Genomic DNA, 59,970 nt, shown 5'->3' on the forward strand with positions numbered 1-59,970 from the left:
GGTCCAGTGGACCAGAACCCACCTGCCAACGCAGGGGACACAAGTTTGATCCCTGGTCTGGGAAGATTCCACAGGCCAAGGGCAATTAAGCCCACATAACACAACTACTGAGCCCGCACTCTAGAGCCCGCAAGCCACAGCTAACGAGCCGCTGTGTTGCAAGTACTGAAGTCCACGTGCCTAGAGCCCATGCTCTGCAACAAGAGAAGCCGCTACAGTGAGAAGCCACGCACTGCAACTAGAGAAAAGTCTGAGCAGCAATGAAGACCCAGCACAGCCAAAAATAAATGATTTTTAAAAGACAATGAAAAAAACAAGGGAGGAGTTCCCTGGTGGTTCAGTGGTTAGGATTCAGCACTTTCACTGCCAGGGCCTGGTACAACTACTGATCAGGGAGCTATGATCCCACAAGCCATGTGACACAGCCAAAAAGAAAAAAAAAAAGGTGAGAAAACCACAACGAGGTATCACCTCACACTGGTCAGAACGACTATCATCAAAAAGAACACTGAGAACAAATGTTGGCAAGGATGCAGAGAAAAGGGAACACTTGCACACTGTTGGGGGAAATGTAAATTGGTACAGCCATTAGGAAAAATGGCATGGAAGTTTCTCAAAAGTCTAAAAATAGAACTGCCATATGACCCAGCAATTCCACTCCTGGGTATATACCTGAAAAAAAAAAAACAAAAAAAAAACACTTATCTGAAAAGATATGTGCACCCCAATGTTCATAGCAGCATTTTTTACAATAGCCAAAGACAGGGAAGCAACCTAGATATCTACCAACAGACGAAAGGATAAAGAAAATGTGATATATATATTTAATGGAATGCCACTAAGCCATAAGAAAGAATGAAATTTTGCTATTTCAGCAACATGGATGGATTTGGAGGGTATTATGCTAAGTGAAATAAATCAGACAGACTAAGACAAACACTGTATATCACTCACATGTGAAATCTAAAAAAATACAACAAACTAGTGATATAACAAAAAGGATGCAAATTCACAGATAAAGAGAACAAATTAGTGGTTATGGGGCAGGGGGAAAGGAAAGGGGGAAGGGCAATATACAGGTAGGGGTACACACTATTAGGTATCAAATAAGCTGCAAGGATATGCTGTACAGCATAAACCCCCAAGCCACTCCAGGAACTCTGCACATCCCTCATACAAGTGGAAACAGACCCAGATCAACCACAGGAGGACCACCTTCAAACAAATCCTTTCCCCACCCAAATTAAGCATCCTTTGGTTACCTTCAGCTATCAGATAACTATCTCTATAGCCACTACCTAACTCCAAATGATTCTTATTTTGTCCATGGAACCCATGCTTTATTGGCTATTACATTCCATCTGGGCCAGATACTGGTTACCTTGACAATCTCACCCATCCCCTCATTTTACTAAATTTCCCATGATCTCCTTCCTCTCTCAAACTATCTTTAAAACAGTCATCACTCCTTCAGTTTAATTTCCTCCCACTATAGGAACAAAAGGTATTCAGGACATCATCTACATCACCATCTACAAATACCCTTGTAGATGATCTTGGTTCCTGGGGAGCTATTTAGAAAAAAAAAAAAAAACAGTTATAGAATTGGGCCTACATTCCATCCACGACCTCACTGCTATTTGGGGGCAAAGGTTTGTCACCTTTTGGGTACAATTCCCAGGAATCTATCATCTGGCTCAAGAGGTTAGACTCAACAACAGAATCACCTGCTCATTGCTGAAGCAATTCACCTTGTCCTCAGATAACATCGCCATTGGCCTCAAATCAGTGACTCACCAAGGATGAGAAACCCAGCTCGCTGTTCTCCATAACTGCATCAGTCTCGATATGACCCAAAAAGGGGGCACGTGCGCAGTGGTCAGAAGCAACTGCTGCATCTTTGTCCTTGGCAATCTACATGAAATCTCTGCCTTAACCAGGAAGGTTCGAGACATGAATGAAGAGGTGTGTGCAGTACTTCCATCACCACCCACTGAGGAGGGACAACAGGTCTGGGGACTTCTTCTGGAGGCTCCCTGAAGGTCTACGAAGTTGGGCACAGGACCAATTCGGCCTCTAGTCTTCATCTTTCTATTTATCTTCAAGGTATTCCTCTCATCAAATGTCTGTGGATCCCACAGCATAGCAATTATCAACCCTCATCAAGTCTCAACAGATGATTCAGCTGGTTCTAAATGAATAAAAAGCAACCAAATGAAAAATGAATGTATTAATATATTGATCAGAGGAAAGAAGAATGCCTCTGCGTTCTTCCCTTTGTCAGAGGGAACTGACAAAGACTCTCTGCTTAACCCAACGTTAGTCAGGCTCCCTTGAATCTTCTCCCCAGCAAGGCCCATCCCTGTACTTCCTTATAGAATCCAGTTTTAGCAAGAATCTTGCTAAGTCAATTTAGCTGAATACCCTACCCTTGACACCTGATCAAACTCAGCATCCCCACTATACCCTGGGAATATGTGATCACCCTTACCTACCTTCAGCCAGAATTGCCCCCAAAGACTTGATAACTCTTCTTAGTAATTTTCCATCCACCAAAGCTGCCCCTCCCCCCAAGTTGCTCCTTGGCAGTAAATCCCCACTTGTTCTAGTTGTATTTTGAATCAGTCCCAGTTCTATATCCAAGTCTCCACTGCAATCTTTTTTTTAATAAAATCTGTCTTGGCCATTTTAACTTCTGCCTGTTCTCTTTAACAGTGCTCTTTTCTGGACTTCCCAGGTAATGCGATGGATAAGAATCCGCCTGCAAATGCAGGGGACATGGGTTCAATACCTGGTCCAGAAGGATTCCACATGCTGCTGAGAAATGGAGTATTTCCTGCCATTATCAGTAAACAAGGATGTCCCAGCCATCAGCGACTCTGTCCCTCCAAATGTTAATTTCTGAGCTACAAGAGCACCCAGGAAGAACAGTACCTATAATCTGGCAGCCCTTAGGCTGCAGTCACTCCCAGTGGTGAGCCTTGAGGAACTAAGGATATTGACCCCAGATAGCTGAGATGCAATGGAGAAGGCAATGGCACCCCACACCAGCACTCTTGCCGGGAAAATCCCATGGACGGAGGAGCCTGGTGGGCCGCAGTCCATGGGGTCGCTAAGAGTCTGACATGACTGAGTGACTTCACTTTCACTTTTCACTTTCATGCATTGGAGAAGGAAATGGCAACCCACTCCAGTGTTCTCGCCTGGAGAATCCCAGGGACGGGGGAGCCTGGTGGGCTGCCGTCTATGGGGTCGCACAGAGTCAGACACGACTGAAGCGACTTAGCAGCTGAGATGCATCTGAAAGGAAAGATTTCAGTGACCCTAGACTCTTACATCTTCCCCTACATAGAAAAGTGCTAAATTCCTCAACTTGAAATATCTGGTTTTACTTAATTAATAATAATCTTTAGATGGTCAGACTACCTGCCCTGTTGCAAACTTCTATATAACCTGATCCCCCACCCCCCACACACACACCCTCACACCACCCCCCCTCCTCAGACCTGTTCTCTCAGGGTCACTTGAGATGCTGTCTCCCAGGCTTTAAGTCCTAAAAATTCCCACCAAATAAAACATAACTCCCAATTTTCAGGCTGTGACTATTTTTTAAGTCGACACTGCAGAGCAGCTAAGCCAGTGTGCCACAACTACTGACCCTGAGTGCTGCAACAGCTGAAGCCTGCAGCTTCAAGGCCCAGGAGTCACAACTGCTGAGCCCATGTGCTGCACCTACTGAAGCCCGTGCACCTAGAACCTGTGCTCTGCAATAACAGAAGCCACTGCAGTGAGAAGCCTGTGCACCAAAACTGGAGAGTAGCCCCCACCTCCCCCAAAAACACACTAGAGAAAGCCGCAAGCAACAAGGATGCCCCAGTGCAACCAAAAAAATAAATTAAAAAAAAAAGATTAACCCCTCCCAATCCAATCCGAAGTGAAAACAAGGCCATTTAAAAAAGAAAAGAAAAAAACAAACAGTGCTCTTTGTCTTCACCTGGCAGGTCGGTGAACAGGCTTTTTCTGAAGCCCTGCCAGATCTCTGCGGATTTCCAGGTTGGGAGGCCTGCCGGCGACCCCGAGGGCTTACTCTACCGAAACCTGCCCTCAGGTAAAGAAAGCTCCCATTTCCGGGGCTGGGAGGCGGCTCCGGCGAGGTCTCCGCCCTCCTGTCCTCCCGCGGGCGCCATCACCTCCTGACCTGACGCCAGTCCGTCGGGTCAGGACTTCCCTTGGTCTGGAAGGTTACCTTTGTGAACCTTAGACACCAGGCCTCCCACCTCTAGCCTTCAGCATCCAAACCAACCAGATCCTCAAATCGATCTTGGAATAGAATTAAGTGAAAGTTACTCAGTCGTGTCTGACTCTTTGTAACCCCACGGACTGTATGGCCCGCCAGGCTTCTGTGTCCATGGAATTCTGCAGGCAGGAGTACTGGAGTGGGGTGCCATGCCCTTCTCCAGGGGATCTTCCCGACCCAGGCATCGAGTCCGGGTCTCCCACACTGCAGGCAGATTCGTTACCATCTGAGCCACTGGGGACTCGCACTTGAAAGTCCGCTCTGCGGGCAGTTTTGCCCACCCGCCCAGCACCCTGTGGGGCTGCACTGTCACATTTCGTTTGTACAAAATAATGTTCTTTGCTTGGACACCCAGCGTGTGCTAGGCCAGGAGCCGGAAGCGTATCTTAACTGCCCACCCCAGCCCTTTGCCCTGCATTCCAGATAAGGACTTGGTGGCTCAGAAAAGTTAATTAACCTGCGCATCTCCATGCTGCACGTCTGTAGCCACCCAGGATGGCAACCTCATCTCTGTGGCATGGCATCCAAGGTACCCAACGCCTCACTGGGCAACTGAGTAAAGTCCTGAAAGGGCCAAAGATAGCCCGAGGCTTTTGAAAAGAGGCCTTAGGTCAACCAATCTCTGGGTTTTTATCTTTTTTTTTTTTTTTTTTTTTCAGCCTAAGACCAGACACTTGGATCCCCTTGCAAGGCCCACCTTCCTGACCCTTATCCCCATCCACCCAGTAGGTGGGAGAAAGAGGCGTCTTCATTCCTCCTTGCCCCTCCCTCTGTGGGGCGGGCCGCTTTGTGGGGGGGGGGGGGTCAATCCGGCTCCCCCAAAGCAAGGATGGGAGTGGCGGGGGCGGGCTGGAGAAGATTCCCGCCGTCCCGGAAGAGTAAAAGGGGCCGCGGGTCCGGCTCCACCGCCGGCACCTGCTACCTAGAAACCTCGGGCCGAGGTACCGCCCCCGGCCCCCGCCCGGGCCCGTCCGCCACAAGAGCGCTGGCCCTTTAAGAGCCGCGGTAGGGGATCGCGGGGAGGAGGGCCGGGAGCGCCGGGAGCTGCGCGGAATTCGCCGGGAACCTCGGGCGCCGGCTCCCTGGCTAGCTCACTCGCTCCGGCTCGTGCCCTGCGCCTCGTTTTTAGGCTGCCCGGGGAGCCGGGCCGGGTCGGACGCGGGGCGAGCAGGATTCACGGGCGGGAGGCGCGCGCTCCCGGCAGCGCCTGCCCCCCAACATGGACAGAAGGAGCTGGGCGCGCAGGGCACGCCGCGGGATCGGGCGGCCGGAGCGCTGAGGCAGACAAAGGCTCCGGAGTTGCGCTTGCTCTCCGCCGGGCCCCGGGCGCCGAGGCTGCAGGACTCCGCGGCGGGCGGCTCCGGCCCGCCCTCTCCCTAGTGGGCCGGCTCCGCGCGCCCGGACCTGCCCGGCCCGCTTCTCCTCGGCCGTGGGAATTTGCCGAGGCTCGGGCGGTGAGCCAGGGAGCGTCGCAAGTTCCGAGCCGCGTGCGGGGACCCGGCGCCCGCAAGCGGGCGAGCCCCGCGGGCATGGGCAGCGACCGGAGCGCGCCCGGACGGCCGGGCTGGGCGGGCAGTCTCCTTGGCGGCCGGGAGGCGGCTACGCGGCCGCAACTGTTGCCTCTGCTGCTGGTGCTTCTGAGCTGCCTGGGCCGCGGCGCAGCGGCGGAGGACGCCGAAGTCAATGCGGAGGTAAGGACCCTCGCCAGCCGCTTTGCCGGGGGTTGGAGAACTTGAGGCTGGGGGACTTGAGGGTGGGAAGGAAGCCACGCCCGCAGCTTGAAGCGTGGAGGGGAAGCGCGCAGAGATGAGCCCCTGTCCCGGAGTTGGGGGCGGGGAAGAAAGGGGACCGGGCCAGCTGACCCTCTCCAGCTGGCCCTTGGCGGTGCACCTCTTCACAAACCCTGGAGGATGTAGGGCTTGAGCCCACTCTCTACTCCTCCAGCCATGTCCAGGGCACTGATCTTCACAACCCGCCTCCCGGGAGCTGCTTCTGCGGCCCCCAGCCCCTGTTCCTCTCCCCTCTCTTCCGGATGCCCGATTCCTCGAGAGCCCTGCAGACGCGCGGTGACGTTCTTTGCTAACCGAGAGGGGGCTGCTCTGGGGACCGGGGGTGGGGGTGGGGACCTTGAGCACAGCGGCAGCGCTCCCGCCTAAGAGTTTGGGTGACACTGAGCCGCGTGCGGCGCGCTGGGGTAGGGGGAAGGGGTGCGAACCTCCGAGGCAGCCGATCAGGGTTGAGGGGGCGCTTTGGCGACTTTCTCGGACTCTTGCGCGCAAGTCGTGCCACCGCCAGATGGGATCAAGAGGGAGACCGGATCTCACCCGGCGCTCCCTTCACCGGCGCCCCTACGGCCAAGGCCCGGGTCTAAGAGGGTGGACTCTGAACATCTTTTCACCAGGAACCCGCCTGACGTCCCTACGGGGACTCATCTCTGGATCGGTCCAATGTATAATGTATGATTAGGCGGGGCCTCCTGGCGTAGAGCTGAGTCTAGCCAGCGCCCCCGGCTCCACGGGGTCGCCGAGCGCTGTCCTCCGGACAAGGGACAGTGAGGGCACTAGCTCCACTGAGTCAGAGCAAAAGCGAACATGTTCTTTCTCCGACACCCAAAACACTGCTTCCTGGCCCAGAGAAGAGGTGAGGTTTGGGTGCATGGTGGAGGAGACACCCTTCTCTGCACGTCCCCGGTAGGCTTGGGCCTCGGTGCCCTTGGGCTGGCCTGGAGCCTCTCGCCGCCCGGGTTACGGGCCTGAGTGCCGTTTCTATTTGCAGCCAGGCCGGTGCTCCCTCCCAGCACCCTCCCCCCCAACCCTCCCTGCGGCTTCCCCACCTCCCCGGCTGCCTGGGAGTTTTTTCCGATAGAAGCCTGCCCTTCCCCGCCCTACTTTAATAAAAGCTCGGAGGAAGGGCAGGGAATTCCTCCCAGCTCAAGTTACACCTCCCAGCCAGTTCCCCACCTGCTCTGCCCTCCCTCTATGGCTTGGCCAGGGAAAGCAGCAAGGAGCCAGGCCCTGGCAGGAGGCAGAGCCGGGAGCCCAGGCCATGCCCAGTCCAGCTCCATCACCCCGCCCCTGATTCACACATTCAGACAAGCAGGGGCTTATTTGAAAACTCCTGCTGGTGGGAAATGGCCCTCAGCCTGCCTCCAGGTACTGGCCAGAGTGCTGTTTGCACCCACCTGCCACTCTCTGGAGTGGAATACCAAAGAATTGCAAGTCACAGACCCACCCCCCAGGAGTTTATAATCTACTTAGAAATGGCATCTCTGAACAGAAGCAGTCACTTTGGACCAAACTGGGATTTGGTAGCTAGGTATTGTGATTTGGCATCTTAGATGGATAGGAGCTTGGGCACTGGGACCTGTGGTGTGAGGGTCTTTGTTCTCTCCTTTGCTTCTGCTTCTCCATCACCCTGTCCTCTCCCAGCTGAGTGAGTACCTGCTGCCCAGGGTCTGCACTGGGGGCTTCCCTGTGGGCTCTGATGGTAAGGAATCCACCTGCAATGCCAGAGACCCTGGTTCAATCCCTGGGTTGGGAAGATCCCCAGGAGAAGAGAATGGCAACCCACTCCAGTGTTCTTGCCTGGAGATTTCCATGGAGGAGCCTGGCAGGCTACAGTCTGTGGGGTTGCAAAGAGTGGGACACAACTGAGTGACTAACACCTTTCACCTTTCAGGGTCTGCACTGAGGGCACAGACCATGCCCCTACGCCGGTGTGGCACCGACTAGGGATTGATTGACCTGCAGCCCCTCTCCTCAGGGGAAACTTGGGTTGGGCTATTGCAGGAAGAAACTCTGGAAAGTACAGGGGACCCTTGAATGCTGGAAGCCAAGGTAGATGGGGGGCTCAAGACTGGTGGGCTAGCCCAGATTCTACAATTGGCTTTCGGGTACAGGCTGTTGCTTCTTAGGGTCCCATCAAGTCTGGCCAGATCTGGGCCCACAGCCAGCTCATTTGCCCCGAGGCTATAGGAAAACTGTGCCGAGTCCAGGCGCTTCAATGACCAGCCTCAGAGATTCATGGGCCTGGCTACACCCCGTGTCCAGAGTCTCCATACCTTGAAGAAGGGCTTTGGTTCTTGACCACAGCTCCAGACCTTGGGTCAGGTCACAGCTAGGACAGTCTCTGAGCAGCTGAGTCAAGGCCAGCTGCTCTCTCCCTCCCTCCCAGGGCAGAGTTTCATCAGGCTAAGGAAGCAGGCAGGTGCTCAGAGCCAGCACACACCTGCAACCTGCCAGTCCCCAGCCTGGAGAAGGCTGTCTGTCTTGGGGAAGCCACCACTGAGCCATTCTGCCCTGTCCCACTCCCTCCCTGGCTGTCCCACTCCCTCCCTCCCAGTCTGCAGCCGTTCTGCATAAACCAGGCCCTCCCTGCCTGACTGAGGTGTGAGCTGCAGCTCCTGGCCTCCTGGCCTGAGAATCCAGGCTCCCCTTTCTGTCCTCCTATCTCTGGCTCCAGCACCTAGTCCACTTAAGTGCCTTTGGTTTTCATCAGAGAAGCTTTGGTCTTTCCCCACCCCCTACTCCTCCCCAGACACACCTGTAGGCCCTCAGCCCTCCTGCCCTGCCCCAGGGAGGTGACTCAGGCTGCCAGAGTTCACAGGTGTGGTGCCCCTGCCACTCAATCATGGGCACACCCACTTTCCCTGAGCAGACTCCTGGGTACCTTCCTTGCCCTTCCCCAGCAGCTGAGGAGGAGAGCAGACAAAGGAGGGTAGGGGTCAGCTCGAATTCTGCCTTTGACCTTCAGGTCTAACTGGTGAGCCACAGCCCCAGGCTTCCGGTGTTCCAGTCTCTGTCCACACTTCTGTGCTGGCCCCTGGGGCTCCGCGGGTGTGCTCATATTAGCGCCCTGTCCTAACGGTGGAGCAGAAGCTGCAGGGGCCCCCATGCCCACCCTCAAGGGGAAGAGGTGTGATCGTGTGAGGGCCTTGTCTTTGAGAACCTATAGAAGCTGAATCTTCTTTTCTTTCTATTCTCTTATCAGTAGCAAGCCACTGTTCTCCATACTTTGTTTCAAAACCCAGGGAGAAAGGGGCTGATGAGTGCTGCCGGGGACTCGGGATCTGTTGGGCCACGCCCTTTATGCCAAGTCCTTCTCCAGGGCCCTATGTTTGGGCTGCCCTGGGGTCTGGTCAGTCGGCTGCCTCCTTGCAGAGAACAGCTCTGCATGCGCTCCGTGTCTGTGCGTCACAGACCTGCCTCTTCTGACCCCTAGACGCAAACTGCTTCATTTGTGTCCAAGGACAGTGGGGAGGAAATAACCTAGAAACACACCCAGACGCCCCCCCCCTCCCAAAGAAGACTTCCCCCAGAATCCCTCCAAATACTTCCTCCAAAATCCCTCCAAATACTGCCTGCATTCTCTAATACCAACTCAGAATAACAAGACTGCCCGGCAAGGATAAACCTCTCCCTGCCAAGCACTGGGTTCTGGCCACTCCTCCGTGCCCTCCAGGTGTTCCCTGCCATGGACCCCTCTGCCCAGCTGACAGTTTGACTTCTGCCTGAGGCCACCTCAGCTGTGGTGGTCTTTGTGGTGGCTGTAGCTTCCCACCTCCAATTAAAGTTGTTGCTATAGACTGAGTGAAGCCCCTCCCCTCCCTCTACCTACCCCCCAGCTTTCTCAAATAATATGTTGAAACCTAACTTCCCCAAGGTGACAATATTTGGATGTGGGGGCCTTTGCAAAGTGATTAGGTCATGAGGGCAGAGCCCTCGTGGGTGGGATTAGTGTTATTCTAAAAACTGTCTGAGGGACTTAACTGGTGCTGCACTGGTTAAGACTCCAGGCTTCCAATGCAGACGGTGTAGGTTTGGTCCCTGGTCAGGGAACTAAGCTTCTCTCAGTGATAAAGAATCCACCTGCCAATGCAAGAGACACGGGTTCAATCCCTGGGTTGAGAAGATCCCCTGGAGAAGGAAATGGCAACCCAAACCCATTCCAATATTCTTGCCTGGAGAATTTCATGGGCGGAAGAACGTGGTGGGCTACAACCCATGGGATTGCAAAAGAATCGGACATGACTTAGTGACTGAACAACAACAGTTAACTAAGATTCCACGTCCCTCACGGTGCGACTGAGGTGTAAAAAGATAAAACACAAAAACTGTTGGAGAAATCTCCCTTGCCCCTTCCATCGTGTGAGGACACAGCAAAAAGTTAGCAGCCAGACCTGAGCATGCTGTCACTCTGAACTTGAATTTCTTACTTCCAGAACTGGGAGAAATAAATGTTGTTATGAGCCACCCAGCTTATGGTATTTTTATTATAGCAGCCAGGATGGACTAAGGCAGTTGGCACCTTCAGTGTCATCCCAAGATTTATGTAGTTCACACAGCTGGCTCCTTAGGCAGGGGCCAAACCCCGTGGCCAGCTCTGCCGTGGGCGTGGAGAAGTGTTCTCTGGGTCAGCAGAAGCAGAGAGGGCTTGGGGCTCTCTGCTTAGAGCTTCCTCCATCTCAGAGAGGGCCCCAGGAGGAGTCCACAGATGACGGTGAGGACCTGGCACCGTCAGCTGCTGAGCACTCCAGGCCTGAGGCACACAGTAGGCGCTTTCTGACTGGACAAGCCTCGACTGAGTTAGGCTCATATGAAGCCGTTCCCCAGCAGGACCCTGGTTTTAGGCATGCCTGAGCGCTTTAGGGGAGTAGCACAGATTTTTGCAGCTGTGTTTTGGAGCAAAAACAGCAGAGATGTTCAAGGTGGGCCTGGATCAGAGAGACAAAAAGGAAAGCCTCTCACCAGCTCCCGTTTCCCTCGTGGGATCAGCAGACAATGAACAAATAAACCCAACTCAACCTCTAGGATCTAGACAGACAGACCCTGGGTCCCAGCCATTAGCCAGTCCTCAGACATGCCCCCATGGCCATGGAGGCTGGAGGCCAAGGTTTGGAGCTGCTCTCCAGGACTAACCCTTGAACCTTGGGCACCACCTTGTCCTCCTCCCAGAGGGTACTGATCACCACTGCCCCCACCCCCCAGGGGTGAGAGCCCAACTTTGAGTCCACTGTATTTGAGCACGGCGCCTGGTACATAGGAAGTGCTTACAAAATGGTGGCAAAATACAGTGAGACACAGATGGCATTTGCTGTTGGGCAAATCATTGACCCCATCGGAGCCTCAGCTAGGTAATACGGTTAGAGACGGTTCCACAGCATCACTGACTCAGTGGACATGAATCTGAGTGAACTCTGGGAGATAATGAAGGACAGGGAAGCCTGATGTACTGCAGTCCATGGGGTCGCAGAGTTGGACTTAGCGACTAAGATAGAGCCTCGGTTTCCTTGTCTACAAAATGAGACTAGTGGTAGTGTCTACGGGATGGTGTTATTGGGGAAATTCAGTGTGGTTGTATATAAAATACCCAGTGCTTCACACGATATCCCTCACGCAGTGCCCAGGGGAGAACCAGGCGTTACTTGTGAGCACCTTCAACATACTTGATTCCATCCTGGGCAGGGCCTACAGGTGTTTTGTAAGATTTTCACGTTTAATCCTGAATTAGCTCTGTAAGTTTAGGTGCAGTCATGACTCCACTGTACAGAAGAGGAAGTGGAGACTGTGAGGTGAGAGAACTTACCCTTGATCCCGCAGCCTGGATGGTAGCAGAGCCGGTCAGTGTGGCTTGGAGCCTGAGCTCCCAGCTCCCGGCTGGGTGAAAGGCTGCAGGTCAAAGCCCAGGGTGTCATTTTTTGGAAGCTCCATGGCCAGACTGGAGCCTGCTGGGCCAGAGCCAGGTGGGAAGGAGGGGATGGGGGTGGGGCCAGGGCCTCCCTCAACCACGGGAGCCGGGAGCCCTACCCCCACCTGTCCAGCCACTCGGGCCAGGCCCACTGAAAAGACCACACCTACCGGGGGGTTTCCAGGTGGACCGCCCAGGCCTGGCCCTCAGCCAACCGGAAACCACCGGCCAACAGGGCCCTTTCACCCCACCCCTGCCCACCCACTGGCCAAAGGACCCGGCTGTTGTTTTCTCCAGGTTAAGGAGTGTAGGGGGAGGCCCCTGGGTAAAGAAGCGGTGTCCTCTTCCTTCCTGTTTCCCTGGCCTGACATCCCCACCCCGCCGGCTCTCCCTACCACCCGGAGCCCCTTCCCCACCTATAGCTGTCCCATCTTGAGGGCTTAGATTTGAGCCCCAGGAGAGCAAGTGTGTTCTCAAACCACTTAAATATGACCCATGCTGCCTCTAAAGGAAGTAAATGGTCCACCAACGACAGGGCGGCCTGGCTTGGGGCCCCCGTAACTGGTCCCAGGACACCGTGAAAGGTCTGTGTCCACTGCTGACAGGCCTGACAAGACGCCTTTTGTGCCTGTCTGGGCAATCCTGCCAGGGTCTGCCTGGCCTGCAGAGAAAGTGGGATGACAGAAGCAGAGCTGAGCCAGGAGCGATTGCTCTTATCGTGTGGGGTCTGATAAGGCCGGGTGGGAGGGGGCTCCACTGATCTGAGCCTGGAGGAGCTGGCTGTGGGGTAGCTGAGGCTTGCCCCTACCCTGAGACTGCTTAATGCACATTATTGATCTGGTGGCTCCTTCCTAGACACGCCCTCAGGATGGGGGAGGGCCTGCCTTGGCAAGGTCTCAGCAGTCCTGGGGAGCAGCCTTGCTGATGTGGCCCAGTGCCCAGACCCAGACACCCATGGTGGGGAGGATTAGACTCCCTCCCCCAGTGCCCTTCCCCAGCACTGTGCTGGGCACGGTTCCCCAGATGGGCCAGAGCCCAACATCCCCAACCTCAGGCCAAGAGAAGCCAACAGTGCTGCCTCCGGGCTCCAGTTCTACCCACAGACCTGCTGGGTGAGCCGTGCACCCTCTCTGAACCTTCCAGTCTGTAATGGGGATAGGCTACTTGTGAGCATTGAATGGGGTGATGAGAATCAACAGCCTGGCTCCAGCAGATTCTCAGCCCCAGGCTGCTATATTTATGACCTCTCCTATAGGGCCAGGGGGCCAGGAATGCCCCCACCCCCAGACTCCTGATGGCTCTACATCTCCCTGCCTGGGGCCAGCCACTCACCTGAAGCTTCTGTCCATACTTATGGGGTGGGGTCTGGAGCTGGAGAAAGAAGTAGCTGAAAGAACAGGTTGGTGGGGCCAGTTCTCCCAAACAGCCTCCCTCTCTGGGCTGCAGGAGGCAGGAGGGGGCCTCGTGCTCTCCCTGTAGAACCCTTCCCTGCCGCCCACTGGGCAGTGATCCTCACGGAGGGGGTCTCCCTACTCTGCTGCTTATGGGCCTGCCTGAGCCTCAGTTTCCCCTTGTGAAAAACAGAACTTCACTGCTTGGTTCATCCCACCTGTGAGACTCGGGTGACAGGAAAAGGAGTCCTGATGGAAGGGGGAGGGAGGCAGTGTTTATACCGGTAGGAGCAGTGGAGCCTTGAGCAAGCCTCTCCCCCACTTTGAGACCAGGGTTCTGTCGTGACTTTGGGAATTGCTCCCCATTTTTGTCCCGTGGCTGCAGAGCCCTCAGGAGACTGGAGTCAGGGCAGCACCTGCCCTACGCCTGGTGCCTGCCCCCGCCCCATGCTCTTTTCCTTCCACCCCCAGGGCTTGTCGCACTTAGAACAGTCGGGTGATGAGAAACTTCCTCCTGGATAGTGGCGGAGGCAGGGTTGGGGGCAGCCCCAGCCCCGCGGGTGGTGTAGACTGGTTGGTGCTTAGTCAGCTCTGAGCCCATCGCTTGCCAGTCAGGCGTCTCCATCAGCTCCTTCGCCTTATCATCCAGGGACTCAGCTGCTCTGCCAAGGCCGTTTCAGCCTGGTCCACTCACGTCACCAGCCCTCGGCCTCAGCTTTCTACCCAGACACTGGCCGAGAGACATTTGTTACCGAGGAGGCTTGGCTGATACCGAGGTGGAAGCTCTTGGCTTCCCTGGGACTCAAAGGGTGCCTGGTAGTGTGACGGAGGGTCCACAGGCACCCTTTGGCCTTTGGTGTCAGCCCCCGAGCTGCCTCAGTACTGAAGGGGCCCCTCTGCCCCTTCCGCCCCGCCGGGCTCTGGACCTCTTCACTGCAGACAGGCCCGGCTCCCTCCCTTGCCCTCCTCTCCCCTCCCCAGGGCCCCAGCCAGCCTCCCCCGCCTGCCCTGCCCTCCTCCTGTCACTCGCCAGACACCACTAATCAGCCCCTTGGTGGCCTGTGATTGCGCTCCCCGGATATTTTTACCTTATGCAAATAGGTGATGTAGAGGTGCCCTAGTCTGTCAGCTGCAGCCCCAGGCCCTCCCCCCACCTCCAGCCGGATTCCTGTCACTGTGAGAGCTAGCCAACCTCACAGCCTCGCCTTCTAGATCTCTCCAGGCTTCTTCAGGCAAACCGTGTCCATCAAGGGTGGTGGACGTCCCCCTCTCCAGACATAACAGGCGCCTCAGGAAAGGTTTCTGTGCTTGGGAAGAAGGCTGTGGAGGGTGCCCAGAACATTGCCAGGGTCTGGAAGCTGGAGGAAGGAGCTGGAGAGGTGAAGGAGGCCTGTAGGGGGTGCCTCAGGGCACTCCGACCTCCCCCAGCCCTGAGGCTGCCTTGTCCCAACCGTTCTAGGAACAGTGGGGCAGCCCTCCACCCCCACCCCAGCCCTGTCATTAGTAATGCGCTTATTGAGCACTTTTCCCGCCCAGCACAGTGCCCAGGGCTCCTGTGGACATCCCCATTTCATCCTCATGGAAACCCCTGAGATGAAGCAGGTCCTGATACCACCCCTTTAACAGAGGCACGGGAATATAAAGGGGGCTGACGAGGCTCTGTCTCCAGAGCTGTGGTGGTTTCCCAGCTCGGTGTCTCTGCCTCTTTCGTTGTCCTGTGACTGTCACCCAGGGCCCTGTGAGCCCTCCAAGCTGAGGCTCGGCATCCCCAGCCTCTGGCCGTCTCCTGACTCCGCCCTTGTTGGCTCAGCCTCTGCTCCCTCCAGTGGCAGCCTGGCATGGCTGAGCCAGGCTGTGTGGGCAGCCCGTCCACTCCGGGGTCCTGGCCAGGTGCCAGGGTGGCACCGAGGGGAGCCAGTACCTGAGGAACTGGACATGGCCCTGGTGGCAGACTGATGTGGGCATGGCCCAGGTTGACACATGGCTGTCAGCCCAGAGCAGTGTCTGTGTCCAGCCGCCATCTGCCCCGCGGGCCCTTGCTCTGCAGCCTCTGCCTTCCAGAGCCTCTCAGAGCAGGTCCCCTCACTTGGGTTTTCAGAGACTGAGGATAACAAGGAAAGCTTCAAAGGACACGCTTCCATGGCCAAGGCCCACACAGCAGTCCCTGGCCTCTGTGCTGACCAACCTCCCACAGTGGTCACCATGATCTCATCGCCTTGTGGGCACGAGGTGGGCAGGGCAGAGTCCCCTTTCTCAGTACCACTCAGCTTGGCTCACTGGGGATCCCACCGTCGGGTTTCAACTGCAGTGGTCCTGTCTGCTCACAAACTCACAGGTGTGAACTTCTCTGCAGTGGGTCTCCCCGGGGAAATCGTAAGCCCCTGGAGGTCAGCCGCCTCCTCCATGGCCTCCAGCTGGCATGGTGCCTGGCACAGAGAGGGTGCTCAGAAACATTTGGCAGGGTGGCTGGCTGGGTGGGTGGACAGACAGACAGATGGGTAGATGGATGAGAAGACTTGCTCAAGGACTTCCCTGGTGGTCCAGGGGCTAAGACTCTGAACTCCCAATGCAGGGGGCCTGGGTTCGATCCCTGATCAGGGATCTAGGTCCCACATGCTGCAACCAAGAGTTTGCACGCCACAGCTAAAGATCTCACATGTCGCAAGGAAGATCAAGGATCCCACATGCGGCAGTCAAGACTCAGCGCAGCCAAATAAAGATACAATTTTTAATATCTTTTTTATATATATAAAAAAAAAGACTAGCCAAGCAAATCCTGAAGGGGATAGGCGCCCCCACTGTGTCCCAGCCGCTCTTCACAGGGTCATCTCTTTCACATTGCACCCACCAGTAACCCTATGGCTCCCCATCTTTCACATGAGAAAAGTCAGGCCCAGAGAGAACAGTTAGTGGCAGAGCAGAGACTGAACTTCAGGCCTCCGGTCCCACCCTGCTGGGCCTGGGTAGACTCCCTGAACCCACATGCTCTCCTTCCAGAAGGCTTAGGATCTGGTGAAAGTGTCAGTCGCTCGATTGTGTCCGACTCTTTGCCATCCCATGGACTGTAGCCTGCCAGGCTTCTCTGTTCATGGATTTCCCAGGTAAGAAAACTGGAGTGAGTAGCTGTTCCCTTCTCCAGGGGATCTTCCTGACCCAGGGATCAAATCCGGATCTCCCACATTGCAGGCTGATTCTTTACCACCTGAGCCACTAGGGAAGCCCCATGGTTTTCCTACTAGGTGAGAACTCAAGAGGTTCTAAACCCCATAGAGGTCCTAGGGGTCTGCCTGGATGGTAGGGGACCCACCCTTGCAGGGGCCAGTGCAATAATAAAGATGGCAACTGTGGGCTGTCCTCATGGACACAGCTACCATCCTCATGGGGGAAGACAAACGATAAACAGCCAAGTGAAATGTAGTGTGTCAGATGGTGACGAGGGCAGGCAAGCAGGAGAGGGAGGGCGTGCAGGGTACAGCAGGTGGGTGTGTTTTCTATATTTGTCAGAGAATACCCCTCCAATAAGGTGAGGAAGCAGAGACCTGAAGACAGAGAGGGCATGAGCCATGCAGATGTCTGGGAAGAGCACTCCAGGCAGTAGGAACAGCAATGCGAAGGCCCAAGGCAAGAGTGAGCCCGGCTGGGCTGAATGAATGATAGGAGCGAGGTCTGAGAGCCAACCTGGGGCCCAGTAGCTCCTGTAAGAATTGGCTTTTCCTCTGAGGCGGGGAGTCTTTGGAGGGTTCTAGGCAGAGGACTGATCAGACCCGGCCTTTTGTTCCAGCTCTTGTGTGAGAACAGACCACAGGAAGTGGAAGCAGAGAGAGTGGTCCAGAAGCCCACACTGGTGGGAGGTGATGGGGGTGGGAGGGGGTGGGAGGCAGACTGCGCATGCTTGGAGGTCAGGGGGCCAGGACCTGCTGACCAGGCCGTGGCCTCTCCTTTGCAGAACTGGCTGCGGCTCTACGGCTACCTGCCCCAGCCCAGCCGTCACATGTCCACCATGCGCTCCGCCCAGATCCTGGCCTCGGCCCTCGCCGAGATGCAGCGCTTCTACGGGATCCCCGTCACGGGTGTGCTGGATGAAGAGACCAAGGCGTGAGTCCTTCCGTCAGGTCATTCCCAGACCCCACTAGCACCTGCCCTCCTTCCAGCCTGCTGTGATAAAGGCTTGGCCTGTGGAGTTTTCCAGGAAAGGGTGGCCTAGATACAAGGTGGCAAAGGGTTTGATCCTCCATGCTAGCTCTCATCGGTTGGGAGGGGCTGCTGCTGTCTTGTATTGAGAAGGCTCCTGAGGCTGAAACCCAGCTCAGCAGCAAGGAGCACAGGATTGATTAGTGGTGTCTGCCATTGGCTTGGGAATGGGAGGTGTGGTATACGTGCTGTGATTGCCTAGTTAGGCCTTGCTCTGAGTCTGACAGAGATGCTGTGACCCAGAGCCACATTCTTGATGAGCACTCAGAGCAGAAGGTATCAGGGATAAAAGGCCTTAGGGTAACTCAGCTCCTGCTCCTGGGTGATACTGGTAAACAGGGGCTCTCCTTTGCAGAGCCACTCCTAGACACGCAGTCTTCCAGTACCAGGCCATCATACCATTTTCCTGAGAAGGAGCTCAAAGCTTAGGGAGAGTCTTCTCACTGCCGCTGCCCTCATAATAGGTGCAGCTGGAGGCCGGTGGCTGGAGGGTGGGAGATGGTGGACTGCCTGGAAGAGGCGGTGCCCAGCAGGCAGGTGTGTTGAGAGGAGGCTTTGTGCTCCCAGGTGGATGAAGCGGCCCCGCTGTGGGGTGCCAGACCAGTTCGGGGTACGTGTGAAAGCCAACCTGCGGCGGCGGAGGAAGCGCTACGCCCTCACGGGGAGGAAGTGGAACAACCACCACCTGACCTTCAGGTAGAGACCCCAGCTGCCCAGGGTGGCCTCCCCTCAGGGCATGTTTCTGAAGTGCTGGGACCGCTCCTTCCCTGGGCTGAGGCCTCAGGCTTCCCAGTGGGCTTGTCTGGAAGGCTTCCTTTCCCAGCAGCCCACTGCAGGGTGCCCGGCCTCCCCATCCAATCCCACCCCCATGCTGATTAGATCGGCTCCTCCCCCACTGCAGTTTCCCTCTAGAGAATGGTGGGGCCCTTTGAACTCTGCTCTGTCCTCCTTTCCTCCCTCCCTGCACCCACCAGCAGCCAAGGGCTGGCCTCACCCACCCAGGTGGGCTTCTACACCAGTGAGAACTGGAGGCTTTGGGGGTGTGAAGGATAAGGGAGGCCCTGGAGCATTTGGGCAGTCCAGCATCTGCCCGGGGGGATGTGTGCACCGAGTCACCCGCACAAACCCTGCTTCAAATACCCCTCCTTCCTTTCCGCCAAATTCTTTGGCAAGAAACCCCCATGAGCCTTGAGCTGCATGGCAGTCCTCAAGGGTCCCCCTTCCTGTTCCAATCCAGCCATGACCCACCCTCAGCTCCGTCTCCCGAGGAAGAGCAGCTCTCGAGGTCCTGAGGAACCCAGGCCACCAGAGTGAACTCACGATCCATGAGCTGATTCATGATCTCTGATGGAGCTCTGTCTAGCACACAGATGCTTAATCTGCTTTAAATGGGATCTAACAGGCCTCACCATGCTTTTATCATGTGCCGGCACATGCTCTCCGTGAGTTAAGCCGCTGACTCCTCCCAGGGACTCCGTAATAGAAGTGCTGCCCTCCTTTCCCATTTCACAGATGAGGAAGCTAAAACTCAGAGAGCCTTAAGTTGCTTGCCCAAGGTCACACAGGAAATGTTAGAGCCCAGCCTTGAACCTGATTCAGCCTGACTCTGGAGCCCAACATTCAGAACCACTTGGCCTGTGTTTCCCAAACCTCAGCCGTTTGCATCCCACTTTCTAGGCCTTTCTCTTGGCTCTGTATCACCTATACGTTTAATTACTTAATGTTTTCTTAAAATAAGCGTATTTGGCAAAATGCAACCTTATTCAGTGATATCCTAATGAATTCCTGGGCTTGACAACTTAATTCTTTTTTTTTTTCAAATTCACATCAGAGTAAATTAACAGTCGGTATTGATGAGCATCGTCCATGAACCGGCTCAGATCCTATGCCCTTTCCCTGGGACCGTGTGTCCCCGCCCCCAACCCAGTCGATGCTAGCAATGGACAGCAGCCCCGGCCGTGGGCTCACTCACGTCTTCCCGTCTGCCTGCAGCATCCAGAACTACACAGAGAAGCTAGGCTGGTACCACTCACTGGAGGCAGTGCGCCGGGCCTTCCGTGTGTGGGAGCAGGCCACGCCCCTGGTCTTCCAGGAGGTGCCTTATGAGGACATCCGACTGCGGCGGCAGAAGGAGGCGGACATCATGGTACTCTTTGCCTCTGGTTTCCATGGCGACAGCTCGCCATTTGATGGCACAGGTGGCTTTCTAGCTCACGCCTATTTCCCTGGCCCTGGTTTGGGCGGGGACACCCATTTCGATGCAGATGAGCCCTGGACCTTCTCTAGCACTGACCTGCATGGTGAGCACCTCTGGTCACAGAGACAATGGGGGTGAGGGGTGGGGGGTGGGGAGGGTAGAGCTGGGGGCTGGGAGGTGAGAGCATCCCCCATGCAGTTCTTGGGAGCATTGACTCTTGGTCTCAGTCTGCTGTCCATCATCTCCAAGGAGGGTGATAGGGAAAGGAAGGAAGGGATTGGTGTACCCATTTTCCAGATGGGGAAGATAGAGGAAGATAGAAGTCACAGTGGCTCAGCTTCTTCTGAGAGTAAAGCGTGGGCAGGCTCTTTGGGTCCCTCAACCCATAGAGTGGGGTGTCCAGGTCCTGGGCCAGGCCAGAGCTGATCCCACTGCCCGCCATGACAGGAAACAGCCTCTTCCTGGTAGCAGTTCACGAGCTGGGCCACGCACTGGGGCTGGAGCACTCGAGCAACCCCAGCGCCATCATGGCACCATTCTACCAGTGGATGGACATCGACAACTTCCAGCTGCCCGAAGACGACCTTAGGGGCATTCAGCAGCTCTACGGTGAGCCGGCGGCAGTGGAGGACAGGGGGCTCTGCATGCCTGCTCTCAGCTCCCAGCCCCATGAAGCATAGGGACCGTGGCCACACCCATTTTGTAGATGAGGAAACTGAGGCCCCAAGAGAATTAGTGATGGTTCAAGTCATCCAGTCAGTAGAGGATGGTGCTAGAAATCAGTCCAGGGCTGGCTGACTCCAGGCCCAGGCCCTCACCCAGAGATTCCATGGTGGCTCCAGGGGACACAGGTGACCCCAGGGCCCCTTACTTCCCCCGTTTTCCTCCTCAGCCTGAGGGATATTCTTATTAGACCCAGGGTGTCCCTGGGGTCCCTGTTCCTCCCACCATTACACCCAGCCCAAGCGTGTCCCACTGAGGCTGTCCTCTGAGCATTGCTGGTTTATCACTTCCCAGCTCCTTTGAGGCAGGTAGCACCCCCCACCCCCCACCAAGGAAGCCCCCAATGGGGAGGTCTCTGGGGGCCAGTTCAGTGGGTCAGTGCCCACCCCAAGCCCTCGCTGTGGCAGGAACCACATTCTTCCCTCCGCTTGTGTCTATTGCTTCTGGAGCCTCCACTGGAAGCAGCCAGCCTCCTAAGAGGAGCATCCCCAAGGGGAAGTGCAGCCAGGGGTGGCTTTAGGGTGCAGTGACCCTAGCGCAGTGTGGGGAGGTCAACGAAGGGACTGGAGGAATGGAAGATACTGGAGGTCCCCCCTAGCGATGGTGGTGTGGGGAGGGGTCTGCTGTGGTCAGATAGGGCCTCTCACCTGGGTGGGCTGCCCGTGGGGCACAGGACTCCTCAGGCCACCAAGGTTCTGAGTAGGAGAAGCTGGCATCCTGGCTGGGTTCTGGGGCTACCCTCCTCACTTCCCCCTCCCACCCCTCTGCAGGCACCCCGGATGGCCAGCCACAGCCCACCCAACCTCTTCCCACTGTGACCCCCCGGCGGCCTGGCCGGCCAGACCACCGGCCCCCCAGACCCCCTCAGCCACCTCCCCCGGGTGGGAAGCCGGAGCGGCCTCCAAAGCCAGGCCCCCCACCCCAACCCCGCGCCACAGAGCGGCCCGACCAGTATGGCCCCAACATCTGCGATGGGGACTTCGACACGGTGGCCATGCTGCGGGGGGAGATGTTCGTGTTCAAGGTCTGGCCCCCGTCTGCGCCCCCGACCCCAGCCCCTTGGCCCAGGCTCAGAGCAGAGAGCTCCCTCCCACTTCTGCCCCAGACTCTTGCCCCACCTCCGCCCCCCTCACTCAGCAGCCCCTGCGGAGCCATCAGACCCTAGACCAAGAGGAAAACAGCCCAAGGGACAAGGGACTTGCCCGGGGTCGTACAATAAGCCTAGAGGCCCACACCCATCTGGGGCTCTCTCTCCTTGTGCCCCCCTACCCCTGCCCTCTTCCTAAGACCCCCTGCACCAAACTCTCCCAGGCAGGGGGAGTCGTCCGCATCATCCACTGAGTAAAGGTGATGCTGGAAACCAAACCCAGAGCTGTCCAACTTCAGGGCCTGGCCCTCACTCGGCCCTCACCCAGAGCTTCCATGGTGGCTCCAGGGGACACAGATGGCCCCAGGGACCCTCGCTGCGCTCTCTTCGCCCAGTCTGAATATGTTATTAGACTGAGGGTGTTCCTGGGCTCCCAGGACCCATTCTTCTCACTATCACTCCCAGCCCAAGTGTGTCCCACTGGAAGGGGTGGGTGGGGGGCCCCCATGCCGTCCACTCACCCCCACGCCCTCCCCAGGGCCGTTGGTTCTGGCGGGTGCGGCACAACCGCGTCCTGGACAACTATCCCATGCCCATCGGGCACTTCTGGCGGGGCCTGCCCAGTGACATCAGTGCCGCCTACGAGCGCCAGGATGGGCGTTTTGTCTTTTTCAAAGGTGAGTTGGGGCAGGTGGGAGGGAGAGGGCTGGGCAGCCCTCCTGCCCTCACCTCTGGCCTGACCTCTGACCCAGCTGGGCCTGACGGAGGATGGAAAGGAAGGACCACGTGCACATTTCGTCTTGTCGCCCACTGCGGGCTTACTCAGGGGGACCTGACCCTGGCAGCAGGGCAGGGGTGGGGGTGGGGTAGACAGAGACCAGAGGCCTGGCGGGCAGAGGTGGACTGACTGAGGGCAAGTGTCCACCTTCTACAGCACAGGGCTCCGCCCCATCGCCCTCCTTCCTTGCATCCTAGGCCTCTTCCTTGCCCCTTCCTCTTAAGAGCAGGTCCCTGAGCCCACTCTGGGGAGTGTCCCTGGGTCTGTCTACAGAGACAGTGGAGCTCCCTCGCCCCAGCCCCTCCTCTGAGGCCTGCCCCCCAGGAAGGGCCCCAGGGCAGCACCTCTGAAGGATTGGCTGTGTCCCCAGGCCCCCTGGCCTGAGTCTCAACTAGGCAGGAAGTCCCCAAGGACCGGGCTGGGCTCACACTACAAGGGAGAAGCCTGGGCCATGCACTGGGGGCCCCTCGGACACAGTCCCCAGATCCAGAGGCCAGGCCTCTTCCCTCTCTCTGTGCAAGAACTGTGTGTGGGGAGAGTGGATGTTCAAACAGGATCAGAGGCTCGTGTGTATTGCAATTGAGTGTGTGGTGTGTGTGTCACTGTGAGCTGGCAATGTAAATGTATACATGTAAATGGGTGCATTACACATACACCCTGAGTGCCACGTGTGTCCCTGAGTGCCACGTGCGTGTGATGTGAGCATGAGTTGTCTTGGGTATGGAGTGTCAGTGCTTGTTCTGTGTACAAGGATGAGAGTGTGTGTGCGTGGTGAGTGTAGCAGTGAATGTGAATTTGGGGACCTAGATTCTCACTCCCCGTGCCTGCCCCTGCAACGTCTCCCGCAGGTGACCGCTACTGGCTCTTCCGAGAAGCGAACCTGGAGCCGGGTTATCCACAGCCACTGACCAGCTATGGCTTGGGCATCCCCTACGACCGTATCGACACAGCCATCTGGTGGGAGCCCACAGGTCATACCTTCTTCTTCCAAGAGGACAGGTGAGCACCCCTCCGCTAAAGGGAAAAGGCTCCCATCCTCAGGCCCTCCAAGAAAAAACCCACGGCCTGGACAGGCCGGGCACAGCCCACAGCCTGGTACTTTTGGCCACAGGTATTGGCGCTTCAACGAGGAGACACAGCGTGGAGACCCCGGCTACCCCAAGCCCATCAGCGTGTGGCAGGGGATCCCCGCCTCCCCTAAAGGGGCCTTCCTGAGCAACGATGCAGGTACCAGGGCCAGCCCCTGCCCAGCCTGCCCAGCACTCACCATCCCCCCGCCTCCACACACATGGGACAGGGCTTGCTTGCGGTCACCAGCATCAAGATGGCAGGCACGTGGGACCCAGCTGGGCCAGGCGACCATTGACACTATTTACAGAGGCCAAATAGAGCTTGAGTAAAGGTCCCCAAATCGCACAGTGAGGAAGTGGTGGAGTCAGGAGTCCAGCCAGGCCGGCCTGTGTCCAGAGCTGGTACTCAGAGCTGCCCTGCTCCCCGCAGAGCCTTGAGCCCGGCGGGGTTGTGGGGTGAGCTTGGGCTCAGAGCCTCGGGAGCAAGAGTCCTCCCGATGAACCCCCCTTACCTGCCTGGCAGGGAAGCCTGATCTCTGTCATTATAACTGAGCAACGGGGAGTTGCAGCTTTTATTTCTCCAGCGGGGTCTCTGGTGAGTTTCAGAATGCCCATCAGCCTTCAGGTTCTCAGGGGCTTAGGGGAGATCCAGCTGGCTTTGCTAATGTCCAGGCGGGTCACATGGCTTCTGTGCACGGTGGCTTCACTCTGCGGCTGCTGTGACCTCATTGTGCCCTGCGGAGCAGGGATGCATCTGGTGGCTCAAACCTGGTCCTTCCTGGGGTTTAAAGGATGTGGACAAAATGCCCTGGACCAGAGATCTGGTCTAAGGGGGCATCAGGCTCCACTCAGGGTCTGACTGTGTGGCCTTGAGCAAGACACTGTCCTCTCCAGTGTAGGAGGAAGCCAGACTGGATCCCCTGACTCTAGCCCCCGACCCAGCAGGCTCTAGGACCCCTCTCTGCACTACCCTGGTCAGTGTCAGCCCAGCCAGAAAGTATGGACAGATTTCAAAATGCCCAGGGAAGCCAGTGAGAAAGAGGGTGTTTTAAAGCCAGGGCCCCTTTAACTCTCCCTGGTTCTCCTCACGGGTCTCTGGCTGGTGGGGAGCCCCCACCTAACACTCCTCTGGCCTGCTTTGCCCCCTGCAGCCTACACCTATTTCTACAAGGGCACCAAATACTGGAAGTTTGACAACGAGCGCCTGCGAATGGAGCCCGGCTACCCCAAGTCCATCCTGCGGGACTTCATGGGTTGCCAAGAGCACGTGGAGCCGGGGCCCCGATGGCCCGACGTGGCCCGTCCACCCTTCAACCCCGACGGGGGTGCAGAGCCCGGGATGGGCGGTGACAGCGAGGAGGGCGAGGAGGGTGGTGAGGCAGGCCCTGGCGGTGGCGGCGAGGCAGGGCCTGACGAGGACGGGGGCAGCCGCGTGGTGGTGCAGATGGAGGAGGTCACGCGGACGGTGAATATGGTCATGGTGTTGGTGCCCCCTGTGCTGCTGCTGCTCTGCATCCTTGGCCTCACCTACGCCCTGGTGCAGATGCAGCGCAAGGGTGCGCCCCGCATGCTCCTCTACTGCAAGCGCTCCCTGCAGGAGTGGGTCTGACCCTCGGCGCCAGACCCTCCCACTCCCCACGGTGCTAAGGGGCCAGGCTGGCCGCGCCTGTGGTTCTGAGACGGCTCCTGGGGCCTTTCATCTGGAGCCTTCGGTGGCTCCTCAGCCCCCCAGTGGGGGTCCCTCCAGGCCCGCTGACATCCCTGCCAGCCCCGCCCCCTTGTTTATTTATGCCCAGGTATCTTTTTTTTTTTTTTGCACACTAATTAAGCATTTCTTCCTACTTGCCTGACCAGGGCGGTCCCTCAGGGCGATCCCTAAAGGCAGGGGCTTAGAGGTTTCTAAATATACTTCTGCACCAGACAGGGAGTTAGGCTCACACCCACCCCTGGTTTAGCCAGAGGAGCAGTGGGTCAGAAGGCCCTGTTGGAAAAGTAATCGAAGGGCTGCTAGGTTGGTCTCCACCCTGAGCACCTGGGTCAGAGCCGAGGGCTCTGTTGGTTTTAGAGCTTGGTGGGGCCTGACTGGTCTCCAGCCCCCTGAGTCTCAGAAAGAGCTTCCACCTGTGGCAGCCTCAGGCCAAAGGGGGCGGGGTGGGGAGGGGAGGGGAGGGGGCCCGCTGATCGAGAGTCCTGTTGAAGTTTGGTTGCTTCCCAGCCCACTTCTAACAACCCCAGCATTCGGGATTCCTTAGGCCCAAGAACCCTGCCTGCTCCTGGCCAGCCCGGGGCCAGCAGCCCCCAGCTCCCCTGTATCTCCTCCCCTCTGGGGAGAAGGGACCCTGGGCCTGCCTTACCAAGGACCAAAGGGGGTCTGCCAAGGCCCCTCCCCCAAGGGTAGCGCCAACCACGCCCCCCGGGGGCTGGGCTTCCAGCCTCCCGCCCACTCTCTCTGCTCTGAGCTGCGACTCAATTGGGTTCTTTCCACGAGCATCTTCCCTCCCCCTGTCACCCCCCACCACCACCCGCAGGGGTCTCAGAAGCCCACCAGCCTCAGGCTCAGCTGCCAGTGTCCTAGTTCTCCCGGGGAGAGAGGGGGTAATGGGTGCCCAGGCCGGGGTTGTAAGTGTCCAGAGACGCATGCCTACCAGGCTTAAGGGGTTCTTCCCCACCAGCTCGCTGACCCCAGGGACACTGGTGGGGGTGGCGTGGTGGCCAGCAGCTCATCCTCTCTCTCAGACTATGGGACAGGACTGTGGATCCCCCAGAGGAGCCCACTGTAGCCTGGGGCCTCCCCCGATCCTGGTTTCAACCCTGTGGATGGAGGTGATTCTGCCCTCTTCCTTCCTGAAGCAAGCAGGAGGCGAGGCTGCCGTGGGAAATGGTACTGTAGAGCCGGCTCTGTCCCCGCTGCTCCCCTAGCCCTGAGCAAGCCGGCCTGCCGCTCGGAATCCCTGAGGCCCCTGGGGTGAGGGGCCCCTCATGGACTGGCCCCCAGTGTGGGTCCAGCAGCGTCCTCCCCACTCCATCCTCAGAACCACTGGAGAGCCAGCCGAGGGGGGTGGGGAGGGGATCAGTGTCTGTAAATAATCTGCACTGATTAAATCGTTCTGCCGGCGACTGCGCCTCCTTTCTAAGAGGCCTCAGGCCTCTTAGAGGCCTTACAGCTGGAGCTTACAGCTAGAGGGACTGCAGGTGACTTGGGGGCAGGGGGTGGGGAGTGGGGGGGAACATGGTCCCAGCTTGGATTTGGGGACTTATTCCCCCCACGCCAAAGAGAGCTGATTCCCAGATCTGTGGGGGTTCTTTCCCAACTGGCCCTGGGAGGGGCAGGCCTCTGGGCAAGGCTGGGAAGTAGCTGCCCTCAATAGACCAGAGCAGGATAAGGCAAGGTACCAGGGATGGCCATGCTGGCATCGAGCGGAGAAGGGATGGGGAATTGACTGGTTATTCGTTCATGGTGAGAAAGAGCAACCAGCTTCCAGCCGTCTCAGAAGGGTGGGAGAACCAGTCCAGGCCACCCAGCCTTCCCACCCGTCCAGATTGGTTCTGGGAAGCCTGAAGACCCAGCTTGGGCAGGAGATGGGAAACAGTGCTACTGTGGAGTCTAACAATTCCTCTCGCCACACATGCTGCTCGGCCGGTGAGGGGCACCCAGTGCCACACAGTTTGTGACATGTTAGTTCCCCAGCCAGGAATTGAACCCTGGCCCTCAACAGTGAGGGCATGGAGTCCTAACCACTGGACTGTCAAGGAATTCCTTGCAATGTCAGTTCAGTTCAGTCGCTCAGTCGTGTCCAACTCTTTGCGACCCCGTGAACTGCAGCACGCCAGGCCTTCCCATCCATCACCAACTCCCGAAGCCTACCCAAACTCGTGTCCATTGAGTCGGTGATGCCATCCAACCATCTCATCCTCTGTCTTCCCCTTCTCCTCCCGCCTTCAGTCTTTGCCAGCATCAGGGTCTTTTCCAGTGAGTTAGCTCTTCGCATCAGGTGGCCAAAGTATTGGAGTTTACTTTCATTCTTTTTTCTTTTGGCTGCACCGCTCGGCATGCTGGATCTTGGTTCCCTGACCAGGGATTGAACCTGTGCCCTCTGCTTGAAGTCTTAACCAGTGGACCACCAGGGAAGTCCCATTCCCTCTTTGAAGAAGCAGAGAATCTCACGCTGGGAAGAGAGCAGATGATACTCAGGAGAGAGGCATTGCCACCCTCGGGTCTGACCATTACTGAGGAGCCTTTTGCTCCACGTCCAGCCTCGGGCCCAGCCTGCCGGGTGCTGACCTGCGCACCCAGGCCTGCGATGCTCACCCACGGAGCAGACCAGGCCCGCACAGCTCCTCGGGCAGGGTCCTCCAACCTGCTCCAGGCCCCACCCTCCCCTGCAGCTGCACGCCCCCTCCCCAGCCCCCTGCATCCCACCCTTTCCTCTCTTTGTGTTGAAAACTGGCTGAAGAGAGTAGGAAACACTGGCCCTCAGAAGCCGCAAAGGCCTCTCAGGCTTGGCTAGGAAACAGCCTATATGCTTCCCCCACCACAGGGGCCTTGGGGGCGGTGCGGGACGGGAAGGAGGGTCACAGATGGACACCATCGCATCAGCCTTCCTGTGGCGACAGCCAGGTCTGCAGGTCCCACCAGGTCCGCCTCTTGCCTGAAGCCTTAGGGGTCACCCAGAAGCCCAGAGGTCAGCAGGCAGGTGGAGGGCGGTGTGGAGGCACAGGGACGAGAAAGGACAGGATGAAAGGCCTCCTGGTTGAGTTCTTCCTCAGAGGCCGGCCAGAGGAGACTTGGCAGAGGCCTCACCTCCTCAGGAAGCGGCCTGAGGACCTTCCACCCCTGAGCTCTGGTGGATTCTCTCAAAGAAACCCAGCGGCTGCAGGAACGGCTTATCTCAAGAGTTTATCCTCTCTGGGGGTCCCACATGGATGAAGGTCTCTGAGGGGACAAGAGGCGGGTGAAGCACCTGAGCCCTGCCTCCCCATCCCCAGACAGCCCAGTGACTTGCCCCTCCTCCCCAGGATAAAACAGAAGCCCACGTAAAAATCAAGCTGTAACCTAAATCACCTTGGACCCCTCCCAGCCCCTATTCTCTCAGTATCTTTTGTTTCTTTATACTTTGCTGATTCCCAAGTAAAACAATTAAGACATTAGAGATTAAAAAAAAAAAAAGAAGAAGAATATAAGTTGCCGTCACTCCCCCAGCCAGTGTTGACAGCTTGGCATATTTCCTTTCAGCCTCTTTTCCTCTGCTTTTGCATAGCTTGGGGTTTTAGAGTCCAAAACATCCTGGGCTTCAGCCCTGGTGTTCCTGGTACTTAAACCTCCATGGAGGAGATCACATGCCCCTACGCCACTGGCTGCTGGGAGGACCATCGGAGGATGGTGGTTGTCAAGTGCTGGCGAAGGCTCGTAGTGTGATCATGACGACTCCACTCATCCTCCCCTGCTTACATTTCACTCCGGAGATGAGCAAGGCCCAGAGAGGTGAAGTGACCTGGCCAAAGTCACACAGCCAGGAAGTGGCCAATTAGAACCCAAACAGACCGACTTGCACAGTAACCCACTCCCCACCCCACCCCCACATGCTGCTGGAGAATCCAGCAGGGATGAGAGGGCCCCTGCCCACCCTGGCCTTCCCTCCTCACATGTTCTAGACATTAGAGACCCCAGGGCCACCAACAGAGCCTCCTTTCAGGCTGGGGCAGGGCTGAGCTGGCTGCTTCCTCCCCCTCCGACTTGGCAGAAAAGCCTTTTTGTTGTGGCTCACATAGAGGCCATTCTCCTCCAGCTCACGGGAAGGAATGGCCGGCTTCCTGTCCATCCATAGCCGCCCAGGCTGCAGTGGCGCCCCCGCTCCATGTATGTCCGAGAGGAGCAGGGCTCCCTGCCCCTCCACCTCTAGTTCTGCCTTGGGGGCCTGAGGTTGCAGGCTTTGCCCCTTCATCCATGAAACCACACCAGGGGGCTAGACACTGCCTCTGCTCAGCTATTCTGGCACATGCTGGGGATTCCAGGCCTCAGGGCACTCTTAGGGCATGGGAGTACCACTCTTAGCCCCCTGCTCAAGTAGCCTCATAACCCACAAAGTGCTGGCAGAGCCCCCTGCCAGGCTGTTTGTTCTGTCCCAAATGTTCTCTGCATTTGCTTGCCTCTGTGCCTTTGCTTGTGCTGTTCCCTACCTCTGGAAAACCCTTCCTTGCACGTTTAAAAAATTTTTGTTTATTTATGTATGTATTTGGTTGTGCCCAGTGTTAGTTGCAACACATAGGATTTTCAATCTTCCTTGCAGTGTGCAGGATCTAGTTTCCCCACCAGGGATAGAACCTGGGACCCTGCCTCTGGAGCACAGAGTCTTAGCCACTGGACCACCAGGGAAGTCCTCCTACACATTTTATCCTGTTCAAATTGCCCAGATCCTTTAAGGCATCCTTAATCCTTTAAGATTAAGGCTTGCCTATTCCGGATTTCCACCCTTCCTCCTGAAGATGATTGCGCTTCCTTCCACCCCTAGCTCAGCCAGCAGTTGTGTCCTGACTGTTCCTTTCCTTTGACTCCAGTCAGGCCATCCTACCAGGCACCTAGATGCTCCATGTGGCTCCATCACTCACAGGCTGTGTGTCCTTGGGCGAGTCATCTCACCTCTCTGAGCCCAGATTCCCATCTATAAAACTCGGCTAATAGCCATGCCTATTTCATACAGCTGTGAGGCTTGATGCAGCTGATCCATGTAAACACTTAGAACAGCCCACAGCAGGGTCTCAAAAGTTAGTCACTAATATCTCTTTTAGGTACAGGTACCTGGTGGACGGACACTGGACTTCCCAGGTGGCTCAGCGGTAAAGAATCCTCCTGCCAGTGCAGGAGACTTGGCTTTGATCCCTGGGTCAGGAAGATCCCCTGCAGAAGGAAATGACAAACCCCCTCCAATATTCTTGCCTGGGGATTCCCATGGACAGAGGGGCCTGGTGGGCTACAATCCATGGGGTCGCAGAAGAGTCAGACACGACTTAGCAACCTGGTGGGCACCAAGGAGATGTCCCTCCTTGACTTCCTTCCCAGGAGTGTTTGTGGGATGGGGTCAAAGGTCAACAAGCCCTGGAACAGGTGCCAGGAAGAGGAACATTCCTGTCCTACCAGCTCCTCTCCTCAGCTGCCAAGGCCTCACCCTGCCGACCCCAGGGGCCCAGCCCTTCTTTCCAGATCTTAAGCATGAGGCCCCAGCTCAGGTTTTCTCCCGCAGCTCTCTGTCATCTCCCACCCCTACATTTTTCACCCATCTCACCCTTTGCCAGAAATAGCCTCCAAACTCCCCTTCTCTTGCAGACAATCTAGCAGGCCCCTCCTGGAAAAACTACATCATTCCCCTGCCAGCATGGATCATGGCAATAGCTGGATTCCATTAAGAAATTATTCCGAGTCAGTGGAAAGGGAGGGGAAGCTATGCCCCCAATAATTGCATCATAAAATTACACTGCACCATCCTAAAACCTGTCGACTTCAGCCAGATCAAGCTTCCTTTACAGACTAAGACCCTGAGGCCTGGACAGTGGGCTGATTCGGCCACAGTTGCTCGTGGAGTCTTTAAACTGATGCCCAGCGAGACTCCTGAAGCCCCACCCTCTCTCACCACACACCCCACACCACCTCCCCACCCCTCGGGGGACCTCCCTCTTCTTCACTTTGGAAGAACTGAGGGCAGAGTGTTGTGGTTATTCCAGCTTTCCTGATAAAAGGCATTTGACACAGCTAAAGAAGAAGGGTCTTGCTCTCTGCAAATATCCCCCTCCCCCACGCCTCCCCCACCCCACCGCCTTGTTCCAGGAGAATAAGACCCCCTTCCCCTTCCTCCCAGTCCATGGATTCTGGTAGAGCTGGCCCCATTCCTTTGGTGGCCAGAGGATCTCGTGACCTAGAGCCCAGCCAATCAGAACCCCAGTGCATGATCCAGGGGTGGGCAGAAAACCCAAATCTGGCCAATCGGGGACTCCCTGTGACTTTTTCTGGAGCCCCAGGAAGAAAGAAGCCATGTGTCTGCTATTGAGCTACTGGAGTGTGACTCTGGAGTTGCTAATGGGTCATCTCACCACCACACATAGACAGCTTTCCTCAGAGCAGAGACAGTTTAGAAAAATAGAGCCTTGAAGACTCTAGAAGGCACCTGGATCCAGCTGTGCCTAAAGCTGTTACAGTTACATGTACCAATAAACTCCTTTCATTTCTGAGGCCAATGTGAATTATTATTGGGCCGTTGTTGTTGTTTGTCCTCTGATGCCCAGGGTGCCCTGAGTTCCAAACTTGTGCTGAGCTTGACACATTCCTCCTGCCAATCTAAGACTCTTAAGCACCAAACCCCAGGGCCACATAGCACCATCTCTTCAACACTTGAATATTTACTTGGGTCCCTGGCACTACCCCCCAGCCTCAGTAATGCTGCCTAAGACAACACAGGACCCCTGAGTATTCACAAGAGGCCCTGGGAATCACGTAGCCAAATGGTGGCAGGTGAGGAAGTAGGAAGGGTCACTTAACTGTGACATGGACTTTTTCAGATTTCATAAGGTAACAGATAGACAATGAGGAAATCACAGAAAAGCGAAAACTGTCTACAAAAAATGCCAGCAATTTCTAGTCTCCTGCCAAACAACCGTAACATTTATTTATTTATTTTTTTTCTGCTCTACAAAGCTGATTGGATCTTAGTTCCCCAACCAGGGACTGAATCCATGCCCCCTGCAGTGGAAGCACAGAGTGCTAACCATTGGACCACCAAGGGACAGCCCCAACCTTGACAATTTAAATGTAAATCCTACAGGCTTTCCTTTAGGAGTATATATTTTATTTTTTTAAAAGTAAGCTCATACTTTTGAACTGTGCTTTTGATGCTTTTGAACTGTGGTGTTGGAGAAGACTCTTGAGAGTCCCTTGGACTGCAAGGAGATCAAACCAATCAATCCTAAAGGAAATCAGTCCTGAATATTCATTGGAAGGACTGATGCTGAACCTGAAGCTACAGTACTTTGGCCACCTGATGTGAAGAGCTGACTCATTAGAAAAGACCCTGATGCTAGAAAAGATCGAAGGCAGGAGGAGAAGGGGACGAGAGAGGATGAGATGGTTGGGTGGCATCACCAACTTGATGGACACAAGTTTGAGCAAGCTCCGGGAGTTGGTGAAGGACAGAGAATCCTGGTGTGCTGCAGTCCATGGGGACGCAAAGAGTCAGACACGACTGAGTGACTGAAGTGAGGCTCATACCAGACAGGTGTTTTTATACCTTTCTCATTTACTAATTTGGACAAGAAACTTGACCTACAGAAGACCGTCACTTTGTTTCTTGAATTTTTCTGAGCATGCTCTATATGCCCATCATGATGAAATAAGTGAGTAAACAGTGTATCTTCAGCCCCTTTTCATGTCCACAGGTTGATTTCTACATGCTTTTTGTTAGGTGCATTCTATGAACTCCCTGGAGCAGTTTCCTCAACTGAAACCATAACAGTTACAGATAATGTTTTGGAAACATCCATAATTATAGAGAATAGTTCTTGAGGGCTCACACTGTACCAGACTTTTTTTTTTTCTCCAAACTTTAAGCTTTTTATTTTGTATAGGGGTATAGTTGATTAACAATGTTGTGGTCATTTCAGATGAACAGCGAAGGGACTCAGCCATATATACACATGTATCCATTCTCCCCCAAAACCCTATCCCATCCAGGCTGGCACTTAACATTGAGTAGAGTTCCATGTGCTATACGACAGGTCCTTGTTGGTTATCCTTTTTAAATATAGCAATGACTGCCCCAGACTTCACCCACTTTACTGAAGTTAATCCTGATAAGAACCCCATGGGGTAGTTCTTCTATTTGTATTTCACACCAGAGGAGCCCGAGGCTCCGGGAGGTGATGGAACTTGATCAAGGTCACACAGCTAATCAATGGCAGAGCCGCAACTCCTGCTGCACCTGCTCTCAATTGTTTACTTATTCAATGAACATCTACTGCTGTTAAGGGACAGGCCAAGGATCCAGCAGGGGATAACACAGAGCCCTCATGGGGCTCACATTCGAGGGAAAGAAGCATCCCAGGAAGAGGTAATAGCCCGTGCAAAAATCCTGAGTTGGACCAAGCCTGGCAAATTGAGGAAGAGAAAGAAGACCAGCAGGGTGAGAAGGAAGGTGAAACAGAGAGAGAAAGAAAGTAAGACCAGGTGACAGGGTCAAGAATTGCATTTATTCTAAGCTTGACAAGAAATCTTTGGAGTATGGGGGGGAGGAGGCTTTGATTTTATTGCAATAGAATATTTCTCTGCCTACTGTATGCTCTGCTAGACTACATTTGCAACATCCATGATTCTTGCCTCTAGAGAATTTTCTCGTTGTGAAATCAAAATGGGCTCAGCAGCCCACAATGTTCTAAGGCTTTTATTACATACTGAGAAAGTACCCCGCAGAAAGAAGGTCACACTTGTTTCTACTCCTCCCGGGCAGTGGCTGAGTGCCCATCCCCCAGCCCCTGACATACCTGGAATGAGATCACCTTTATCAACATGACTGGCGGAAGCAGTATTGTTTGGTTGGTTTTACTTGTAGTTCTTTGCCACTGAGTTTGAACATTTTTTGCACGTTTGTTGTTAACCATTTAGAAGTTGTTTTTTTTTGTTTTTTTTTTTTTTTTAGGGGAGGGGAGGTTGGCCTGCTTATGCCCATTGCTCAGTTTCCTTTGGGGGCATTTCTTCTTGTTCATTTGTGGGAACTTTTTATAGTATGAGGAAATTGACCCTTTGTCAATCAATGAGTTTTAGAGCCAGAAAGTTCTTAGCCCAATCTCCTTGTGTACCAACGGGTTAACTGAGGCCCAGACAAGAATGGGTACTGGTTCTAGTTCTAGTCAGTGCTCCGAGCTCTCCGGGGTCTCTCTGGTTCCAGAAAGATGCCTCTCCAACTGGGTTCATTGCCTAAAGAGATCCCCTCCGCTCCTGCTCGCCCCTCCTGGTGTCTTTGCCTGTTCCTACCCCCAACTCCCCACCAGATCCTCTTAGGGGTTTCAGGTAGACAGGAAGACATTCTGCAGGCCACTGGCTCTGTGTGTGCAAGTGAAGTCACTGATGGAGGAATGGGTCTCAGAGAACAGAGCTCAGTTTCCTGGGCGGGGTGAGCGTGAGGGTGAGGGTAGGGGGGTAGTACCCCTGTCCTTCCCTTGTCTCCAGGTGCCAGGAGGGGCCACAGAGTCTGGCTGGGAGACTAGCTGTGTGCACACCCTGCACCAGCAATCTTCCTTGGCTAGTGGGGGACCACAGGAGCATGAAACATGAAGGGGATATCAGAGAAGGGGCAGTGGGGTGAATCAGAAAAAGTCCTAGATCAGGGCTCAGAAATCCTGGGTTGGAGACCAGATTTGTCTGGACAACTCTTTGAGCTCTCAGCCTTTGCCATGAGATGGGGCTTTTTTTCCCAGAGCCGGTGCTAAGAATCGGTGGAATGATGGACTTAAATATGTGCAAATATGAAGCTGTGTTTACTTTGGTGGCAGCGGTGCTTTTGCCTGCCCAGCACCCATCTTCCCATCTCTTGGCTCCTCTAGGGAGCTACCTCTTTCCTACTCTGAGTTCATGAAATGCAGAAAGGCTGCCCCTCTCCCCAGTTCCAGGGGCAGGTGAGACCCAGGTGGAGGCAGCCCCCTATCCCCACCTCCATCTCTACCAGGGATGAGCAATGTCCAGGTTATCTCTGGCCTTTGTCCACACATGGAACTGCCTGCATGAAAATGAGTAGCACGCAAGAGAACAGAGACAGAAGACAGAAAGGTGGCATTGTTTGAGCCCCTGGATACAGCCAGAACTGATCCCCCTCACTCTTATGAGAGACAATAAGTACTCTCTTTGGTCATTCCAGTTTGAATCAGAATTCCCGTGATTTGTAACTCAAAAGAAAAATACAACCAAACACAACTGTCATTTAATTCAGTCCTTCAGTGCCAAAGTCTGGAGCTCAGTGACAACAGTCTTGTCCCAGGTCACATACCACTTAGTTGCAAAGTGAGAGTTCTGGAAGCCCAGACACACGCCTCCACAGCCTTCCAGCTCCTTCCCCTGCTGGCCTGGTCAGGATGTGCAGCCCAGTCACTCTCCCTCACTTCCTTGAGGATTTGCAAGTTAACAGAAGGCTTTGTAAACACATGATCTTGGGTTGGTTTGTTTGTTTTTTCGTAAACAAATCAAGCAGAGTGTAGATCTGGGTCTAGGGTGGCCGTGGCAGCCCACGGGGCTGGTCTTGTGCCTCGACTTGCCCTTTAGTGTCCAGTGATCCTGATCACACCTCAGTTAAGCCACTAGAACATTTTGCTGGGTCTGTGTGAAGAGAATTCTGTATCGTGCCTGGGCTGGAACTGATACAGCTGGAGAGAAGGCAAAATTGCCAGGTCCCTGGACATGTGTGTTGTCTATTTGAATACTTGCTTCCATGTTGCCCTTCCAGGTCACACGACAGCTCGCCTGACCGGGCCACTGGGCACCCCAGTGGGAAGTCGGGGGCGTGGGGCTCCCTCCATGGGTCCCTGCACTGCCCCTGAGGTGCAACCTCAGGTTCTGGCTGATGGACAATCACACCCTGGGGCACGCAGGGCCACTTCTGGCTGGATGCATGCCCAGGTGCACGTGAGGGGCCCAGGCGCCGCCAGCCACTAGCGGCCACTGCCAACTGAGACCAGCCTGGGGCGCCTTCCCCTGTCCTGCTCAGGGGCAGGACAGAAACCTGACAAGCATGTTTTCACCAGGGTGAGAGTTTCGGCCCCTCTTTGGGGACTGTTTGTGTTTCGGGTCACGCTGTTGGCTGCCCCCGCCCCCTTCTTTCCTCTGCCAAAGTGACATTCCCCGGGGCCGGCAAGGGCTCCAGGAAGCTGGCAGTCCCTGCCCTCGAGCTGCCCAATGGGAATCTCCTTTACCTATTCCAGGCACTTCCATATCCTCAGTTACATTTCATTCTCTCATCACAGTCCAGCAAATGGTGAGTACAGCCTCTATCTTACAGACAGAGAGCTGAGGCCCAGCAAGGGAGGGTAGCTTGCCTGAGGTCACACAGCAAGTGTGGGGCTGAGAACATGAAAACTGATCCCCAGCCCAGTATCCACTCCCCACTTCCCAACCAAACCCAAACTCAACCATGGACAAGGATCAGAAAAGTGTCAGTCCCTCAGTCATGTGAGACTCCATGGACTACAGCCCACCACGTTCCTCTGTCCACGGAATTCTCCAGGCAAGAATACTGGAGTGGGCACCTTTCCTTTCTCCAGGGGATCTTCGTGATCCAGGGATTGAACCCGGGTTTCCAGCATTGTGGGGAGATTCTTTACCATCTGAAACACCAGGGAAGCCCAACAAGGGTCAGGCCTGATGGCAATCCCACCCTCTCCAGTTCATCCATTCATTCAACAAATACTGGAACTTCCCAGGCACCAACTAGGCTGGCCCTGGACCAAAGCCCGCCCACCTCCTGTTTTTGTAAATAAAGCTTTGTTGGAACACAGCCACTCCCCTCCATCTGTTTATGTGACGATCGCTTTCTGCTGCTGGCAAAGTTCAGTCAAAACAGAGACCACCTGGCCCCCAGGCTTAATATATTTACTACGGAGCCCTTTGTAGAAAGAGTGTGCCCAGGGTCACATTATGACTTTCTAGGTACTTTTGCACCTCGGTGAATCCTTCCTTGTAAAAAACTATATATATTTATGTACACATGAATCTGAGTCCCCCTAAAACCAAATGCCCTCACTGAGTTTATGATTAATATCTCTATCCAAAACCTGACCCACCTGCCCTGTCTCTTCTGACTTCAACCTCTTTCTTGTACCCTCTGATCTCTGTCCTGTGCTAACTGAGCCCTAATCAACCTGAGCCAGATGACTCAGATTGCTGTTGTCCGTAACATCATTAATGTTCTAAGATTGCTATTATAGATTCATCATTAGTATACAAATCTGGGTTGTTTCTGCAGGGCAAGATGAGCTCACAGACAAGCCCCCTAGCCCCACCTGAGCCATGGACCACCTGGCCAGAGAATCATAAGCTCAAGACATCCTGATTCCCAAAAGTGTGATTAAGAAATGTCACAGAATGTCACAAGACAAGGATTAATCACAGTTCCTTTGTTGTTAACCTTTAAAACACCCTTAACTCAAAGACCAAGATGGAGTGGATCTGAGGCTTGGCTCCCACTTCCTAGCTTGGTGCCCTGCAAATAAAGCCTTATTTTGCAGCACACTCGATACACTTGGCTGTCAGAGTTGGGCTGTCTGCACTGCACTGTGGGCACAGGAGTTCTTGCTCGGTTACCTACACATAAAATTATGGATTTAGATATAGATATAGCAATGTGTGTGCTTAGTCACTCAGTTGTGCCTTTGCAGCCCCATGGACTGCAGACCCTGCCAGTCTCTGTCCATGGAATTTTCCAAGTAAGAATCCTGAAGCGGGTTGCCATTTCCTACTCCAGGGGATCAAATAGATATACTTAATTATGTTTTATGACCCTGTTAGTAAAAAGACAAATATAATCTAGGCATGATTGTATTCTTTTTCTATTGTTTTAAACCAATTCCAACATTTCCATGAGCCCCTGGACCTCTTGTGGACCCCAGGCACTTCACCTGCTCTGCCTCATGGGAAGTCAGGCCTGAGTTGGCCACAGGTGGACCCCATATTGCTGTGAGTAGAGCCCCAAAAGGAGACACCCCAGTGTTTAGCCCTCACCTTGGTCCTTACCCCAGCAGTAGGGGTCGCATGGAGAAGTTTTGACAGCTCTGAAGGGAACTGTTCAGGACTCAAAGTGATTGCATACATTTCTTAGGATGAAAAATTGCATTCCCTTTCAAATGCCTATATTTTGTATTTTTAAATTTTCAATTAGTTTGGTGGGATAAATAATAGGTGCACACAGGTTAAGAGTATGTTGAATGCCCCCAGCGATTTGCAAAAGAATATAAGGCTCTCTTCTACTCCTGCACCACCACCCCCTTCCCATCGCTGGTGTGAGTCCTTCCAAGCAGACTGCATTTTCAAGATGAGTGCACAGTTTACCACACAGACTGTTCCACTCTTGGCTTTTTTCCCCTCTTAAGTCTACATTCTTATGCATACATTCATCTTGTCTGTATTGAATAGCTCTTTAGTATGCCACTGAATGAATATACCATAGTTAGGATGTGTGGGTATTTCCAATATTTCTCTCTCTCTCTCTCTTTTTTTTTTTTTCTGATTTCTTCATGTAGCTTGCAGGATCTTAGTTTACTGACCAAGGATTGAACCCGGGCCCCCAGCAGTGGAAACGAGGCGCCCTGACCACTGGACTGCCAGGGAATCCCTCCAGTATTTTTCTTTTTCTTAAAACATAATTTTATTTATTTATGTATTGGCTGTCCTGGGTCTTTGTTCCTGTGCAGGCTTTTCTCTAGTTGCCTCAAGCAGGGGCTTCTCTCTTTAGCTGCAGTGCGTAGGCTTCTCGTTGGGGTGGCTTCTCTCGTTGCGGAGCACGGGCTCTAGAGCAGAGTCAATGTCTGTGGTGCACGGGCTTAGTTGCTCTGTAGCGTGTGGGATCTTCCCGGAGCAGAGATCAAACCCATGTCTCCTGAATTGGCAGGTGGATTCTCTATCACTGAGCCACCAGGGAAGCCCCCTCCAATATTTGTCTATTACAGCCCTAGAACAGAGAATATGTCTGTACAGACTGGCTATGCCTGAATATTAGGCAACTTTTTTCCCCTCCAAAAAATCTCTCTCAGAAAAGAGGAAGTCCCTTTACTGTATATACAAGTTCTGATAAAGGCTCCCATTACCTGAGGATTTCTGATTCCTTTATTTCAAACAAGGAAGTACTACTTGTGGAAGACACAACAGCCTGAAATGACCTCAGTGAATTCTAATTTGAGATATTTATGGCGGACACTCAACAGAATTGGCTGTGGGGGAGAGAGGAGGCAGAGGCATTTAACACACATGCTGTAATTTTTCCTGGGGATATGACTTCACAGTTGCAAGTGTTAAAATAACACTGTAAACAAATCTTCTTCAAGATTACTTTAGAAAGCAATGCTTCAAAATTAAGAATGTCCCTCACCAGACACCATTAAGAAAATGAAGAGGAAGTCGCAGAGCAGGAGAAGATACCTGCAATCTGTATATCTAACAAAAGATCTGTATCCAAAATGTATAAAGAACATCTGTAAAGCAAGAAGGGGAAAAAGATGATCCAGAAGAAAAATGGGCAGAAGACTAGGTCAGCACTTAATTTAAAAAAAGATATCCTGATAACCAATAAACATACGAACACATGCATAACTTCATTAGCCATCGGGGCAATGCAAATGAAATCAACAATGCAATCCTGCCATCTACTCACCAGAACGGCTAGAAGGAAAACAGAAGATAATGCCAAGTGTTGACAAGGATGCGGAGCAACCAGAACTCTCATTCCCTGTTGACAGGAATACAAATTATACAACTTTGGAAAACTGTTTAGCATCATATGGGAAAGCTGGACATAGGTACACTCTCTGAGCCAGCAGCCTTGCTCCATATGCAGCAAAAATGCTCACATATATTCATGAAAAGGCATGTTTAAGAAAATTCAAAGCAGTACTATGATATTGTGATTGATAATAAAAAGTATACGTTTGGTCTTCCTCTGGGTTCCTGGCACAAGGCTTCTAAATCTCTTGGAATTTCCTAAGTGATGAGAGTGATAAAGGTATCTTGTTACGCTATTGAAGTGACTTTTGGAAAGCCCCCAGGTAAGCTAAGATTGGGGCAGGTTGTCAAGGGAACCAGCCACAGGATTGGAGGATTGGAGCTTTCAGTCCTACCCCAGTTTCTGGTGAAGGAGGAGGAGTCAGTGATTAAGGTCAGTCACCAATGGCCAATGATTTGCTCTATCAAGCCAACGTAATGAAGCCTCCACAAAACCCCCAAAGGGTGGGGTTTGCAGTGCTTCCAGGCTGGTGAACACATACAGATGTGGGCAGAGTGGTGCTCAGAGAGGACACAGACGTTCTGAGTCCCTTCCCATATACTTGCCCTATGCATCAAGTCCACCCAGCTATTCCTGAATTGTTATTGAGTCACTCAGTCACGTCTGACTCTTTCGCGACTCCATGAACTGTAGCTCACCAGGCTCCTTTGTCCGTGGGATTTTCCAGGCAAGAATACTGACATGGATTGCCACTCCCTTCTCCAGGGAATCTTCCTGACCCAGGGATCAAACCTGGGTCTCCTGCATTGGCAGGTGGGTTCTTTACCATCTGAGTCACCAGGGAAGCCCAAAACAAGTCTAGTAAAATGTAAATTGCAAAGCTTACATAGTGGGTCAATGGATGGTCATTGTACAATTCTTTCTACTTTTTTGTATGTTGAGAATTTTCATAATAAAATGTTTTGGGTGGAAAGAGGCTCAGTAATCAAGGATGTGTAAATTATGAGAGTCTATCTGCCACCCCCTGGATCAAATTAGAGCAGGACTCTATCTTCTACTCTCTGGATTGACAAAGATGTTAAAGACTGAGGGTACAGTAGGCACACAAAAGTGTGGGGATTCTCACACTAGGTGGACGGAACCGATGTGGTATCCCCGAAAAGCCGCCAGCCCTGACACCCTGGGTGTTTCCTTCCTATCCCCTTCCTGCCCTGATATTCTTGTTCTTTACATACGATGTATATCAACGTTGTATCCTGTTTTCCCCTCAGCTTGGTATCAACATTTCCCCCCTTCTTTAAAAACTCTTTGTAAACACTGTGCTTAAAAGAAAACAGGTATTGCAGGATTTGGGGGAGGGGGTTGTGTGTATGTGTTTAATGGTTACAAAGTTCACTGTGGAAAAATTAGAATTTCAGAAAAGAACAAAGAAGAAATAAAAATCCCCTGATACTCTCCGCTTTGACCTTTTATCGGTACTCTTTTCTGTCCCGTCTGTGCACATGTGTGGAGACACACACACATTTTTATGTTTGTGTGTATTTTAACAAAATTGGGATCCTACAGGATATCGTGCTTTATTGTTTGCTTTTCTTAATAAAACTCTTCTGGGGAATGGTTTTACAGGCTGCCTGGTTCTCTAATGAGAGATCTTGTTGTTTCTCCATTGTTGGGGTTTGGGTAGGGTCAGCCTGGTGCTCACCACGCCCTTGCGGAGCCCAGAGCAGGGACAGGCCCAGTGACACCCATTTAGAGATGTGTGCACCTCTTGGGTCAGAGAGCCCAGCTGAAGCACCCCCTGCTCCGGGGGGAGCCTCCTTGGCCTGGCCGCTGGCCCCTGGTCTGGCTGCCCCAGCTGCTCCCATCACTGCCTGGGTCCAAGCTCAGCTGGGAGCCGAGCCCATCACGGCTCTTCCCTCGGGGGTTCCGCTGCCTGTCCTGGCGTGTGCTGGCCTGTCCTGAGCTGCCCTTGTCTGGGCCGGGTGGGGTGAGGGTGGGCCCCGCGGCCTCCGAGGACTGTGGGAAGAGCCGGGCATCTGAGGCCAGTGGCCAGGGAGACTTTGCTTCAGCAGAGCCTTTGGCCTAAGAAGCCTCCTCGGTCCAGCCCTCGGCCTGGAGGAAACCCCTGCACCCCAGGCCTCATTGTATTGTCAGGATTTCCTGTTTCCTGACCGCCTAACCTATTTATGGGCCACAATGGCCGCTTCCCAGGGGAGGCCCCTACTGTACTTGGGCCTTCTCCACAGATCCCATCGTGGGATCTCTGGGGAGGGGACACTGAATGGGTCACCTCACGTGCTAATCCAGTAGGTTGACAGAGCCTGCCAGACATAGCGTGAGGACTCTGAGGCTCCATCTGGGCTCAGCAGGTGCTCCATCAGCCACGAACGCTGTGCGGGGCTGGGTGACGGCTGTCCTAACTTCTCATCTCCTACTTCCCTTCCCTCCACCACAGGTCCACTCCCTGCTCTGAACATGCCCTGCCTTTTCCCGGGTTTCCCTGGTAGCTCAGAAGGTAAAATATTCACCTGCAAGGCAGGAGACCCGGGTTTGAGCTGAGTTGAGAAGATCTCCTGTAGAAGGGAATGGTAACCCTCTCCAGTATTCTTGCCTGGAGAATCCCATGGACAGAGGAGCCTGGCAGGCTGCAGTCCATAGAGTCAGATATAAGTGACTGAGTGCTTTTTCCTGCCCCAGGGCCCTTGCTTGTGTTGCACCTCTGATGTCTCAGGTCCTCAGCAATTAAATCAGGCAAGATTGACTCAATGGACACAAGTTTGTGCAAACTGTGAAGAACAGGGAAGCCTGGCATGCTGCAGTCCATGACGTCGCAAAGAGTTGCACATGACTTAGCGACTGAACAATAACAAGATACATTACATGAAACAGGCACTGTTCAGCTCAACAATTCTTACTCAACCTTCAAGGCCCCGATTCAAACGTCACCTCATCCAGCAGGTGTTCCTGTGCCCCTAAGACTGCCTCCCCATTCCTCTTCCCCAGCCCTGATATCATTCTATAAGTGAGGCTACCAGGTCAATTCTGAGCTCAAGCTCCCGAAGCAGAACCCAAGATGCAATATTTATGCAAGTGGTTTACTGAGAATCTCAGTTCGTGTGAAAGTGAGGGAAGCAGGGAACAGGGCAAAGGAGGCAGCCCACCAGGATGAGGCTTCAGGAGAGCTCTTGCCTAAGCCTGATCCCGGGGACTCTGGAGGGTGAACGGTACTGAAGACACCGTGGACTCTGGAGGCTGGGGGACTGCACTGCTATCTGCCCACATCGGTCAGCCTCAGTTCATTACTCCCGGGCATCTGTGGGTTATGCAGCTCCCATCAGCCAAGAGCAGCCTTGGGAGGGGGTGAACTGAGAGCAGCCCACTGCACAGCACCAGGTGCACCAGACCGGGGATCAGGGCGCCTGTGAGCAGTGCCTGCCTCAGGGAGAGTCCAGTGTTCCCACCAAGTGGGAGCTACCCAGGGCTGCTATGGTATCTGAGGCACCCCAGAGCTCAGAACCGTGCACCAGCAGACAGACGTGACACGTGACAGCTGAGCCCAAGGAGGGCAGCGACTTCAGGGCTGCTGCTGGCTGACTCAGTGGCCCAAACCCGGGTGTGTGGGATCACCTTGCCCCAGTGCCTTCCCAGGAGGCCCGGGGTCTATGCCACCTGGCCTCATCTCCTCTGGTTGTGTCCCACTTCCCTCCCCTTGGTTGGGCTCGCTGTGCATCCAACAGGCTCGAGGAGAGCTGCAAGCCTCTGTGCCAAGGATGCTCAGGACCTCTCCCCAGCCCTGTCCACCTCCCACTCCTCTCTCTGCCTTGAGCATCATCCCCACACAAGTCACCCCTAGACGGGCAAGTGGAGTGGAGTGTTAGTTGCTCAGTCGTGTCTGACTCTTTATGACATTAGGGACTGTAGCCTGCCAGGCTTCTCTGTCCATGGGATTCTCCAGACAAGAATACTAGAGTGGGTTGCCATTCCCATCTCTAAAGAATCTTTCTGACCCAGGGATTGAACCCAGGTCTCCTGCTTTACAAGTGGACTCTGAGCCACTAGGGAAGTGGCAAGCAACTCCCTAAATAACCTCCTCCTCCTGGAAGCCTCCCCAGACCCAGACTCAGGAAATAGGTGATACTGGGGAAGGGGCATGGTTTGGGCTACTTCCTGTCCCCTGCTGGTGGGTAGGGGGCGGGGGTGGGATGGGGATGGGGGGTAGGAGGTGGTCTCCAGGCTGACCAACCAAGGAACTGTTCTCAGCGGCCTTGGCCATCCAGCCAAAGGCCATGGGGTTTAGACCCTGATGAGGGGGGTTGGGGTACAAAGCTGCTGGAGAAGGGCTGGGTCCCTCCAAGCAGCCTGTGGGGGGAGGCATTCATGTCCTGGAAAGGGGTGGGGCCAAAGGGGTGTCGAGAAGCCTCACTCAGCATCCTTACCCTGCTCACCCTCTGTTCGGGGAGGTGTGGAAAAAGTGGCAGGGTTGGGGGCAGGCAGAAGAGCAGGAGGAAGGGGAGTGTGCCTGTGTTGATAACCCTACCAGGAACCAGTCTATGCTTAAAGGAAGGAAGAGAGAAAAACAGCCCACATCCGGGACCACCAGGCAGGAAGCCAGAACCCCAGCCCTGCCTCACGTGCTTTGCAACCTGAAGCTCCGGGCCCCTGGGCCTCAGGCTCCTCAGATGAGTGACAAGGAGTTGGAGCCCATGGCCTCTGGGGATCCTCTAGGCAAGAAAGGGCCCTGGTCCCTCGAGAGAGGCTGCTCTTCACGGGGGCAGGACAAGGAGCCTCAGAGCCCTGGAGGGAGGAGGAGGCACCCAGGGGCAGTACCTGCATCAGTCAGACTGGGCTCCAGTCTCAGGACAGCCACTGGCCCATCTCTGAGCTGGGAAAGGGGGACAGTAATAGCAGCACCTGTCACCAGAAATGGTATGAGTGCAGTGGGTATCCAGGGGACTCAGGGACATGTTCCTGCTCCGCTCATCTTGGCGTCTGTGACCCTTACATCAGCCCTATTAAGGAAGCGAGACAAGGGCACGCCCATATCTCAGATGACAAAACTGAGGCTCCAGGTGCTCGGCTCAGGCTGCTCCTTTCCCTCTGATGCACCCTGCCTCTCCCACACCCATGGCTGCAGGCGATGATGGCCAGGCAGCACCTGTATGCATATGTGTGCACACACACACTCACACACACACTCACACGCACACACCCTGCCCCCTCTGCAGGGCCACCATGGGTTCAGCTCTGCTGAGGTGGGAGTCGGGAGCACAGCACGATTTTTCCAGCTGCTGGGCTCCTCCTGCCAAAAGGGGAGGGGGGAAGGAATGGAGCTGGTTCCAGGATGGGGTAGGGTGGGGTGGAGGGGTGAAGTGGCGGGAGGCTGCCTGTTCCATGGAAGGATGGGTTTTTCCCTGGAAACTCTCCTGCCCTCCACCCCCTTCCCCAGCTGCCTTTTCCTGGAACAAAGGCTGGGGGTGAACAGGAGCTGGTCCCACCTGGACAGATGCTGTGACTCCTGCCAGCCCACCTTGGTCCCAGAGTTCTGGCCCCAACCCCATCGGGGAACTCAGGCCCCTGACCACCACCCTGCCTCACAGGGGGAAACCAAGGCAGATGGTCAGAAAACCACCTTCCTCCAAAATATTGGATCCTGTCATCCCAGAATAGGATGGTGCAGCCCACACCCTTGGAGAGGTCTTGGTGGCCAGCCCCCTGCCTCGGGAAGACCAGGGCTCCAACGAGGGGGCACTTCGTTCTGAGGGCCTGTTCTGTTGTTTTATCAAAAAGTTCCTGCTTCTGTGCAACTCAATTGTCCCCAGTGGAGGATAGCCCAGCCCCCGCCATGCCCGCACCTCCCTCCCGGGCCAGCGAGGATTGGGGTGGGGTTGTGGGGCGTGGGGCGGGCAGTGGGAGGTCAAGGCTGGGGAGGTCTGGGGAGAAGGCCTCTGGCTTTTCACCTGCTCTGCTTTCTGCTCTGGCTCTGGCTCTGGCCTCGGTGCCCTCATCCTCCCCTTCCCCCACTCTGCCCCTTTCCCGCTTTCTCCCCACCACCCTCTCTCTTCCTCTGAATCTCTCTTGTTCTCGCCTTCGGGTGTGCTCCTCTCTATCCTAGGTGCTCTCTCACTTTCACTTTCCTTGGCTTTCTCCTTCACTGCCTCGGTCCATCTCTCTTTTCCTCTCTCTCTCTGCTTTGCTCACCGCTCCCGGTGTCCCCGTCTCTCCCCCTAACTCTCCAGCACTCTCCTGCCTGAGAGCCAGCTTCCTGCAGGTATCTCCCCAAATTGTTCCACCAGCTCCTCAGCCTACCCCTCCTCCCTCGGTGCTCCCCCAGGGTCTCACCATCCCCCGCCTGGGGCCGCCGTGTGCTCCCCACTTCCACCTGTCTCCCTCCAAAGGCAGGTCTCTGTCCAGGAGAGAATGTCAGAGCTGCAGTGCGAGGGACCTGACACAGATTAGGGCTGAGAAATCCAGGTAAAGATGAGCCTGGAATGAACAGACCCAAGAAGAGGCCAGCAGAGGTGGCACCCCAAAATAGCAGAGCTGGGGTGGGGGGATTCTGAAATTACCAGCACAACCCCTGCCTTTTGCAGCTGGTAAGTCGGGGCGCCCACTGCGGGGTCCTGGGCAGGCAGCCCCCTGACCCAGTGGTGCAGAACTCTCTGGTTGATGCCAGCCCAGCAGGCAGCCCTGTGGCCCAGCAGACTGTAAATCATCACCATTGTCTGGCCTGGCCCCAGTCTCGCCAGTACATTAAAAGGAAGGACACGAATCTCCCAGAATGCGGCCCCTCTGCCCGCCAGTCCAGAGAGGGCTGACGCGGCAGAAGAGAAAAAGGGTCTTTATGCCCACAGGCAGAAGGGCACTACATCCCCTCCCAGTCCCCTGACATTGCCCTCTGGTGAAAGGAGCCTCTGTGATGCTCCCTGAAACGGGCCAGAGCGGACGCAGCATCCTCCCCAGACAGGAGGCAGAACAGGCGGCTGGGGGGGTGTGGGGGTCTCTGCCCCGCAGTGAAGACGGTCACAGGCCACACTGGGGGAGGCCTCTGGGCCCAAGGACCTGAGGAAGAAGCCCTGGGCGGGCAGAAAAGGAGAAAAAAGGCACTCATACGGCAGCACGGAAGCGGGGTTAGAGGGGCTGCGTCCTGTGTCCACACAGCCCTGGCCTTTCACAGCTGCGGAGGAGCGAATTCCTGTGGAACTGGCCGCAGAGGAGGGGCAGACCCCCCGCCCCCTCAGTCTCGCTGACCACATTCTCACCTCCTCCAAGCCTCACCCACTCTGCTTTCCCTGCTTCTTGAGTCACTTTGCACAGCCCATGCAGGTACTTTGCAATGCTGTCCCTCCCACCTAGGATGCTGTTCCCTGAGTCTACACTGTCCCCTTCCCCAGCACCCCCCACCCCTCAGGGCTGGCTCTATTTCCTCTTATCCCACCTCCTCACCTTCCAGTCTACTGTATCACTTGTTATGTCTGTATTTTTATACAAAGCCTTTTAAAAATTATTTATTTATATTTGGCTGCACTGGGTCTTCTTGGCTGCATGTGGGCTTTCTCCAGTTGCAGAAAGCAGGGGCTACTCTCTAGTTGCAGTGCACAGGCTTCTCATTGCAGTGGCTTCTCTTGTTGCAGAGCACAAGCTCTTGGCCCATGGGCTTCAGTAGTTGTGGCACACGGGCTTCGTTGTTCCATGGCATGTGGGATCTTCCCGGACCAGGGATCGAACCTCTGTACCTGCATCGGCAGGCCGATCCTCAACCACTAGACTATCAGGGAAGTCCCTGTTATGTCTGCATTTTGGGGGTCAGTCTCCCCAGTCGCAACGTGAGTTCGATGAGGAAGCCTGCATTCATTTTTCATTTATCTCTTGTCCCAATGCCTGACACACAGTAGGTTCTCAATGACTATATCTTTGAATGAATGTATAGCTCATTTCACTTCTCCTTTCTCCTACCCTGAGGGGGAGGCACAATGGTTCTCCATCCAGAAACTGAGGGATACTTCTCAAGTTATGTAGCGAAAAAGAAGTGGAACTGGGATTCAGATTCAAGGCTATCTCACCCCCACAAAACCATGCCTTTAATCCATGTATTCACTATCTCCCTGTGACAGCTACCCACACACACCAGGACTTGGCCAGATGGGACCCCAAGGAGAGAAGGGCTTAGCCCCGAGGGAACGTTTGGATGGCCCCATGCCTCCCTCTCAGATTGGATGGGGGGCCCAAGGCCAGGTCCTCCAGCAGAGCTCGGTCCCTGTGAGAACCAGGGAGCAGCTCCCCCGCCCCCCCACACCTCACCTCTGCAAGTCTGCCCCTGCCCAGCTGTGCATCATTAGGCTGGGTTCCTCCTCCTTCTGGAAACTTAGCGCCCCTCTTCCCACCCCTCATCAAGTGGGGCAGCAACACCTGCTCAGCAGGTCCACCTGTGAGCACCACAGGTGAGAATGTGCAGAAACGGCTCCCGGGACCAGACTAGAAAGCTGCAGACCCCTCTGCAAAGGCCCGAAGCTGACCAGAACCTGGGGTGGGAAGGGCTCCAGGGAAAGGCTTGGTCCCCCTTGGCCCCCAGCTGGAGGGAGGGTTCAACTTGGGGCTGCCAAAGCCCTGAGTCAGCCGGCCCTGAAGAGCCAGGCAGCCAGGGAATGGAGCACCAGGGGCCCCGGGGGCCTACTCCGTGGGTGGGGACGGTCTCCCCACGGGAGAGTAAAGCCACTCAGGCCAGGAGCCATTGGAATCTGTCTCATCCAAGCCTGATCCAAAGACCTGGGTGATGCTAGCAGTGGTCCCTGAAAAGGGGGCTTCCTTATAAAGGACAAACATGGGGCTGCCCAACCTCTCCAGACTGCCTTCATGCCCCCATCCTACCACCCCATCCCCACAAGTCCACAGTGTCCCCTAGGGCCCCTCCGAGCCAGGGACAGGGCCTTAGCGGACAGCGAGCTGGGCCCTTCATCGTGCAGATGGGGAAATCATCTCAGGGAGGAGCAGTGAGCTGCCGGGGGTCACACAGTCAGCCAGCGGGCCCCAGCTCTTTCTGCCCCAGGCCTCTCACCTGGCTTAGCTCCAAGGACAAGCTGCTCAAGAGCAGCTGTCTCTCATGGTGTGGGTTGGATGCTCTGCAAAGGCAAGCTCTGACCCTGGAGTGGAGACCCCGAGAAGTGTATCCTCTCGCCCCATCTCTCAGCACCCCAACCCCAGCCATGTGGAGTTTCTTGCACTTCCTCAAGTTGGCTGTCTGTAGCCTTTGGCCACGCCATCCCTTCTGCCTGGAAGGTCATCTCCCCTTTCTTTTTCCCAGAAAATCTGTGTCCATCCCTCAGCTCTCAGTGCAAACCGTAGACACGGCTTCCCCCAAGGAGCGCTCCCTCTCCTTCCACTTCCATGAAGCCAGGGCTCTGACTCCCTCTCTGGGTTTCTGCCCAACGTAAAAGCTGCACTCCAGCTCCCAGCACTGTGGCCGGTACACAGCAGGGGCTTCATGTTTGCTCAGGCAGGGAGACTGTGAATGAACCAATGAGCGCCTCACGGTGGAGGGCCTCTAGGATTGGGGGCAGGCCGCAGGGAGTATGGCCCTCCTCTCTCAACCTTGCCCCTCTGGATGGAGGGGAGGAGAGGAGGTCCCGCTCTTTCCCCACCACCTTCCTCTCAGAGGGGCCGACTCCATCCCTGTTCTCTTGGGCCCACTTCTCACCAAGTCCAGCTGCTAACTGCCCCCTTCTCTATTTCCTTGTTCAGATTCCAGACAGAAGGACTCAATGGCCATGTCCTGGGTCACTGACCAGCCCACAAGTTCATCATCCAATCTCCTTCTGCCAGGGGCCCAGGGGCCACCTCCCAGGCAGCTAATCCACTAAAAAAAATTTTCATTCATTTATTCATTCAAAAAATTTGCTCTGAGCACTAAGATGTGCCAGGCACTATCTTAGGTACTGGGGATACAACAGGGAAGAAATAAGACATGGGCCCTGTCCTTTCAGGCGCACAGTCCTGCGGGCTGGTCTCCCTTTCCTACATTCCTGGGAGCCTCTGTCTTCCTTCCTGGGAAAGATGTCTTTGTTTCTCCTCTCCAAGAAACCCCTTGAAGCAGGCAGAGACACCTGGGCCAGAAAGAGGCTGACCACCATGACATCCATGAGGATGATGAGCTGAGAACAACCGTCACCATGACAACAACCCGCCCAGGGCTGGGTCCTGCCCTAAGCACAGTCCCCTCATGCTTTCAGTGAACCCCGACAACAGGCCTATGAGGCGAACATCACTACTGTCATTCCTGTCGCTGTAAAGCGGGAAGGCTCAGTCGCTGAGTTCACAGGGCTGATAAGCAAGCAGTGGAGCCAGGATGCAAGCCCGCACTGGCACACCCTACAGGGAAGGGCTTAACCACGGGCCACTTGGCTTTTCCAGGCTTACAGGAGGCACATCCATTCATCTCCCTGCCCTACAGTGACCCCACAGGGAGGAAGGCCAGATGTCCCAGAGGCTCTGGTCTCCATCAAACTTGCTTTCTGCTGGGAGGGCGGTGCTGGGGAGGGCCTGCCTGGAAGATAGGGCAGCCCAGTCGCTTACAGGCAGCTCATTCAGTGAGAGACACCCCAACCTCTACCCTGCAGCCCCAGTCCTGGTCACGGGGACTCCCGGGGCCCATTTGGAGAGGCTGTCTCCACTTTCCCCACCCTCTCCAGCTGATGCCGACTACATTCATGACACGGGCTCTGTTTTCTACAGACCATGACCTCCTCCCCAACACCCTCCGTAATTAATCATGGCTCTGGTCCTGCTCGCCCACCCCATGGCCAGGCCTCGACACGGCCATCCACCTCTCCTGGTCAGAAGCCAGTGACCAACTCAAAATAACTATTTCCCTTCCCTCCAACACAACTGTCTTTCCCAGGGAGGACAACAGCTGCAAGGGATTAGGTGCGGGGAATGGAACCAGAGAACCCCCCACCCACCGAGCTGGAGGCTGGGGCCAGGGAACATGGAGTAGGAGCCTGCCCCACCCCAGTGTCCGGCGCCCAGGGCTGCCTGCCCCTGGAATAAAGTCCTCTTCCCCAGGAGCAGGAGCTGAAAGAAGGGAGCAGAGCACCAGCGCCTGCCCCAGCTCAGCCCACCCGTGGCCGGGACTAGGCCCCGCAGCCTGAGGCTACTGCTTGAAAGTCAGGTGTAAAGGCACTGTGTGATCTGGTAACTGGAAGCCAGAGTTCCCCCTTCCAGGCCTCTGCTCCTGTTGTTCCCTCTGCCTGGACTTGGTCTTTCTACTACGGCCTGGTGTCCACAGCTCCTGGCCCCCAACGTCCTCCTCCACAGAGCCTTCATGTGGTGAAATCTCCCCTCCAATCTGGAGTCTATGGGATGAATAGACTCATTCCCTCATGCCTCTAACAAAAGACGTTACACCTTTTACCTGATCACACAACCATCTCTGATGGTCCTGGCTCATGAGAGCGGACCCTGGGTAAGGGCAACTCAGTGAGAGGGCAGGGCCACCCTCAGCTGGAGGAGATAGGGGGCTCTTGGAAGACTCTGGAGTTGAACTGAACTGGACAGGCTTCACTTGGAACAGTGACCCCTCACCCAAGGTCAGCTCAGCCAAAGGGCAAGGGCAGACGTGATGGGGTCGGGGAGCGAGCTCTGAGCTGAGACCCCCAGGCAGGGCTGTGGCACAGGGGCGCCAGCCTCGGTACAGATTTTCCCACCTTGGGGCCTGCGGCTTCTCTGTGGACGGCCCCTCTGTGCCTGTGTCATTCTGCCCTGGGGCCACTCAGAGGTCACCTTGCCCCTCACTCGCACCTGCGGCTCCACCTCACTCCGCAGACAGACACCCATGGTCCCTGTGTCTCTTCCCTGAGGTGGCAGGATGGATCATGGCTTTCTCCCTGCAGGTCTTGGTCACGAGGGCTCTCAAGCCACACTTTCAGGCCAGCCCCTCCCTCAGCAAACACGAGAGCGAGAGCTGGTGTGTCGACACACCTTTGTCAGGCAGGAGGCACGTCGCCCTCCCACCCCCAGCCCGTCACGTCCGGATGAGGTTACACAGTGACCAAGGTCAGTGATCGAGGTCAGGAGTAAAAGGCGACGCTCACCTCCTCATAGGTTTTGAATTTGCGTCCCACTCCTAAGGCTCATCACCTAAAATCCACCCTAAGTGTTTGTAACTAAGCCTCCAATCCCTTGTGGCTCAAAGGGAGGCCCGTGGATCAGCAGCATTAGCACAACCTGTGAGCTTATTAGAAATGCAGAATTTAGGGGCTCACATCAGACGTGCTGAATCCAAACTCGCGTTTTAACAAAATCCCTAGATGATTCCTAGGCAACATTAACGTTTGAGAAGCCTGCTCAGATCCACTTTTAAGGAAACGATTCTGCTACACTGAACTTTTTTGTATGTCCGACTCTTTGGGACCCCATGGATTGTAGTCCGCCAAGCTCCTCTGTCCACAGGATTTTCCAGGCAAGAATACTGGAGTGGGTTTCCATTCCCTTCCCCCCGGGGATCTTCCTGACCGAGGGATGGAACCTGTGTCTCCCACATTGCAGGCAGATTCTTTACCGTCTGAGCCACCAGGGAAGACCCTTTTTTGACAGTGGTGGTAAAATCTTGTTTTGTTGAAATAAGCATTTAAAACAGCATTGTCCCATCAAAATTTCCTGTATCTGCATTGCCCAATATGGTGGCCATCAGCCATGTGTAGCAGCTACAGAACGCTTGAGATCTGGCTAGTACAACAGAAGGATGGAATTTCAAATTTATTTTAAATTAATTGAAAGTTAATTTAAATAGACACAGGTGGCTAGTGGTTACTGTATTAGCATGTATTAGCATGAACCCACTTCATTTTCTTCAGGTCTGCCAACCCAGGAATCTGCTGCCTGGCTCCCTTCCCCAAGAGAATATGCACAGCCCTGAACTCCTTGTTACAGTATGAAGCCGTGATACAAGAAGAAACACGGATTCTGGTCTTTGGCCCCAGCTCTTGGCCAGAGCTCCTAAAATCTCTGCAGTTTTGTAAACTCCTAAGCAGCAAAGGTGCTTCTGTTCTGATATTTGGCCTTTGACCTCAGTTCCTAATACAGAGGTCTAAATCCCTGGGAATTTTCTGGGTGATAGGAATGTTTTGTTCTAAAGAAGTGACTTTTGGTGGGTTCCTGGATGGGAGCTGGTTACCTGGAAGACCAAACCATAATTAGAAGTTAGCCCCTCCCCATCCTCTAGGGAGAAGAGTGTGGCTAGAGATTGAGTTAAGCATTAACCACACCTACGTGATGAAGCCTCCATAGAAATCCCTAAAGTACGGGCTTTGGGGAGCTTCTGCGCTGGGGATCACACCCACGTACAGAAAGATGGTGCACCCCAACTCCACAAGGACAGACATTCCTGCAGTCAAGAGCCTTCCAGACCTGGCTTTCTGTGTCTCCCATCTGTATCCTTGACCACATTCTTTACTACATAATAAACTAGTAAATGCATTTATTCTTGAGCCATCATGGCAAATGATCAAACCTGAGGAGTGGGTCAGGGGAATTCCCAATTCGTAGCTCAGTCAGACACAAGTGTGGGTAACCTGGGGACCCACTACTGGCAATCAGCCTCTGAGTTGGGAGTGGAGGGGGCTGTGGAACTGATCCCTTAGCCTGTGAAATCTGATATGAACACCAGGTAGACAGCATCAGAACTGAATTGTAGGACCCCTAATAGTGCTGGGGCTTCCCTGGTAGCTCAGGTGGTAAAGAACCCACTTGCAATGTGGGAGACCCAGGTTTGATCCCTGGGTGAGGAAAATCCCCTGGAGAAGGAAATGGCAGCCCACTCCAGTATTCTTGCCTGGAGAATGCCATGGACAGAAGAGCCTGGAGGGCTACAGTCCATGGGGTCTCAGAGTCAGACACGACTGAGTGACTAACACACACACACACACACACACACACACACACACACAGCTGGTGCTGGAAAACTGGTAGGTGTCAGAAGTATTGTATGAATAGAGGAAGACATCAAAGTTTTTCTCTTATGTGATTTCACAGACAAGGCGGGAAAACTAGTGCCTCTGAAGACCAGGAGCCCCAGTTGCAGGGCAGGTGGCAGCCACCCAGGGTCTCCACACCAGGTGATCTCAGCCTCCCAGGGAATGAGTGATGCCCTGAAGCATCTTCAGCTTCAAGCGCCTCCTCGGGCAAGGGCGGTAGAGAGGGACAAAGCTAATGCACAAATCCCACTGGGAAGCCCAGGGGCCCCTCAGGGGCTCAGCGCCTCTGCTCCATTTCTCTTCCTTAGGGTTTCCTGGGGGCGAGGACTGGTGAAGGGCCTCTCCCCTCCCCCACTGCTCTGCCAGCCCACTGACCAGAGTGAGCACAACTTGTGGGAACGAATCTCTACTCTCTGTAAGCAGTGCAGATATATCAGAAATACCTTTCCCTAAGAAATAAAGAAGGAGAAATTCTTTCCACTGGGGAAGTGAGTCAATTCCAAAATATGCAATGGCCAGAAGCATTTTACATATACCTCTGTCTGTCCCCGTTAATATGGAGCATGCATGGGAAGTTGGCAAGCCCAGCCATCCAAGACCTTCAGAACGGTTTACTCTGGAACTCAGATGGGATGGGTAGCTCATCCCTCCTCCCACCCATGCACACTCAACAGAGAATCCACATTTGGTCCTGCTGTCCACACGGCCTCACAGTCCCCACACAAGCGCGTCATAGGAGAGTGCATAGACACTTCCCCGAGGTTTAGGAACAGGTGACATGAGTCTTTTTTTGCATGCTCACTGTCAGTTTCGTACTTGTGGTCTGAGACGTGCTTTTACAACATACCACGTGCAGTAGCTGGCTTGGAGGGGAGAGATTTCAGTTTTACTCTACCTCCTCTGACAGAGGGGCTCAAGTTCACCAGGACCCACATGTTGGCTTAGGTCACTTTTCAGCACCAAGAAGAGAGGCCCAGGCTTGGGAGCATGCTTTAGGCTTCAGGGGCAGCACCGGATGGGAGGTGGATTTGAGGGTGACTTAGAACTCAAGTAGTCACGTATGGATGTGAGAGTTGGACCATAAAGAAAGCTGAGCACCCAAGAATTGATGCTTTTGAACTGTGGTATTGGAGAAGACTCTTGAGAGTCCCTTGGACAGCCAGGAGATCAAACCAGTCAATCCTAAAGGAAATCAGTCCTGAATATTCATCGGAAGGACTGATGCTGAAGCTGAAGTTCCAAAATTCTGGCCACATGATGCGAAGAACTGACTCATTGGAAAAGACCCTGATGCTGGGAAAGATTGAAGGCAGGAGGAGAAGGGGACGACACAAGATGATGAGATGATTGGTTGGCATCACTGATTCGATGGACATGAGTTTGAGCAAGCTTTGGGGGTTGCTGATGGACAGGGGAGCCTGGCATGCTGCAGTCCATGGGGTCACAAAGAATCAGACACGACTGAGCGACTGAACTGAACTGCAACCCAAAGGCTAGTGTGTGTGTGGACTGATTCTACTGTATTTCCTGATTTTACTGTATTCCCTCCCAAATACCAGAAGGATTCACAGCTTAAGACTTTATGGAAAAAAAGAACTGGGGGGAACCCATGTGATGAGGGAACTCACAAAGGCCCTTATTAATATTTATTACCCACACGCAATAAAACAGCAGAGGTTCTCGGTGACATTTTTCACCCTTTAATAAGGGGTTCTGTCCAGTGTGTTTCCATATCCCACCCTTGCACACTGTTTTGCTTTGCCTCAGACACCATGGATACCAAGAAGCACAATTTTTCCAAGGCTCACGCTCCATCCAGATGTTCGGTGCCTTATGGATTTACAATTTGGAAGGGCCTCTATTGCAGCCCAGAGGTACTCGTGGTTTGCATTACAGGACTCCATATTTTCAGGTTACGGAAAAGGAATTGAGATGTAAAGTTAGGCAGTAGGATTTTGTAGAAAGGCAACATAAGCATCTGGGAGGTAGGGGGCCAGAGTTGGTTTGCTTTATTTACCCTCTCCTTTCCTCCCCGCATCTGATTTCTCCGCACTCAGAGGTACCACTTCAATGCTTGCTTGCTCTACCTTCGAGCAGCTTCAAGTGACAGAAACACCAAAACCCACCAGGGGCAGATGTCGATCTGGGCCAAATTTAGATCTCCTGAAAGAGAATCTGCATTTTGATGAGCTGGGCGCAAGAGCCTGCATTTTAATAAGCTAGGGCTAAGTCATCTAAATTTGACTTTTTTTTTAATTGAGAAACATAATCAGAAGAATATATTCAATGGTGTGTGTAATTCAAATAGTAATGAAGCAAACATCTATGAGTAAAGATGTTAAGAAATAAAGCATCGATAGTCCTGAGAAGCCCCTAGAGTGCCTCCCCCATCACTTTCGTCCCCCACCTCTAGGCAAAGCGCTCTCCTGAGTTTTGAGATAGTCTTCTGCCTGTTGCTACAGGAGTCCCCAAAGGGATACATTCCAAGACACCCTGTGGATGCCTGAAACCCTGTAATAAGCATGAGCTCAACACTTTGCGACCCCATGGATTATATAGCCCACCAGGCTTCTCTGTCCATGGGATTCTCCAGGCAAGAATACTGGAGGGGGTTGCCATGCTCTCCTCCAGAGGATCTTCCTGACCCAGGTATCGAACCTGGGTCTCCTGCATTGGCAGGTGGATTCTTTACCACTGAGTACGTTCCAAGACTCACCATGGATGCCTGAAACCCTATATATACTACTATATATACTACTTTTCCCCCGATATATACATGCCTATGCTTGTGCTTAGTCACTCAGTCGTGTCTGACTCTGTGTGACCCATTCGACTGTAGACCCAATCTCCACTGTCTACAGGATTTTTCAGGCAAAAATAGCGGAGTGGGTTACCATTTCATTCTCCAGAATACATGCCTATGATAAAGTGTAATTTATACTTTAGGCACAGTAAGAGATGGACAAATAATAAAATAGAACATATGTAACAATACACTGTAATGAAAGTTATGTGAATGCGGTCTCTCTCAAAATATCTTACTGTACTATACTCCTCATTCTTCTTGCAATGTGAGATGATAAAATGCCTACCTGATGAGAGGAAGTGAGGTGGGTGACACAGCATTAGGCTACTACTGACCTGACAATGTCAGGTGGAGAATCATCTTCTTCAGGTGATCCTGTGTCATGAAGCCATGACAATGTCCATGGTGGATGGTCAGAGGCAAACGATGGTGATGGCTGGACATCCCAGGTACAAGATTTCATCATGCTACTCAGAATGCCCCATAATTTAAGATTGAATTATCTCTGGAATGTTCCATTTAAAATGTTTGGACTGCAGTTGACTACAGAGAACTGAAACCAGGGAATGCAAAACTGTGGATAAAGTGGGACTACTGTATAGACTGTCATTTATAAATGCATCCTAAACAATAAATTGTTTTGTCTATTTAAAAATTGTATAGAAGTAGAATCATCCCTACTATACTTCGCCTTGCTGTCTTCACGCTGCTTTATGGTCGTGTGGTTCTTCTGTTGTTGCACCTAGCTGGAATTTGTCCCTTTTCATGGCTGCATAGTATTCCCTTGGGTGAAGTTAACACAAGAGATCTAATCTATTGTTCACAGGTGGACACCTCGCCCCACCCAGCTCTTAGGTAAGTTTCATGTGTTTTATCATAAGGCTATTGTTAGGAGGAAACAGCAAGTTAAAGAAGTCAAGTGATTTAAGAGCCCAGCACAGACGCATGAGTTGAAACCTGCTTCTACCACCACTGTGTGAGCTTGGACACAGTAATCTCTGGGCCTTGGTTTTCTCATCAGTAAAATAAGAATAATAGTTTCTATTTCAGTGTCGTGATAATTCAGTAAAACAAATACATGTAAAGTAGTTAAAAGTCATACTGGTCCATTCAAATACTTTCAGTTAAGGAATGGGAACGGTGACTTTATCTTACTCCATATTCTGTGTACTGTTTGAATTTTGCATGAGCCTATGCTACTTTTACAATCCATTAAACACAAACCTTTGCCCCACAGCTTTCTATCCTCAGCCTCAGGCCCTGAAGTTCAGCTAAAGTGCAACCATGAAGGAACACCCCAGGCGAACCCTCACCGCAGAGGCAGAGCTGAGTCTAGTCTTCCTGAGCAGCCAGCTCTAGCCTGGCCCAGCCTCCCAGGCAGACATTATCTTTGTTTGTTTTTACAGTATTTTTGTTTATTTGACTGCACCGGGTCTTAGTTGCAGTGGGCAGGATCTTTTAGCAATGGCTTGCAAACTCTTAGTTGCAGCATGTGGGATCTAGTCCCCTGACATGCGTTTCAACCCGGGTCCCCTGCATTGGAAGCTTGGAGTCTTAGCCACTGGACCTCTAGGATATCCCCCGACAAAGGCATTATCTGCCCCATCAACGCCTCTACAAAGAGGACAGCCAGCCACGGAGGAAGCAGGGGAATGCCGGCGCACAGGAGGACAAGGATGGCATATGACTCCCATGAGGGTTCTGTGTCCGTGTTCCACGCCTGCCACCATAAGAGTCGCTCAGCCCGACGCTCTCTAGGTTACAGTGTCCTCATCAGCAAAATGTGGGAAGAGAGGGCTAGACAGGAAGAGCTCCAACATCTTCTCCAGTGAATTCCTGACACTTGATTTTGGCTAACGCTGCCGAGGAGCTAAGGAAATCAGCTTGGGGGGCTGTTCTCTGGCATAGTTGCCTCCTTGAGAAATGCCCCAGGAGGCAGCTGGACCAGCACCGTCAGTCTTACTGGGCTGGCTGTGGGGAAGCAGTGAACATGCTGGTAGCAAATAAGGGTTACCGTAGCAGGTAGGCTGTCCCCCTAGATGGGCCCTGTTGGGAACAACTGTGTGGCTGTCCATTCAAGTTCACACCAATTAACCAACACTCCTATTTGGGAGGGAACTCCTTCTAAAACACACACCATGGCTTCCAAGGAGCCAGCTAACGTGACCCTGCCTGCTCCAGTTTCCTCAATCTAAGGTCACTCTGGCCCCGGCTCCGTGCAGGAGGCCTCTGGGTCCTGCAGCCTGTCCCTTCCTTCCTCCTTCCCTTGGCCCCATAATTAGCTGTCGTCATCTTCCTAGGGAGCTGGAGACTGGAGGGGCAGGGGCCGTCGCTGGTGCCACAGTTCACGTTGGCCGGGGTCCAGCTTAGATAATACATCCCATCACCCTCCACACCCCCTCACTTCCTCTTGGATGGATATGTGAAGCATCTGTGAAGTCAACAGCTGCCGCCTTCCACCCTGAAGAGGGTGGTGAGGTAATCCCCGTACTTAGTCTGACAAGGGCCTGGGGGAGAAAGGGGCTCTGTGTGGAGGAGAGTGCGTTACTGTGTTTCTCCGGACTTCCAGGAGCGCTCCGCCGATGTCCCGGCACCGGAGAGAGATGAGAAGTTGACCGGGTTTTCTCGCCTCCACAAAAGCAGCTTTCATCCCACAATAGACTCCAGATTGGAGGGGAGATTTCACCACACAGCGGCCAGAGACAAGAAACTCTGTTGACGTCCCAGAGTGCCCCACCCCCACCCATTTCTGAGGATTCCTCTGTAACCCAGAAGGCTCAGGACAGACACACGGAGTCTAAGCACGGGAACCCTTGGGTGTTTAAGGATGGAGAAGCAGAGTCAATGTTCAGATGTGACTGGGGGTGGCCCTGAGAGAGCAGGCTGTCACCTGGGCCGACGGGTGCTCTGTGACAGAGCTGTGGTGACTCTCCAAGGAGAGTGACCGTGGCGAAGGTGGCTCCATTTGGTTAGCAGATGAGGAAGGCAAAGTCATCTTGGCTGAGCCTACCTCAGTGTCAGGCCCCCGACAACCATAAGAAACAAGAACTCAGTGAGTGTCTGAGGCAGCAGCAAGGCACCCTCCCCTCCAGGCCTCCACATCCTCAGTCTCAGCCACGCTTACCCAGAGTGCACGGTGCAGAGTAAGGATGTGGGACAACAGGGCTCCTTGCCACTTAACTTCTCAGGAGGCAGCCACGGTAGTGACCAATTCAGCCCTGTGGTTTTTTTTTAACTTCTAATCAAAGTAAAAATGCCCACAATTCCAGTCTTATCCTGTGGGATGAAGCCAAATCCGGGGGAAGGTCGGTGAGAGCACGATA

General features: G+C 54.2%; 1 protein-coding gene across 1 annotated transcript; it reads left to right on the forward strand.

The window, feature by feature from the left end:
• The first annotated feature begins 5,165 nt into the window (after window positions 1-5,165).
• On the forward strand, window positions 5,166-26,537 carry MMP15 (matrix metallopeptidase 15). The gene is made up of 10 exons (XM_019979734.2): window positions 5,166-5,988; window positions 17,321-17,469; window positions 18,133-18,261; window positions 19,558-19,865; window positions 20,210-20,371; window positions 21,256-21,509; window positions 22,111-22,249; window positions 23,199-23,349; window positions 23,462-23,577; window positions 24,572-26,537. Exons 1-10 carry the CDS (start codon window positions 5,827-5,829, stop codon window positions 25,027-25,029), a joined length of 2,028 nt encoding a protein of 675 aa, XP_019835293.2. The 5' UTR covers window positions 5,166-5,826; the 3' UTR covers window positions 25,030-26,537.
• Window positions 26,538-59,970: the final 33,433 nt, after the last annotated feature.

Source organism: Bos indicus, chromosome 18, assembly GCF_029378745.1.
Source record: "Bos indicus isolate NIAB-ARS_2022 breed Sahiwal x Tharparkar chromosome 18, NIAB-ARS_B.indTharparkar_mat_pri_1.0, whole genome shotgun sequence".
Taxonomy (NCBI): domain Eukaryota; kingdom Metazoa; phylum Chordata; class Mammalia; order Artiodactyla; family Bovidae; genus Bos; species Bos indicus.

What these genes read in the sequence shown, in the direction of transcription:
- MMP15 (XM_019979734.2), top strand. Translation starts at nt 5,827, where the DNA reads ATGGGCAGCGACCGGAGCGCGCCCGGACGGCCGGGCTGGGCGGGCAGT. An exon ending in ACGCCGAAGTCAATGCGGAG is followed by an intron (nt 5,989 to 17,320) that starts GTAAGGACCCTC and finishes TCTCCTTTGCAG; the next exon opens with AACTGGCTGCGGCTCTACGG. An exon ending in CTGGATGAAGAGACCAAGGC is followed by an intron (nt 17,470 to 18,132) that starts GTGAGTCCTTCC and finishes TTGTGCTCCCAG; the next exon opens with GTGGATGAAGCGGCCCCGCT.